This window comes from Miscanthus floridulus, chromosome 9 (assembly GCF_019320115.1).
Source record: "Miscanthus floridulus cultivar M001 chromosome 9, ASM1932011v1, whole genome shotgun sequence".
In the NCBI taxonomy this organism is placed as follows: Eukaryota; Viridiplantae; Streptophyta; class Magnoliopsida; order Poales; family Poaceae; genus Miscanthus; species Miscanthus floridulus.
Genome location: NC_089588.1, coordinates 37,070,070 through 37,142,158, shown reverse-complemented (window position 1 = coordinate 37,142,158; position 72,089 = coordinate 37,070,070). Strand labels below are relative to the sequence as shown.

The window sequence follows — 72,089 nt, the reverse complement described above, 5'->3', positions numbered from 1 at the left end:
CCTAAAACACGAGTATTTTTTTTTCACCCAGATTTTTAGCTTTGCCGAAAAGACAGTAGGTGTATGATGTTACCACCCAAATTTAACAAACTTATTACTCCATCCATTTTAAATTGTAAGTCATTTTAACTTTTCTAGATACATAACATTCGCTATGTACTTAGGTATATGTTATGTCTAGACACGTAATAAAATTTATGTATATAGAAAAGATTGAAAGACTTAATTTCAATTTAGAATTGATGGAGTAGTATTTAATATATATATATATATATATATATATATATATATATATATATATATATATATATATATATATATATATATATATATATATATATATATATATATATATATATATATATATATATATATAAGGATGCCAAGATCCACGTAGGTAGGGTCAAATATACTGTATCAAAAAAAGTTATAGGCATAGTTTTCTTAAAAAAAATCATTTCGAAGAAAAAACTGCAATTAAAATCTCAAATTTGCTTTATTCATAGAAGTTTTATAGAAAGTTTGTTTTCTCTTGAAAAAAATATGAAACCAATTTTAGATTTTTCCTAAAATTATTCTTTATGTTTGGTGTCTAGTTTGGAACTATTTGAACCATATATAATCTTCTTTTAGTGTTTATTTGCTAGTGCATGCTCCCATGTTATTTATGCAATGGTGTTAACGGTTGTGTCATATATCTATACAATAAATCCGAAAAAAATACAATCACATATCCTGAGTCTAGATTCAAACCCTAAATGAGCAGGTTCAACCATAAGGAACAAAACAATTTATATTTTTTGTTAATTTAGTTCCATATCATTCTCATGTGTCCATTTTTTTGCTAATAGATCAAACCTCACCAAAAAAAAATCATTTGCATGTTTGTAAAAAAGAAAATGAAAACATTATGTGTGATAAACGGTGTTTCTTTGTAACATTCGGGTATCTAGTTGGTGGGGCCTGTCGAAGTCAGCACCAATCAAGTAGCTAGATTCATTATACCACAGCCAATCTATAGTGACTCCAAATCGGTCGCTATAAACCTATAGCGACCGATGTAACGGTCGCGGTAAGTGACGTCACTATAAACCTATAGTGACCGACAGAATTTATACCAACCGATGATTGGACACTAATATTTATATCGACCAATGATATGTTACAAGTTTTAGTGATCAATGGTTTGAGGATATGAAACTTTTTAGCGACCAACAATCCATCGCTCTGAACTTATACAATTATATATAATAAATTCCGTATTAACCAGATTTTTCAAACCTAATGTGGAACCAAACAGTTGTGATACCCATAATCTAACTGAGACTAGAAAATAGTCAATAGGAAACCTCAAATGGAAATTAGAAAATATCATCTCCAAAGTTCAAAAATAGATTTCTGGAAACTAGTTGGGTACGTTCAATTTCAGAATTCGTATGATGAAGTCCAAGTCTTGCCTAACAGTCCTGTAGTAAGTTGCACTCTAAAGACTAACATGAAAATTTTCACTAAATGGTTCATTCCCAATATTATAGGCAACAGAAGTTTTTAGTTTCATTCCAAGAAGTCATCAACAGTTTGCATGCAAGCTTGAAAATGACAAAAATAGAACACTAACCAACTAAGCTTTACCCGTGGTTCGCAATGTCTGATACTTTGATCTGAAGCAAAAATGACTCAAAAATAACTTACTTTTTATCTATCAGTTTGGAACTTTGGTTCAAATGTGGAAACTGGGAAGGGCAACTTTCTATGCGCCCGATCTATTGGAAACAACTAAATATATATAGCGACCGATCTACAGTTGCTACAAGTAAAAATAGCGACAGATGATCTATTGAAAATTTATACCGACCGATTGTTGGTTGTTAATATTATGTTTTAGCGACCGTTGACCGACGCAGAAGATTGGTTGTGGTATAGTGATTGTTCATTACCATCACAAATAAACCATAAAATTCAATAGTCATATGCATCTTCTAGTATCAGTTGTCACATGTATCCATTCTAAATAGGGTCATGCATGAGGTGATTATAAGGCACTCTATTTTCGTCGAAGTCACTTGAACTCTCATGTACCTTGGATCGTCGCCGAAGACTTATTATAGCAGAAAATGAGGACATCTACTTGCAAATAAACAGCAAGGGAGACCATATAAGATTCAAATAATTCTAATCATCGTAGCACTAGATAGAGCATAATTTTTATGAAAAATGAAACTAGTTTCACATTCCGAGCAATACCTAATTTTTCCCCTAAAAATAATTTTCTATGAATTTTCTAATTGTAAACCAGATTTAAGATTTTAATTGCATACATTTTTCTAAAAAATGGATATTTTTTTTAAAAAATATTTGAATAATTTTTTTATAAAATATAGTGCAATTTAACTCCATCATGCCTTATGTGCCATAGTGTCAGCGCATCTGCCACTAGGGTTAGCTTGTGTTTGGTTTCGTGATAGACTAGAATAGGATGGTTTTGTCCTTTTTCTTTTGAGATGAGATGTTCTTTGTGTTTTGTTTAAGGATGGGATTATGGATTATGATATACGTGTATGCTTTGAGAAGATTACCTCCTCTCTTTTTTCACATTTTTCCATTACCTTTTTCATCTATATATATATATATATATATATATATATATATATATATAGGGAGAGGCTATTCAGTAGCCGGCTACAAAATAAGTTATTCTGTAGCCACTTCTATTTACTATAATTTTATATACTAATTTACTATAATGTCAATACATATTTACGATAGTTGAGTTACTATAACACATGGGGATATTTACCATAACGTTATATTAAACCACTTAGTAAGGAGTTACTATAATCTCGTAAATTAACATAGTAATTATCATAACTCAAAGTGGCTACAGAATAAGTTATTCTGTAGCCAGCTACAGGATAGTGGTTCTATATATATATATATATATATATATATATATATATATATATATATATATATATATATATATATATATATATATATATATATATATCCTTTCATTCAGGCAAAATTAGCCACGTTCTCCCGCCACGGCCCAGTTGAGCCTTCACGTTTTTCTCTCTCTCTCTCTCTCTGGTGATGCCGGTGCCGTGTGGGCCCTACGTCATGTTCTTCAGCCGCAGTTGGTCTGCGCGACTGCGCCTCCTCTTGCCGCGCTGGTCAATCGCAGTCGATCCCCAACGGTCGGCCTGCTCGTTGACGATAGCCATTTGTTGTCTGGACTTCTGGGCTGTGGCGGTCTGGCTGATGAGTCCGACCGCCCCACTTTGTATTTTTTGATCGCCTGTTTTCTTTTCCGATTTCATTGGCCCATGACAGTCCAGCTGCCAATCCTTTAACAACTGGCCCATCAACGAGTTGTTTCGGCCCAATTCAAGGGAGGGGATTAGGGTACATTGGGTGTACACACGCAGTTACACTTACCTTGTGAAAAAGCAGACCCTACGAGTGTCTTTGTCGTGGGTCGAGATAGCTTGAACGGCCGACTGCGTCTTGCCCTCAACATTCCACTTCATAATTTTGTAAAAAAAAATCCACTCCAAAACGTTCAGACCCTGGCTTCACTCGACTCATGCGACCACCACTCGCCGCTAAGCCCGTGCCGCCGTGGATTTCGGCGTGGTCCACTCCGAACTCTCCCCCGCAAGTCGCAGCCGTGGCGGAGGACGCCCCCAATGCCATTGTCGAGGGCAGCACGCCCACGACCCCCAAGGAATCCGTCGACGCCACCTCGGCGGGTGCCGCGAGCATTAGGGCCGCGAATGTGCTGCTCTCGTCGCTCAGCATCTGGCCGTCGTCGCGGCACATGCGCAACACCGTGGTGCGCCGACTTATGCAGTGGTGCCCAGCGTCCTCTCCCAGCGCTACGGCGCCGTCCCGAAGCCCGATGTCGAGCGCGCCGCCGTGGCCGTCGAGGCGGAGGCCTTCGCTGCCACCCCCAAGTTCGTCGTCACCGAGTCCTCGGCCTGCATCGAGGAGGGGGCTACGGTAGTTCCCCACCAGTTGTGTTGTGGTCGCCGGTGATGTCGTGTTTGAAGTGTTTTAGGTGTTTCATATGTACGTTTTCAAGTGTTTCATTTGGATGTTGCCTATGTTGCAATAGCTATATACGCATGTTGCAAGCGTATGTTTCAAATGTTTCAGGTGTTTTAGACGTACGTTTTCAAGTGTTTCATCTGGATGTTGCCTATGTTACAATAGCTATATACACATGTTGCAAGCGTATGTTTTAGGTGTTTCAGACGTATGTTGCAAATATTTTATATGGATGTTTTAAATATAGATCTTGGTGTTGCAATGTCTATACACGCATGTTTAAAGTATTTCATCTATTTCATACGTATGTTGCGATTCATTTGGATGTTTCAATTCAAAAGTAGATCTAGTGTTGCACATGTTGCTATGGCTATACACGCATGTTTCAAGTGTTTTATATGTTTCAGACATATGTTGCAAGTGTTTCATTTAGATGTTTCAAAAGTAGATCTCGAGGGAAGCACATGCTGCTGCTAGTGCGCCGCCGTGGGTCACCACGCGTGCCTGCTGGTGCTGTTGCTGCCTACATGCGGCCGCGTGAAACGGTGTAGGCTCGAGGTGGTCACCATGCATGTGTGGGCCCATGCAGCCTCCGGAGCAGGATGGCTGAGGGCGCGAGGGAGCTGGGTGTGTTAGGCGTGAGTACGGGAGCACCGTCCGACACGAGCGCCTTTGATCGGACGTTCGGGTGCTAGTAAGTCCGCTTTGATAAATTGAAGCAGTAGATTTTTTTTTTAGATTGATATAAATCACAATAAACATCTTAGATACGTATATATAATCGTCTATGTAAATTAATCGAGATTAACGTAGACGTTGAAGAGAGGTGAGCGTGATGCCCACCTGTGTTAACCTATTTTGCCCGCTACTAATGTTACAATGCTGGTGGAACAAGCTGCCTAGATTTTTTTTCATGAGTGCCCACCTAAATGAATAGGGAATCGGCACAACAGCAATCTCTCCCAAGTGACTAGGAGAAAACTGACTCGCCATAGAAACTCGTTCTCTCTTGATCAAGACTTTTGTGGCACCTACCACTTGAAGTTGTCGTTTGTCGTCCTCCTATAGGCTGGTGGTCAGTGCCTGTCAAAACAAGTACATCGCATATACGGAGTATTATCTTACATCTACTACTCCGTTCAAAAAAGAATAACCTTACATGTCTTTATATCAAATGTATAAAAAAAGATGTCATATTTAGCTACTAAATTATAGGGTTTAATTTGTCATCTAATATATTTTCACAGTAGTATATCATTTGGTGTTATAAATGTTGATACTTTTCTCTATAAATTTAATTAAATTATAACAGTTTTATTTCGAGTAGGACAGAGATAGTAAATATTACAGGTGCAATAATTGATATGTAATCAAGATAACGACATGGTGTTGTGAAAAAAGTGACAGTGATGTGTCGTGTCTTATCAGGAGTGGCGCAAGTTTCTCCATAAAAGTTGCAAATAATAGGGAATATACGCAAACATTGCAAGGGCGCGTTTAGTTGCACCAACTTTGGAGGTGCAAATTTTGCACAGTAAAAGATTTTCCACTGTAGCATTTTGTTTGTATTTGTGAATTATTGTCCAAACATTGACTAATTAGGCTCAAAAGATTCGTCTCGCAAAGTACAACCAAGCTGTGCAATTAGTTTTTGATTTCGTCTACATTTAGTACTCCATGTATGTACCGCAAGTTTGATGTGACGGGAAATCTTCTTTTTGTATAGTGTCAAAGTTGGGAGTTTAGGAGGAACTAAACGAGAGCCAAATTCACAATAGCATGATGTGAAGATCGCACCTAACATGTCTCGTCTAGTAAACACTGTTCCACGATCGCCGCCATCGAACCACCGGCGGCCGGCCGGACGAGTTGACAACGACGCAGGCAGCAGGGGCCACTATAGACACGTGGAATTGGAATGTTATGTAGGGGTGTTGCATGGGGTGTTCAAATACTAATAGAAAAATAAATTCAAAATCAGTAATCCGTGAGACGAATTTATTAACCCTAATCAATCCGTTATTAGCATATGTTTACTGTAGCACCACATTGTCAAATCATAGACTGATTAGACTTTAAAAATTCATCTCGCAAAACAGTCTCAAGCTGTGCATTTAGTTTCATAAATAGTCTATATTTAATACTCCATGCATGTATCCAAACATATGATAGAACAACGACTAAAGTTTAGCAGGTGGAACCAAACACCCTCTAGGACTAAGCAACACGCCAACATAGGCATATCGCTGGGCGTGTCGTCGGATCCACAAGGCACCTACATTGTGCTAAGGGCTTGTCCGATATACGCTATACCATGGCATATATGGTGTCCGAAACATCCGCATTCAGAGACTATTTGGATTCCTTTCTCTAAACTTTAGAGCACTTTTGCTCACTTTTGAACTCTAAAACTCTAATGTGAAGTGAGCTAAAGTTTAGAGCTAACTTTAGATCACTTATTTAAAGACTTTAACTCTAAACTTTAGAGATCTAAAGTTTAGAGGTGTGGGTCAAAACTGTACCTTAGTTATTTACATTAACTGTCCGTGTCTAAAAAGAAAAACAGTAGCCTCACAGACTACCTATAGAGGAAACCGTAATCTCATCTCACAAAAAGTCAGGACAATTACGGAAGAACGCGTTGACAGAGAAGATAGACTCACGTTACTCGCTCAAGAAACCACTTTGTACTTAGACTCTCTTTGGCAGGGCTCCTGCAGGGGCTTCAGTTTCAGCTCCTGCAGGAGCTATACTAAATGCCTGTTTTAGAAAGGGTTTTGCATGGGGAGCTGGTCAAGAACCAGAGTCATTTTTTACCTGCGCAGGAGAAATCTAAAAAACGAGTTTTGCGTGGCTCCTTACTGTGGGTTCACGTCGTCTAGTGCGAAGGAACCGTTTTGCCAAACTTTTTTTAGCACGGCTTCAGCTCCTCCAAAAAAGCTGCTCCTTCAAAGAAGCCAGAGCCAGAGCTATTTCCAGAAGCCAGAGCCCTGCTAAATAGACCCTTACTTGGACCATAACGTTACGAAAGAAAGGGGTTTGCGTTGAGTGGATGCGATACCTCATTCATTCATCAGTACAGTAATGTACTTACTTGGACCATATAACCTTTTGTTAGGACTAACGCTAATTGCTGCTCATATTTTGACTGCTCCAAAAAGCAGATGTGGTTAGAGATCCATTTTTTATACGTACTGGTCTCCTGGATCTAATAGGATGCAAAGAAGATCGTCCATGAACTTGCAAATATGTTTAGGGCCTATTTAGTAGACCTTCGGCTTCATCTAAAATAAGTTCAGTTGTGGCTTCACCTGTAAAGTAGATTTGTTTGAGGAACAAAAAATAGTTTTTTAGACCGTTTGAAAGACAAAATAGCTTCTTTGGTAATTCAAAAGAACGAAATATTCATACTACCCTTATTTTTTCTTTTTTCTTTCTTTTTTTCTTTTCTTTCCTTTCTACTTATCCATTCACTCACACATTCACAGACCAGGCTGCATCGCCCCTGAGTCCTCTTCTACCTCCATCCGTCCGTGCTCCTATCTCCCCCACGCCCCACTGCCCCTGTAGCCGTGCACCCTGCTAGGGTCGCTTGCGTGCCCCACATCGCCTCTGTGCCCACGTGCCCATCGCCTCCGCGGGCGCCCGCCTCCCCCGTGGTTCCCCGCCTCATTGGAGTTGCCTCGCTGGAGTTGCATGCGCACCATCGCCCTGCGGCCGTGCGCCCCCACCGCCTCTGCGCCAGCGCAGGGCGGCGGCTCCGCTGCGGCACCTACGCGTCTCCCCGTGACAGCGCGACGTCACCTTTCTTTGCACAGGTGGTAAAGAAAAACTTAGTAACATTTGTATCTCAAAATAAATATAATAAAAAATAAATTCAATGATTAATCTAATGATATTTATTACGCACCATAAATATTATTAATCTACTTTATACATTTGGTTAAAATTGAGTCTGTTGGCACCGAAGTGAGGGAACATACGCCCAGAATCTTAAAAAAATCGGACGTTTTGCTCTGCAATCACTATAGCAATGTGATCGGCCCAACAGGCCCATCTACGCTCTCTTCTCTATCTATCTACTCCATCTACACAGCGACAGCTGATAGAAATCCCCAACTCCTCGCTTTGCTCGTCGTGGCCCACCGCACCGTCCGCCCGCTCCAAGCCGCCTCACGACGGCACCCCCATCTCATGTCGAGTCGTGCCACGTCTGTTGCCGCGCCATGCTCCATCCCCAACCGCGCCCACTCCACCACGTCGCACTGTGCCCGATCCCTGCCTTGCGCGCCATGCCCCGTGCCTCGCCACGTCAAGGTGCTACCGACACCGCCGTTCCCTACCAAGAGGTCGTGGCCACTGTCGATGCCGGTGTCGCTGCGACGTTCGACCTCAGCTCGCGACACAAGATCTGGAGTGGCCAGACCCGGAGTGGGCTTCTTTGGCTGCACCTTGCGCTCCCTTCCTTGATGTTGCAAGCGCGTGTTGCAAGCATATGTTTTAAGTGTTTCAGATGTTTCATATACATGTTGCAAGTGTTTCATGTGGATGTTGCATATGTTGCAATGGCTATACACGTATGTTGCAAGTGTCTATTCCAAATGTTTCAGCTGTTTCAAACGGATGTTGCACGTGTGTTTATCTAGATGTTGCATATGTTTCACACTTATGTTGCAAGTGTCTCATCCAAATGTAGCATATGTTTTCACACATATATTGCATGTGTTTCATCTAGATGTTGCATATGTTCTGCAATGGCTACACACGTGTTTCCCTCGTATTTCAGATGTATTGCAAGTATTTCAACTGTTTTGGATATATGTTGCAAATATTTCCTCTAGATGTTACAAAGTAGATCTAGTGTTGTACATGTTACAGTGGACGCCATCTACAGTAGCCACCGGCCTACTACAACTACTGGGCCCGCCTGCATTCATGTGGGTATGGAGGGGGGGTACAAACAGCAAGCGTGGGAAACCATACATGCGCAGATTGAGATGGAAGCAGATGTGGGACATGGAGCGGGCACGGGACACCACATAAAGCATGCGTGCGGTGTGGGCGTCTACATGCGTCCCTCGGTCCGAACGTCTAGATGCTAGCCTTTCTAAAAGCTCTAGTCTAGTTTTGGTTAATTGATGAAACCCTAAGTGCTAACCTAGTTTATTAAAGTGATTATGAGATAGGTAGCACTACTCCAAGTGATGAAGAAATGGAGAAGATCATGACGATGATGATGGCATGATGATGATCAAATGCTTGAACTTAGAAAAGAAGAAAGAGAAAAACAAAAGGCTCAAGGCAAAGGTATAAATAGTAGGAGCCATTTTATTTCAGTGATCAAGACACTTAGCGAGTGTGATCACATTTAGGTTAGATAGCTATACTATTAAGAGGGGTGAAACTCGTATCGAAATGCGGTTATCAAAGTGCCACTAGATGCTCTAACTCATTGCATATGGATTTAGGATCTAGTGGAGTGCTAACACCCTTGAAAACAATTGTGAAAATATGCTAACACATGTGCACAAGGTGATACAATTGGTGGTTGGCACATTTGAGCAAGGGTAAGATACTTCACCAATGGAGTGTCTGCCCATAGAGTGCAGACAGTCCGACAGTGCCACCGGCACCCTAGACAGAAAAGTTGGAGGTCACTGTAAGTGACCGGACGCTGGCCTCGGTTGGACCAGCGCATCTGGTTAGTGGCAGCAGAGGGTGCGCATTTTGATCTTATGGACGGACGCTGGGTCACTTAGTGACCGGACGCTGGCTGGGTGCGTTCGGTCAGTGCTGACGTACGCTGATGTGAGACGCACAGAGGAGATGTTGTGTGACCGGACGCTGGGTGAGTCCGGTCGGGCATGACCGGACGCGTCTGGTCGTGAAATGTCACGTTTGGAACCTTACTGGAAACTGAAGGGACCGTGACGCCTAAGAGGGGGGGTGAATTAGGCAACTTAAAAAATCTAACTCTAAACTATGACCTCTTTTTCTAACCCTAGCAAAACCTATGCAATAGATAAACTATCTAGATGTGCAACTATGGTTTTGCTAGTGTGTTGCTATCTCTACCGCAAATGTATTAAAGTAATCAATGTAAATGCGGAAGCTAAAGAGCAAGGGCCCCGTTCGCTTGTCTTAAAATGGCTTGTTCGGCTTCTTTTTTCAGCCGGAACAGTGTTTTTCTCTCACAACAATTCAGCTGGAACAGTATTTTTCAGCCAGTTTCAGCCAAGTTTCAGACCAGCGAACGGGGCCAAGGTAGAGATATGCAAACTCCCATCGATGACTTCGGTATTTTTACCGAGGTATCGAGAAGCGCGCAAGCTTCCCCCTAGTCCTCGTTGAAGCCCCTCGCAAGGAATCCCTTGCAAGGGCCAAGCTCTCGGTCGGGTAACTCCGTGGATAGCCTCGGGCCTTCCCCACGCGCAAGTGGGTCTCCGATGTGCCTTTTGACAAGCCTTTCCCGGATGCTCCCTGCCTTCTTCACTATCAAGCTTCCGGCTGAAATGCTGCGGGCCTTGTTCCCTCCGGTACACGGTGGCGGCCATACCACAAATGCGGTTGATGTGATCTCGCAAGACTTCAAGCCCCTCCGATGTACAACAATGGTGCTCACAAGCACCGAGTGGTAAGAGGTATGCAAACCTCACTAAACACTAGGCCTAAACCTAGAGCAAGCGCATAAGCGGTGGTCTAATCAACCTAAGCACTTCGCAAAGCACCTACGCTAATCACCTGATGAAACACTAAGCACTATACAAGTGGAGATCACTAAAATGGTGTATCAACACCCTTGGTATGTTTCCTCAGCTCCACACTTCTCAAATGGCCGGTTGGGGGTTGTATTTATAAGCCCCACTGAGAAAGTAGCCGTTGGGGTCGAATTCCCGCAAAACTGCTACTGACCGGATGCTGAATCGTCCTGACCGGACGCATTCGGTCGTCCTGACCATTGAGCCAACAATATACTGATTAGACGCTGCCAGCGTTCGGTCACCTGCCACCGGACGTGTCCGGTCATAGTTTTACTGTTCTGGAATCTCTCTGTACTCGATTGGACGCTACTTCCCTATGTCTGGTCGGTTGCCGCCAGCGTCCGGTCTAGTGTCCGGTCGCCGGTCTACCGAGCCACTTGCCCAACGTCTGATCGTAGCGTCCAGTTGCTTGTCCAGTGTCCGGTCCTGCATCCGGTCACCACAGTGAGCTCATTTCTTTGCGATCTTGCATACGGCTTGGTTCCAATCTTCATGCTTGGACTTTGCTTGATCTCTTGGGTCTTCTCTTGTGCTCCTAAGATCTTGCTTGAGGTGTTGATCATCGGATCATCACGTCGCCTTCGTCCAAGTTATGTCTTGCACCCTATTGAACTACAAAACAAACACTTGCAAATTCATTAGTCTAATTTGGTTGTGTTGGTCATCAAACACCAAAATCCAAAATAAATGGGCCTAAGGTCTATTTTTCTTACAATCTCCCCCTTTTTGGTGATTGATGCCAACACGATCAAAGCAAGCAAATAATAAGAATTTGGAAGTTAAAAACTACCTACTTGCTAGGATGCAATGCAAAGGGCAAGGTTATATGATACTTAAAGATACCAATTAAAACTTTACTTAAAAGCTTGTCTTGCCCTTGCAAATGTCCCCATGTGATCTTTATGGATTAAAGCCTAGCTTTCTAAAAAAAATTCTCCCATTACTTAGACTAACCCATAATCCATTTTCCTCCCTTTCTCGGACCATTACTACTTGTAATTAAATGCTTATCTTTGGACCTTCAAATTCTCCCCTTTTGGCATCAAACACCGAAAAGGAAGACATTAGTAGCACAAGGGAGGGTCAAATTTTGTGATCCTTTGTATAGAGTGAAATGGATCACAAAATTTGACTCTCACATTATATAGACTAAGCTCCTCCTAAATATATGCATACATATGGTAGAAAGCAAAGCATATGTATAATTAGCAACTTATTGTACAAGAGAGTTTAATCTATATAATACATAGAGAAAGCATATAAATATGTGGTGAAATCAACATGATGGTGCTAATTGAAGAATGATGCTTAACTCCGGGGACTCCAATTTCCTTACAATGAGACTACTACACATGTGATAGGTTAAAAAAATTGATACCATTTAAAAAAGTGTTAGTCTCAAAGCATCCAACTTGTAGATTAAGCTCCCCCTAAATTTGTGCACACAAGTGTTGAATCTTGTAAAATTTGTGCATATTGATTTAAGTATCAAAATACCATTTGAAAGATGACTTCTCATAAATGTGAGAATCATTTTCAAAAATGATATTCGGGAGAGATTATCTACAATTTGGACTTTGGCACATATTAGATGAATAATTGTAAAACAAGCTATGTGCCGTGCTTCTAAATAATTTTAAACCATGTAGGTTTGCTCCAAGGGTTGATAATGAAACCGAGCAAGCCTACCATATGATATACCTATTGAATGCATGACAAAAGATTTAAGCATGTAAATGCAAACATAGGCATGAAAGATAACTAGATGCTTTAAGAGTATGTCAATTGAAAAACAATACCAATTGAAATGAATACTAATTGAAAGTAATGACATCTAGTTACCTAACATGGGAAGGGGAATTTAGGTCCATAGTATTCACTAACCCACTTGGCAATGATTTTGTCCATTATGATGCACCCCATGAAATGCACCCAAACTTTGCCAAGTCTCCAAATTCCCCGTAGTCCGATGGACTTCTCACTTTCCTTTCGGGATCCAAACCTTCTTGGTGCTCTTCATGTTTGAAATGATTTCCTTTGGCACCCAAAAGCATTTGACCCCATAGTTGGCTTGCTTGTTCACCTTGATGGCCGCCACCTTGTCATTTTTCTTCTTCTTCAAGAGATAAGGTGTGGAGGCCTTCTTGTCCACCTTGTTGGTGTAGGTGTTGGAGAGCTTGCTTGTTTGCTTTTTCTCCTTCTTCTTTGCTCCTCCCCCATTCTTCACCTTGCACTCATAGGACTTGTGACCTTCCTTGTGGCACACGTAACAAACCATGGTTTGTCCTTCATCAAGCTTCTTCACTCTATTAATGGTGTTATCTTGATGAAGTTGGGTTTGCTTTGCCTTACCTTTCACTTGAGTCAAGTCCTTGGTGAGGCGAGCTACTTCTTGCTTGAGTTGCTCATTCTCCTTTGCAACCTCTTGTGTGCATGTATCTATAACAACTTTCTCAACACAAACTTGCTTGCACAAAGGTAAGTCTAAACATAAATCATTGCAAGAAGTAGAGGCATCCTTTTTAGACATGTTAAAGATAGAACTTTTCTTTTTAGATGCCTTAGTGGGGGTTGTGCTAACGGCTTCAAGATTAGCAACTTTATTAGTTAGCTCACCACAATGTTTGCACATGGTTTCCATTTTAGCAAGCAAACTATTATATGCTTCTTGTGAGCTAACTAACTTTTCTTTTAATTTTTCATTTTTCTTTTCAAATTGCTCATCATTGATTGTGCATGCATTTGTTGTTGCACTAGCCTCAAGTATCTCAATTTTATTAGATAATTCAACATTGAGATTAGCAAAGTTCTCATATTGTTCAAGCAAGGTTTTGTATGCTTTTTGTGAACTATCTAGCTTTTCTTTTAAGCTTTTGAGCTTCTTTTGTTGACTAGTGCAAACTTTAGCAAATTTAAGATTTTCTTGCACAAGTTCATGATAAGAAGGCATATCATCATCACTATCACTCTCACTAGAGGAAGAGCTTTCGTTACCTCGTGCCATAAGGCACACACGAGAGGAGCTTAATGATGAGTGCTTACGGCCTTGCCTCTTGTGGTGGGGTTCTTCTTCACTTGAAGAATCATCCCATGATCTTATTGATGTGAGGGCTTGGTTCTTGCATGCCTTCTTCTTTGTCTTGGGTGTGGGCTTGTTTGGACAAACTTCCACAAAGTGCCCCAACTCACTGCATCCATAGCATTCTCTCTTTCTTTGCTCTTTTCTTTGATTTATGAAAATGAAATCTTGAATTTGGATGGGCACACCCTTGACATTGAGCCTTTGGATCATCTTCTCCACCTTGTTTATCACTTTGATTGATTCTTCATCAAGATCAAAGGTGGAGGAAGATTGATCATCACTTGAATCTTCATCATCATCATCATCGTCCTCATCTTCTTCTTCATCTTCACTTGAGGAACTTGAGATTGAGCTTGTTTCAACTTGCTTGCCCTTCATCTTCTTTTTTTGCTACAAGTGAGAGCTTTGCCTTTGCTTGATGAAGAAGCTTCTTCTTGACCCATCTTTCATGACATTTTAAATGCCACTAACTTGCCAATGACTATGCCCGAGGTCATATTGCTCAAGTCCTCCATGTTGTGAAGAATGGTGATGATGCTTGCATATTTCTTTTGTGGTAACACGGAGATGATCTTCCTCACGATGTTCGCATCATCTAGCTTTAATAATCCTATAGAATGGAGCTCATTGATAATTAGATTCAAACGAGAATACATATCATGAACAAGCTCATCATCATTCATAGTAAAGGAATCATAGTTTTGCTTTGCTAGACAATGTTTTTGCTCACGGATATTGCTAGTGCCGTCATGGAGCTCTTGGAGTTTTAATCAAATTTCATGTGCCGTATTTAAAGTGAATACTTGGTTAAAAACATCCATACTAAGTGATTCAAATAAGCAATTTTTAGCTCTAGCATTGAAGTGCATTTCTTTTTCATCACTCTTTGTGGGTTTTTCGAGATTCTTGATGGGTTTCATCCCGTCACGAGTGACTTTCTATACACCTAAATCAACTGCCTCAAGGTGGCAAGCCATTCTAGCGTTATAGCATGAGAAGTTAGTACCGTCAAAGTACGGAGGCCTAGCGGTATCCATCCCAACCACTCTAAATAGCATCGGCTCAACGGCGGTTAAGCCAAAAGTCCAAATTGAGCCAACCGGCTCTGATACCAATTGAAGGGACCGTGATGCCTAAGAGGGGGGGGGGTGAATTAGGCAACTTAAAAAATCTAACTCTAAACTATGGCCTCTTTTTCTAACCCTAGCAAAACCTATGCAATAGATAAACTATCTAGATGTACAACTATAGTTTTGCTAGTGTGTTGCTATCTCTACCGCAAACATATTAAAGTAATCAATATAAATGCGGAAGCTAAAGAGCAAGGTAGAGATATGCAAACTCCCATCGATGACTCCGGTATTTTTACTGAGGTATCAAGAAGCGCGCAAGCTTCCCCCTTGTCCTTGTTGGAGCCCCTCGCAAGGGCCAAGCTCCTAGTCGGGTAACTCCGTGGATAGCCTCGGGCCTTCCCCACACGCAAGTGGGTCTCTGATGTGCCTTCCAGCAAGCCTCTCCTAGATGCTTCCCGCCATCTTCACTATCAAGCTTCCGGCCAAAACACCGTGGGCCTTGTTCCCTCCGATACACGGTGGCGGCCACACCACAAACGCGGTTGGTGTGATCTCGCAAAACTTCAAGCACCTCTAATGTGCAACAATGGTGCTCGCAAGCACCGAGTGGTAAGAGGTATGCAAACCTCACTAAACACTAGGCCTAAACCTAGAGCAAGCGCATAAGCAGTGGTCCAATCAACCTAAGCACTTCGCAAAGCACCTACGCTAATCACCTGATGAAACACTAAGCACTATACAAGTGGAGATCACTAAAATGGTGTATCAACACCCTTGGTATGTTTTCTCAGCTCCACACTTCTCAAATGGCCGGTTGAGGGTTGTATTTATAAGCTCCACTGAGAAAGTAGCCATTAGGGTCGAATTCCCATGAAACTGCTACTGACCGGACGCTGAATTGTCCTGACCGGACGCATCCGGTCGTCCCGACTGTTGAGCCGGCAATATACTGATTAGACGCTGCCAGCGTTCGGTCACCTGCCACCGGACGTGTTCGGTCGTAGTTTCACTGTTTTGGAACTCCTCTATACTCAATCAAACGCTGCTTCCCTACGTCCGGTTGATTGCAGCCAGCGTCCGGTCCAGTGTCTGGGTCTTGCATATGGCTTGGTTCTAATCTTCATGCTTGGACTTTGCTTGATCTCTTGGGTCTTCTCTTGTGCTCCTAAGATCTTGCTTGAGGTATTGATCATCAAATCATCATGTCGCCTTTGTCCAAGTTACGTCTTGCACCCTATTGAACTACAAAACAAACACTTGCAAATTCATTAGTCCAATTTGGTTGTGTTGGTCATCAAACACCAAAATCCAAAGTAAATGGACCTAAGGTCCATTTTCCTTATAGAAACGACTGGACGCTGAGATCCAGCATCTGGTCACTTTCTAACTGACTCGTCCGAACATCACTTGACTATTGAAATCAGGTGATCGACATTTGAAGCCGATGACATGTGGTGCACATTGCACGACCGGACGCTGAGGACCAGCGTCCTATCAATCTAACTAGAGCATCCGGTCGGCCCGTGTTCAGTGTAGTGAGGAGCCCAACAACTCTATTTTGTGGGGGCTTCTATCTAAGCCCCATGGCTAGCTCAAGCTCACTCTCTTGCATATTTTCATTGACATAGCAACCTTGTGAGCTTAGCCAAAGCCCTCCCACTCATCTCCATCATTGATTCGTCATCTTTGTGAGATTGGAAGAGAATCCAAGTGCATTGCTTGAGTGATTGCATCTAGAGGCACTTGGTATTCATGTTGCGCTGTAGATTTCACTTGTTGCTCTTGGTGGTTGCCACCACCTAGATGGCTTGGTGCAGTGGTGGAGGATTGGCACGAGTTGGTGATTGTTCATGGCCATCTCTGGTGATTGTGAGGGGAGTTGTACCTTCCTCGGCGGACTGCCGAAAGGTAACTCTAGTAAATTGCTTGTGTCATTGAGTTACCTCACTTGTGGGCAGGTTCTTACGGTGTCCAATCATGTGGATGAGGTTTGTGCAACACCTCTTAGCCATCGAACCACCAAGTGTTGGTTGACACAACGGGGATGTAGCATGTTGGCAAGCATGTGAACCTCGGGAGAAAATCGGTTGTCTCTTGCCATTTGGTATTCTCCCGGTGATTGATTTAATATTCACCTTGTGATTGGTTCACTCCTCTACACGGCAGTATAATCGCCCTACTCACTCATTTATATTCTTGCAAACTAGTTGTGGCAAGCTCTTTAGTGTAATTAGAATTGAGAGCTTTCTTTGTTATTTTAAGTTCATCTAGTGGAGCTCTTTAGAGTAGCAAGATTGAGAGCTCTTAGTGAATAGTAACTTTGCAAGTTGTGTGTCTAAGAATTATTGCAATTAGAATTGTTGGATAGGTGGCTTGCAACCCTTGTAGAGCTAGAGCAAGTTTGCTTTTCGCTATTTGTCATACTAATCAAATTGCTCTAGTTGATTTGTAGATTTTTAAATAGGATATTCACCCTCCCTCTAGCCATATTAGGACCTTTCAAGTGGTAATAGAGCCATGGTCACCGTTTGATTGAAGGCTTAACAACCTCAGTGTCAAATTATGGCTCAAGTTGTGTTCAACTATGTGAGGGGCAAACCACCGTTCTTTGATGGCACATGCTATGATTATTGGAAGAGAAAGATGAGGATGTATCTTGGTTCAATTAATGATCCAAGTGCATTGCTTGAGTGATTGCATCTAAAGGCACTTTGGTATTCGTGTTGCACTGCGGATTTCACTTGTTACTCTTGGTGGTTGCCACCACCTAGACAGCTTGGTGCAGCGGTGGAAGATTGGCACGAGTTGGTGATTATTCGTGGCCATCTCCAGTGATTGTGAGGGGATTTGTACCTTCCTCGGCGGAGCACTGAAAGGTAACTCTAGTGGATTGCTCGTGTCATTGAGTTACCTCACTTGCGGGTAGGTTCTTGTGGTGTCCAATCATGTGGACGAGGTTCGTGCAACACCTCTTAGCCGTCGAACCACCAAGTGTTGGTCGACACAACGGGGACTAGCGTGTTGGCAAGCACGTGAACCTTGGGAGAAAAATCGGTTGTCTCTTGCCATTTGTTATTCTCTCAGTGATTGGTTTCATATTCATCTTGTGATTGGTTTATTCCTCTACATGGCGGTATAACCATCCTACTCACTCGTTTATATTCTTGCAAACTAGTTGTAGTAAGCTCTTTAGTGTAATTAGATTTGAGAGCTTGCTTTGCTATTTAAGTTTGATTAGTGGAGCTCTTTAGAGTAGAAAGATTGAGAGCTCTTAGTGAGTAGTATCATAGCAAGTTGTGTGTCTAGCTACCATTGCAACTAGAATTGTTGGATAGGTGGCTTGCAACCCTTGTAGAGCTAGAGCAAATTTGTATTTCGCTATTTGTCATACTAATCATATTGCTCTAGTTCATTTGTAGATTTTTAAATAGGCTATTCACCCCCCCTCTAGCCATATTTGGACCTTTCAAGTGGTATCGGAGCCGTGGTCACTGTTTGATTGAAGGCTTAACAACTTCGGTGTCAAATTATGGCTCAAGTCGTGTTCAACCATGTGGGGGGACAAACCACCATTTTTTATGGCACATGCTATGATTATTGGAAGAGAAAGATGAGGATGTATCTTGGTTCAATCAATGATCAAGTATGGGAAGTGACCGAGAATGATTATGCTATCATCAATCCCGATGATCCCACCAACCAAGATAAGATCAACAAGCAATGCAATACAATGGCTCTCAACACCATATACAATGCCATTGATTCCAAGGTGTTTGAGCAAATCAAGGATTGTGAAAGAGCAAATGAAGTGTGGAAAAGATTGGAAGAAACTTATGAGGGCACACCAGCGATGAAGAGTGCCAAGTTGTATATCCTCAAGGATAAATTAACAAGCTTCAAGATGAAGGAAGATGAGAGCATTCCAGAAATATTCCATCGATTGCAAGTGATTGTCAATGATTTGAAGGCATTGGGAGAGAATATCAAGGATGATGATGTCTCTCATCGGTTCTTGATGTGCCTACCTCCAAGATTTGAGATGTTGAGATTACTCATCATAAGAGGAGGATTGAAGGAGATTACCCCCAACCAAATACTAGGTGATGTCATGACCCAAGAGACATACCGTGTGGAAAGGGAGGGGGATGACAAGAAGGAAGAAGACAAGAAAAAGAAGAGTATAGCATTCAAGGCTAGCTCATCATCATCCAAGAACAAGGGCAAGTCCAAGAAAGAATCAAGCGATGGTGATGATCTTAGTGATATTGATGATGAAGCTATGGCCCTATTTGTCCGCAAGATGGGAAAATTCATGAAGAAGAAGGGCTATGGTGCAAGAAAGAGAAGAGATCACACCAAGAGCAAAGAGTATGTGAGAAGATGCTATAATTGCAAGAGCCCCGATCATGTTGTAGCAAATTGTCCCTACAATAGTGATAATGATGAAGATGAGAAGAAGAAGCACAAGAAAGATAAGAATGAAAAGAAGGAGAAGAGAATGACCTTCCAAAAGAAGAAGAAGGGTGGAGGCTATGTAGTCACTTGGGATAGTGATGGTTTCTTGGATGGTGATAGCTCTAGTGATGATGACAAGAAATCTATCAAGAGAGCACTAGCAAGCTTCGTCATCAACAAGAAGCTCTCCATCTTTGACACTCCATCGATTTGTCTCATGACAAAGCCTACCAAGGTAAAATATGATGAGAGTGATGATGATGAATGTGAAAGTGACTCTTGTAGGAATGATAATGATGATGATGAGGATGAGGAGTACACCAAGGAGGAGCTCTTGGACATATGTGAGCAAGTGCACGCTTGTAATGAGATGAAGAGAAAGGAGTGCAAAGAATTGTGCAAGAAAGTAAAATTTCTTGAGCAATCCTTTGATGAGCTCAATGCTACTCATGAGAGGCTAATGGAAGCCCATAAGAAGCTTGGCAAAGCTCACTCTAAGCTTGAAAAGGCTCACTCCTCTCTTATTGAGCAAGTCAAAGTGGAGGAAGCCAAGAAGGAGCAAGTGATCATATCATGTGATGTGGGACTAACATGTGATCTTATTGATGAATCTATTTTTGTTGCTCCCACTAACACTTCTTGTAGCACTACCACTTCCACTTCACCCTTGAGTGATGGTCTCACTTGTGAAAACTCACTAAAACTAGAAAATGAGACCCTCAAGAAGGAGGTGAATGAGCTCACTCGTGCCTTAGGCAATGCCTATGGTGGAGATGCCCGCTTGCTAAAGTGCTTGAGTAGCCAAAGGTTTTCTCTCAACAAAGAGGGATTAGGCTATACCCCCAAGAAAGGCAAGGTGGCCTTTGTCACTCCCAAAGCTAGCTTTGTGAAGGGTAATGGTCAGTTTTGCAATAGATGCAAGCAAATTGGGCATATAGAGCAATATTGCAAGATTAACAAGAACAAGCTACCTAATATATCCTCAATTAAATTTGATTCTTGTTATATGCTTTATAAGGGTGCCAATGGTGTGAAGGCTAAGTTCATTGGTACACCAATTGTGGGCCTAAGAAGAAGGCCATTTGGGTACCAAAGACCTTGGTAACTAACCTTCAAGGATCCAAGCAAGTTTGGGTACCTAAAAGAAATTGATCCTCTTTTGTAGGTCAATTATAAAGCCAAAGAAAGATATTGGGTGCTTGATAGTGGGTGCACACAACACATGACTGGTGATCTAAGAATGTTCAATTTAATCAATAAAAACAAGATCAATGGGATTGATAGTATCACATTTGGTGACAATGGCAAAGGCAAGGTCAAAGGACTTGGTAAGATTGCAATATCCAATGACTTGAGCATTTCCAATGTGCTACTAGTAGAGAGCTTGAACTTCAACCTATTATCGGTAGCTCAATTGTGTGATCTTGGTTTCAAGTGCATATTTGGTGTGGATGATGTAGAGATTATAAGTGTAGATGGCTCTAACTTGATATTCAAAGGATTTAGATATGAGAATCTATACTTGGTTGATTTCAATGCTAGAGAAGCTCAATTGTTAACATGTTTGATCACTAAGTCTAGCATGGGTTAGTTATGGCATAGAAGGCTTGGTCATGTTGGAATGAAACAATTGAATAAATTGATTAAGCATGACTTAGTTAGAGGCTTGAAAGATGTCACATTTGAGAAGGATAAGCTATGTAGTGCATGTCAAGCCAGAAAGCAAGTTGGTAACACACATCCTAAGAAGAGCATGATGAGCACATCTAAGGCTTTTGAGTTAATGCACATGGATTTATTTGGACCAACCACATACACTAGCATTGGAGAAAATAAATATGGATTTGTGATTGTGGATGATTTCACTAGATACACATGGGTATTCTTTCTTATTGACAAGAGTGATGTGTTTGTAATATTCAAATCATTTGTCAAGGGCATTCATAATGAATTTGAAACAACCATAAAGAAAGTGAGAAGTGACAATGGAAGTGAATTCAAGAACACTAGAATTGATGAGTTATGTGATGAATTTGGAATTAGACATCAATTCTCGGCCAAGTACACTCCTCAATCAAATGGCTTAGTTGAAAGGAAGAATAGAACTTTGATTGACATGTCAAGATCAATGTTGAGTGAGTACAATGTGAGTCATTCATTTTGGGTCAAAGCAATCAACATGGCTTGCTACTATAGCAACCAACTCTATTGTCACTCCATGATGGAGAAAACACCTTATGAGCTATTGAATGGAAGAAAGCCCAATATAGCATATTTTTGGGTTTTTGGTTGTAAATGCTACATATTGAAGAAATGCACTAGATTGAGCAAATTTGAAAAGAAATGTGATGAAGGTTTCTTACTTGGTTACTTCACTACTAGCAAGGCTTATAGAGTTTGGAATTTGGCTAGTGGTACTCTTGAGGAGGTTCATGATGTGGAATTTGATGAAACAAATGGTTCCCAAGAGGAAGATGAGAATCTAGATGATGTAAGAGGCACTCAATTGGTCAATGCAATGAAGAACATGGACATTGATAATATAAGGCCTAGAGAAGTGATTGATGTTGAAGATGACAAGAACCAAGTGCTCTCTAACTCAAATGTGCAAGCTAGTGGCTCTCATGATCATGTTCAAGCAAGTACTAGTGTTGAAAATGTGCAAGATCAACAAGAAGTTGTTAGTTCATTATCTCAACCAAATGATCAATCAAATGCTATCAATCAAGTGCAAGTGCTTCAACCAACCAATATTGCAAGTGATCATCTATTGGACACTATCATTGGTGATATTTCAAGAGGTGTGCAAACAAGATCAAGATTGGCTTCATTTTATAAGTATTTCTCATTTGTGTCATCCATTGAACCTAAGAAGATAGATGAAGCTTTGAGGGATATTGATTGGGTCAATGCTATGCATGAAGAGCTAAACAACTTCACAAGAAACCAAGTATGGAATTTAGTTGAGAGGCCTAAGGATCATAATGTGATTGGAACCAAGTGGATCTTTCAGAACAAGCAAGATCAAGATGGGATAGTAATAAGGAACAAAGCAAGATTAGTGGCTCAAGGTTACACTCAAGTCGAAGGTCTTGACTTTAGAGAAACATATGCCCCTGTTGCAAGATTGGAAGCAATTAGAATCTTGTTAGCCTATGCTTGTGCCCACAACATCAAGTTGTACCAAATGGATGTAAAAAGTGCATTTCTCAATGGGTACATCAATGAGCTTGTGTATGTTGAGCAACCTCCCGGTTTTGAAGATGAAAAGAAACCCAACCATGTTTATAAGTTGAGAAAGGCTTTGTATGGATTGAAACAAGCACCTAGAGCATGGTATGAGAGATTGAGGGATTTCCTACTCTCTAAGGGATTCAAGATGGGAAAGGTTGACACCACTCTCTTCACCAAGAAGCTTAGAAATGACTTGTTTGCAATGCAAATCTATGTTGATGATATTATCTTTGGATCAACAAATCAAGAATTTTGTGAGGAGTTTGGCAAGATGATGGCAAGTGAGTTTGAGATGTCCATGATTGGAGAGCTTGGCTACTTCCTTGGTCTTCAAATAAAGCAAATGAAGAATGACACATTTGTGAGTCAAGGCAAGTATATCAAGAACATGCTCAAGAAGTTTGGAATAGATGATAGTAAAGCTATTAGTACACCAATGGGGACAAGTGGAAGCTTAGATAGTGATGCTAGTGGCAACATGGTGGAACAAAAGATGTATCAGTCTATGATTGAAAGCCTACTCTATGTGACCGCATCAAGACCGGATGTGATGTTTAGTGTATGCATGTATGCTAGATTTTAAGCCTCACCAAGAGAAAATCACTTGAAAGCAACAAAAAGAATATTGAGGTACTTGAAGCATACACAAAATGTTGGATTGTGGTATCCCAAAGGAGCAAGATTTGAGTTGATTGGATATTCGGACTCCGATTATGTGGGATGCAAAGTTGAAAGAAAGAGCACATCAGGCACATGTCAACTATTGGGAAGATCACTTGCATCTTGGTCATCAAAGAAGCAAAATAGTGTAGCACTTTCAACCACCGAAGCGGAGTACATTTCGACCGGTAGTTGTTGTGCTCAATTACTTTAGATGAAGGCTACTTTGAGTGACTTTAGAATTAAATTCAAGCAAGTGCCATTGTTATGTGATAATGAAAGTGCCGTAAAGCTCACCAACAACCCAGTTCAACACTCAAGAACAAAGCATATAGATGTCTGTCATCACTTTATAAGAGATCACTAATAAAAAGGGGACATTTACATAGAGAGTGTGGGCACCAAAGATCAACTTGTCGATATATTCACCAAGTCACTTGACGAGAAGAGGTTTTGCAAGCTAAGGAATGAATTGAACATACTTGACTTCTCCAATATGTGTTGATGCACCCCCCAATTTTATATGACATGCCTCTCCTTCGAGCAATCCAAGGTAAAAATTGATTGGCATGGCATACATCCTTGCTAAAGACATGATTAGTGCATCTAGACATATTTCACATTTGAATAGGCTCATTCATGAAAATCAAATGAATTTGATGCTTGTATGGTACCACTATTGTTTGTATATTTGAAATGATCTAGTGGTAGCATATGACATGTTTGTAGGCTTGTAAACCTAGTGTTTGATCTATAAAATGAGCTATAAGTGTTTAACTCAACATGGTACAAGATAACCCTTATTTGGAGGTGTGAAGAAGCTTGTCCTTGGATCAAACCGAGTTAAATATCTTTTGCAAAGTAATCCAGATTAAACCAAATTAAGAAAATAATCCTCATTTCACATGGTTTCACCCCAACCTATCTATAATTTGAGCTCACCTTTTGTGCTAATTGTTGATAAAGGGGGAGAGAAATTCACAAAGATAATAAGATAGGAGGAGCAAACAAATGAAATGACATTATAAGGGGATCAATAAAAATACACACAAGTAGGGGGAGCAAGCTCATAAACTTGTATGTTGCATTTTGATGTGCATTTTATATATTTGCTTGCATAGCACAAGTTCTAAATTTCTATATCCATGCTTGTGTAGTGTATGCTAGTTATAGGCTTGAATGTTGAAATGAAAAACTAGCATGCATAGGCTAAAGAAACTAGATCCTTGTTTATAATATTGATCTCATGGGGTATTCTAGTTTTTGTGTATGTCTAGTTACTAATGGTGCTAAGGATGGTATATTGGTGCACTCCGATTGGTATCACGCTTCAAAGGTCCATCTCTTATACCTTAGCATCATTTGGTAGAAATTGACTCCTATATTTCCTATCTAAGCATATGTACAAGCTATAATCCAAACTCTTAGCACATATGTAGGGGAAGCAAATGCTATCATTTGGAGTTCATGAAACTTGTCCATATTCTTTTACACATGGTAAATATGCTTGGGCAAGCAACGTGGATTCAATTAAATCTCAATTCATATCTTTGTAAAAGGGTTGTCATTAATTACCAAAAATGGAGAGATTGAAAGCTCTAGTTTGGTTTTGGTTAATTGATGAAACCCTAAGTGCTAACCTAGTTTATTAAAGTGATTATGAGATAGGTAGCACTACTCCAAGTGACGAAGCAATGGAGAAGATCATGACGATGATGATGGCATGGTGATGATCAAATGCTTGAACTTGGAAAATAAGAAAGAGAAAAATAAAAGGCTCAAGGCAAAGGTATAAATAGTAGGAACCATTTTGTTTCGGTGATCAAGATACTTAGCGAGTGTGATCATATTTAGGTTAGATAGCCATACTATTAAGAGGGGTGAAACTCATATCGAAATGCGGTTATCAAAGTGCCACTAGATGCTCTAACTCATTGCATATGCATTTATGATATAGTGGAGTGCTAACACCCTTGAAAACAATTGTGAAAATATGCTAACACATGTGCACAAGGTGATACACTTGGTGGTTGGCACATTTGAGCAAGGATAAGATACTTCACCGGTGGAGTGTCCGCCCGTAGAGTGTGGACAGTCCGATGGTGCCACCGGCGCCCTAGATAGAAAAGTTGAAGGTCACTGTAAGTGACCGGACGCTGGCCTCGATTGGACCGATGCGTCTAGTTAGTGGCAGCAAAGGGTGCGTGTTTCGGTCTTATGACCGGACGTTGGGTCACTTAGTGATCGGACACTGGCTGGGTGCATCCAGTCAGTGCTGACGTATGCTGACGTGAGACGCACAGAGGAGATGTTGTGTGACCAGACGCTGGGTGAGTCCGGTCGAGTATCACCGGACGTGTCCGGTCGTGAAATGTCGCATTTGGAACCTTACTGGAAACGACCGGACACTGAGATCCAGCGTCTGATCACTTTCTAACTAACGCGTCCGGTCATCACTTGACCGTTGAAATCGGGTGATCGGCATTTGAAGCCGATGACACGTGGCGCACATCGCACGACTGGACGCTGAGGTCCAGCATTCGGTCAATCTGACCGGAGCGTCCGGTCGGCCCGTGTTCAGTGTAGTGAGGAGCCCAACGGCTCTATTTCGTGGGGGCTTCTATTTAAGCCCCATGGTCGGCTCAAGCCCACTCTCTTGCACATTTTCATTGACATAGCAACCTTATGAGCTTAGCCAAAGCCCTCCCACTCATCTTTATCATTGATTCATCATTTTTGTGAGATTGGGAGAGAATCTAAGTGCATTGCTTGAGTGATTGTATCTAGAGACACTTGGTATTCGTGTTGCGCTACGGATTTCGCTTGTTACTCTTAGTGGTTGCCACCACCTAGACGGCTTGGTGCAGTGGTGGAGGATTGGCACGAGTTGGTGATTGTTCGTGGCCATCTCCGATGATTGTGAGGGGATTTGTACCTTCCCCAGTGGAGCGCCGAAAGGTAACTCTAGTGGATTGCTCATGTCATTGAGTTACCTCACTTGCGGGTAGGTTCTTGCGGTGTCCAATCGTGTGGACGAGGTTCGTGCAACACCTCTTAGCCGTCGAACTACCAAGTGTTGGTCGACACAATGGTGACTAGCGTGTTGGCAAGCATGTGAACCTTGGGAGAAAAATCGGTTGTCTCTTGCCATTTGTTATTCTCTCGGTGATTGGTTTCATATTCATCTTGTGATTGGTTCATTCCTCTACACGGCGGTATAACAATCCTACTCACTCGTTTATATTCTTGCAAACTAGTTGTAGTAAGCTCTTTAGTGTAATTAGATTTGAGAGCTTGCTTTGCTATTTAAGTTTGATTAGTGGAGCTCTTTAGAGTAGAAAGATTAAGAGCTCTTAGTGAGTAGTATCATAGCAAGTTGTGTGTCTAGCTACCATTGTAACTAGAATTGTTGGATAGATGACTTGCAACCCTTGTAGAGCTAGAGCAAGTTTGTATTTCGCTATTTGTCATATTAATCAAATTGCTCTAGTTCATTTGTAGATTTTTAAATAGGCTATTCACCCCCCTCTAGCCATATTAGGACCGTTCACTTTCCCTATATCTATGTATGTGTAAATCAAACATGAGACATAATTATCCCATGCCTCAAAAGTCAAAACTACTTAGTACTCCCTCTGTCCCTAAATATCTATCATTTTTGTTTTGCGAGAAACAACTTTGACTAAATATACAACAACAACAAAGCCTTTAAGTCTCAAACAAGTTGCGGTAGGTTAGAGTTGAAACCCAGCAGAAGCAATCAAGGTTCAGGCACATGAATAGTATTTTTCCAAGCAGTCCAATCTAAGGCTAAGTCTTTGGATATATTCCATCCTTTCAAGTCTCCTTTTATTGTCTCTATCCAAGTCAACTTCGGTCTTCCTCCGTCTCTCTTCACGTTACTATCTTGGCTTAGGATTCCACTACACACTGGTGTCTCTGGAGGTCTTCGTTGGACATGTCCAAACCATCTCAACCGATGTTGGACAAACTTTTTTTTAATTGGTGCTACCCCTAATCTATCACGTATATCATCATTCTGAACTCAATCCCTTCTTGTATGACCGCAAATTTAATGCAACATACGTATTTCCGCGACACTTATCTGTTAAACTTGTCGTCTTTTTGTAGGCCAACATTTTACACCATACAACATAGCAGGTTTAATCATCGTCCTATAAAACTTGCCTTTTAGCTTTTATAGTATCCTTTTGTCACATAGGACACCATAAGCTTGGCGCCACTTCATCCACCCTGCTTTGATTCTATGGCAAATATCTTTATCAATATCCTCGTCTCTCTGTACCATTGATCCTAAATATCAAAAGGTATCCTTCCTAGGTACTATTTGACTTTCTAAACTAATATCTTCCTCCTTTCAAGTAGTAGTGCCGAAGTCACATCTCATATACTCAGTTTTAGTTCTACTGAGTCTAAAACCTTTTGACTCTAAAGTCTTCCGTCATAACTCTAGTTTCTGATTCACTCATGTCTGGCTTTCATCAACTAGCACTACATCGTCCGCGAAAAGCATACACCATGGGATGTACCCTTTATGCCCCTTGTGACCTCATCCATCACTAAGGCAAACAGATAAGGGCTCAAAGCTGATCCTTGATATAGTCATATCTTAATCGGAAAGTTATCCGTGTCTCCATCACTTGTTCGAACACTAGTCACAACATTATTGTACATGTCTTTAATGAGCCCGACGTACTTCGTTGGGACTTTATGTTTATCAACTTTGACTAAATATACATTAAAAAAACTAAATTTAAAGATCTTTCTAATGATACTAATTATATACCATAAATATTAATATTAATATTTATGGTATATAATTAGTATCATTAGAAAGATCTTTAAATTTAGTTTTTAATAAATTTATTTAGAGATATAAATATTACACGTATTTTCTATAAATTAAATCAAACTTGCGGCACTTACTCAACGAGGAAGAGAGTAGATCGTATCACTGTCCCACACCCACCAAACACATGGTTAAAAAAATATCCGGAGTGCCGACGTACGCAGTGGTGCGTTACCGAGCCTGTTCGCTGGTTGGTTTCTAAATTGATAAGCCCGGCTGGTGCTGATTTATTGAGAGAAAAACACCGTTGGCTGGCTGATAAGCCCTGACTGAAACCAACTAGCGAACAGGCTGACTGCGTCCATTGCCCGAATTTTTTTACTTTTTAGCCCTTTTTTCAAAAGTTTATCACAAATAGACCCCTAGAGGAAAGATTTCAGAATCTGCACCCTTAGCTTGGCGCCATCGATGCTGGCGCCGAGCTAACACATCTCAGCGCCAACGTCCCTGGCGCCGAGCTCTTGAATTCGAAGCAGACATGGCGGTGACATGGTAGGTAACTCGGCGTCAGTACCTATGGCGTCGAGCTCGACGCCACTGCTCCTGGCGTCAACCTGACCGGATTGCTGTAGCATCCGGGGCAGGGGGCACGAGGGGGAGGGTGGCTTGCTCCCGCGCAGCGCGCGATGGAGCTCACCAATACCACCTGCCTCGAGAGGCTGTCCCTCCTCCCGGCTTTTTTCCAAGCGCCCCCGCTGGATTTGGCCCTGGGCGGCTGGGGTGTGGGGTCTAACGCTATCCGCACCGCAGACTTGCAAGCGCACCTGCAGCACGCGCGCGCGCCTGTAAAGCCCGCAGCGCGCGCCTGTAAAGCGCCCGGAAGCGTAGCGGCCGCAAAGCGCTGCGCCAATTCCAGCGTACTGGCCGCACACACGGTAAATACTATAGCAAGAGAGAGTAGGTGAGAGAGAAAGGGGAGGGAGAGAAATAAAATATGGAATAATAGGTATAGAGTATGAGATAGAGATAACATGGGTGTGGGAGAAATAGATATAGAGTAGAAAATTTCGATGACTAGGATAAAATATTTTTTTTTAAAAATGAAAATAGAGATCGACAAGTGCGAATAGCCTAAGGAACCTTTTGGAAAGCTGCACGACGGCAAGGTGTGTTTCTACTTTCTACAGCGGAGTGCAGTGGGATGGGATGGGACTCGCTGCACGTCGGTCGGAGTCGGACGCATGCAGACTCGTAGTTACTGTTTACCCATGGTGACCGAGACGACTGCTGTACTGCTATATGGGCCGGCCACGGCCAGGCCATGCAGTCCCCTCGTGACGAATTATTGGACTATTATTATTACTACCACTGTGCAACGCCAGCGATCGTAGCTAGCACAGTTTGCTTGATCCACTCAGAATATAGTGAGCTGATTTATTATGAGAGAAAAATACTATTCGTTGTTTAAAAAAATAAAGTTAGGCGATACGCATTTGCATTGTGTATGTATGTAGACTGCTGCGGGGCCCAGGGCCCAGGGGTAGGGTAGCATTAGCATCCCTCCGCCGACTGATGGATGGATACGTACTGATGTGTGGCTGCACGCGTATAAGTGAGTGGTCACGTACGTACTCCTCGCGTCTCGTCTACGTGGTCCTCTCGATCGTCTGTGGTGGAAGGCGTGTAGCCCGGAATCAAGGATCTCCGGTGCTGTACCTGTAAACTACTGGAGTTCCGATCCTGCAGACAGAACAGAGGTACTCCGTACTTGGTAGCAGTAGTTAGCTAGCTAGTGTCCCACAAATACGGCCGGTAGTGTACTGTCTTGAACAGACAGTGTCCGAGCATGGCGCACGTCAAGCCGTAGCCATCGATAGATCTCCAATCATTTAATTTCGTACTCGTATGTAGCAGGCAGGGTGCAGCAAGCGTATGCTGCGTGGAGCTCTCATTGGCTGGACCGGTCAGGTTGGCGCCACGAGCAGTGGCGTCGAGCTCACCATCAGAGGCACTAGCATCGATTTGTCTGTGGATGTTAGCTCGATGTCAACATCAATAGCGTCGAACTAAGAGTTCAGATTCTGAAATCTTTCGTCCAGAAATCTATCTGTGATAAACTTTTGAAAAAAAAACTAAAAAGTAAAAAATTCGGCGTCCATTGCCGTGGGCCCAAGAAGACGTGCCGACGTGCGCAGTGCGTCCATTGCCGTGGGCCCAAAAGACCAGGCGCGGGCTTCCCATCTCTTTCGTCTCAGCTGCCAGCTGCCCACAAGCCAAAGCCACGCCCACGTCCTCCGCGCCGCAGTGTCCGATCGATCGATTCCTTCTCGGGGGATTCAGGAGAGGAGGAGGCCAGGTTCCCGCCCCGCATTCGCACGCCGATCGATTCCGGATCTTAGCTGGAGAGCCTGGTGTCCCCTTTCTCGGTGCTCGTCGCGGGATTTTCGGTGAGAGTACTGTTCTCGCGGCGGCGCCCCACGGGATCGCGCCTGCCTTCCTCTATTTTGTTTTGTGGCCGGTTCTTGGAATTTGGTTGGAGAATCTGGGTTTTGCCCCCACCGAAATTGTCACATTAGAGTGCCTGTGATGTTTGGGCTTTCGATTGGTTCCGTCTTAAGGATGATGAAGCAGTACAGTGCTGGGATGGATTGTTTATTTTATTTTCTTCTGCTATATCTTCCGTTGCTCACGCCAATCCAACCCCAGTTATTCGTGCGTGAACTTGGTATTTTAACAGTAATACATGATTTGTTCATCTGTTAACAGTCAACACTGAAGGTTCACTTGGGCAAGCAATATAATTTTCCTTCTCTTCTAGTCCGATGCACCTCTAGAGAATTCTGACCTTTGTGCCATATTTATTTACCTAACATTCCTGGTTGATTCCATGTGTTGAATTTGTTTCAATCAACACTGCCTATCATCTTTATACAACATTGCGTTATACACCTTATGATCTGTCTGAAATTTGGGTTATGTGTTTTTGTAACGTGAAACTGACACAAACTTGGATTCTGTATGCTTCAACCAAATGATTTGTTTGCCTACCTTTACTCATCTTCAGTTACAGGCTTACAGCACCTAAGTGATATTTCTCTGATTTAAAGCAAACTAGACTTAGTGGATCCTTTGAGATATCAGATATCAATTTGACAGATTGATTCTTAGACCTTGATTAAAGTTTGAACAATTATTTATTTGAATTTGGTATACCTTGCTGACATTATATTTCCTGGATATATCAGCTGTATTATGGCATCATTTTTTTTGTTTCCATTTTTGACACATTTCTGAATTCTGATGTATTTACAGATCAGATATCCTTTGTTTGCCTTTCTGTGTGATTTGAAATGTCTGTGAATGTTCACACTCTTCGTCACTTCTAATATCCTGTAGTTTGTAAAATTCTTTTGTTGATTCACATGAATTTAATATATAATTGCTTCAGTGAATGTTAACCTGTTTGCAGGGTTAGTCCAAAGAAATAAGAAACATGGTACAGACTCATGTTGATGAGCAACCAAAGGGTGTGTCTCGGAATCGTCCACCTGCACATATGAATGGCGATGAAGTGAGATACTCCTTCCTTTATTCATATAAAAGCTACTGCCACACCATATTATGTTGACTTTATGAAAACTCAATAATTTAATCAGTCACAATTGTGTTTGCCATTAACAATCCAATTTTTATTTACATAAGTATAAAATGCTTAATTTTATGGGTTAATGTATGATCAATCTGGGCATATAATTATGAATGATAATTTTACCCATATCTTTGTTTTCATGATTCCAGTTAGGATTAACTCATAATTTGAATGGTTCTATCAACCACCTGTAAAAAGAATATGACTATATGAGTACTATTCATCCCTATTCCTGACTTATTAAGATCTCCCATTGTATTTTGGGTTCAAATGGGCTATTCTTTGATGTCAGGAAAAGGTTTGTCCTGGCCAACTCCCAGTGTTGACCTGGGAACATAAGCTAACTCATGTTAGACATGATTTGCCGCCATTCAGACTTACATGGAGAGAGACAGTGCAGCTGGTACTTCTTCTACGTTGCATAGCCTAGCCTTTTCTTCCACTGCCCGCCCCCCCTCCCCCCCCCCCCCCCCCCACCCCACCCCAACACACACAACACATAATCTTCATTTTACCGTTGCAGGCTGGTATTGGTTTACGTCTCAGTCGACATATCGTTGAGGAAACTTCAAAAGGGCGAGTATGTTTCATTATTTTCACATGTTCATGGATAATAACAAATTATCATGTGGAAAACTGATATGTTCCACATGCTTCAGTTTTCACTTGGATACCATGTAAGTTCTAGCTTCGTTAGTTTTCTACAGATTGCTGTTATTGATCCTATGAAAAAGGGGGCTGCAAGATCTGGTCAGGGTGTCCCACTTGGTGGTATAGGGTATATCTTCTTGTCTTTGCGTAATATGTGTTTACTGGAAATATCGAGTGTATATTCATCATACTTTATATTATATAAGATCTTCCAGGAAACTTATGTTCACCAGATTTAGGGTGTTCTTACTGCTTGATACTGTAAAGAGCTTGCGAGATTCCCTATGCATCACTTTGTTGCTAAACATGTTTGTATAGCATTTCGTAGTTCAAGTGCCATGAAGAAAGAATAAGCATATTGTATTTACTTTATTGTTTCACTTGAAATGACATGAAGCTACCTACATTAATTCTCACTTGCCATCTTAAACACTACGCTGGTAAATCAAAGGTCGCTCTCAGCAACTCAGCCATCCGTTTTATTATTTCCCTGTTAGGTAGTGGGGTCAGGGGTGTCACCACACTGAAATATGCAGGAGTGTGTGCCCTACTGGGCGAAAGGGAGATATAAAAAACAGTTTCAAGTAGTGCGTGCCCTAAAAATGTTTTCCTCTTGTTTGATGAAGCTTGTTGCCATATTTATGTATTTTCCTGATTGTTGGAAGTGTAGTGCAGGAAGTATTGGAAGAAGCTACAAAGGTGATTTCCAACGCTGGCAATTGTTTCCAGGAACTTGTGAAGATAAACCTGTATTGGCAAATCAATTTTCTGTAAGTCTTTAGTTTTCTCCACTTTCTTTCTGGCTGATAAATGTGTTCTTTTGTGTCTGATGATTCTTGGAATTTTAGATACTCTTTTCTAATGCAATCTCACTTTGTACTGGCTTAATGCCCTGTGGTGCTGATGCACCTTGTCAGACTTTTCGTGCTTTAATTAATGAACTATGGTGTGTTTTGATGCTTCTCAAGCTCATATCTGCTGGATTAACCCATGCATTAGCTGACGAGAACTGCGATAAGAATTTTAAATACAATGTTTGCTGTTTGTTTGATATTTAAGTGTTGTCCATTTAGGCCTTCATTTCCCGCCAAGATGGTAGAAAATATTCCACAGTGTTACATCCTGGGAAACCAGATTTGCCGAAGTAAGCACACTTGATGTTTTACTCCATGAGTTTCCTTTATAACAGGGAATAGTTTTGATTTTTTTGAGTACTTGAAAAATTCCTTAGAGCTTTTTAAATGCAGAGGAAGTGACATTTCAGGAATTGGATCCTGGGACTGGAATATGAGTGGACAACAATCTACTTACCATGCCCTTTACCCTAGGGCCTGGACAATATATGATGGTATTACAATAACTACAGAATTCTCTTTTGTTTAACATACTTCTATCTTTGTCTCATTTTGGATTGTGCTTGTTAGGAGAACCTGATCCTGAGCTCAATATAGTGTGCCGTCAGATTTCTCCAATTATTCCACACAATTATCAGCAGAGCAGCTATCCAGTTGCAGTATTCACTTTTACAGTAATACTACATACATTAAATTCCTTCAATCTACTATTTCACCTGTTCTTAACTTTATGATATAGCTCCACACCTTTGGCAATCACGTAAAAAAATTTCAGGTAACAAACTCAGGACATACAGCTGCTGATGTGACTTTGCTTTTTACATGGGCTGTAAGTTTCAGTAATGTTTTTTTTTTTTTTTGTGAACAGATATATCATAACTTTTATCATTATTGAATACTTACATTTTGTATCCCTTTTTCTCTGAACCTTCTTGCCTTATGTTTGTACATGCAGAACTCTGTTGGTGGAAAATCTGAACTCACTGGATATCATTCCAACTCCAGTATGATGTAAGAAAACAATAAGTACAAATTTTTAGCTGGTTTTCGAGCTTTTCTTGAATAAATAAGTTGTCGGGTTATATTTTTAATATGTCCTAATGGATGACAGAGAAAAGGATGGCGTTCATGGCATACTATTACATCACAGGTAACTAAAAAAATTATTTTTTCTTAGAAAACATGTTGTCTCCTAGGAGTTAGATATATGGTTAAACTGAACTCAGCCAAGGGCAATTTTCTAATTCTAAATATCTTAAATGTCATGTATCTGAGAGCAGAACAGCAGATGGTCAACCACCTGTAACTTTTGTGATAGCAGCACAGGAGAAAGAAGATATCCTTATCTCTGAATGTCCTTACTTTGTGATATCTAGGAGCTCTGCATCTGATGAATTCACAGCTAAAGATATGTGGAATTCTGTGAAAGAGGTTGGTTGAAGCTGGAAGCACTCTGAAATAACAAGGCATTTCCTATTATAAGATAAGATAATAGATAATGAAAAGACTAGTTGCATTTGTATGCTGAGTTTACATTCCTGCCTCATAGGTGAAACTATCACCTTTATGCAGTTGCACATGTAGCTGATCATCAGTTTATTTTATAACAAGAACCACAGTTCTCATTTAGGCAGCATTTCATTGTTGTTCTATGTTGCTTCTTATCACTGCATGTCAGATAGTGGATGGTACCAGACAGTGCATTCCTGTGTCAATCTTTTGAAAGTTGTTTATGTTTGAATTCTGAGTTTGTCACTTATTTTGTAGAATATGTAATGGATCAGACAGCTCAAAAATATTCCAAACTGCTAAAAAGTGGAAACATTGGTAGTTGGCTCAATTTTTTAATGTTTAATTGTGTACCGGCCATATAAATATAATCTTGGAATATGCCTGTTGTGGGTTAGTGAAAGTTGTTTCTGAGATAGTAGACAGGTTGAATGAGCCTTTTCCTAATGTCATGCACAAGTGTAAAGATTGAATGAAATCTTTACTTATGAATTGTAGTTGGGGTTTGTAAAAGTCAACAGGCTAGCTAAAATTGGGACGGACTCTCTGGTGCAAAGATATTTCATTTTCTGACTCAGAAAATTTCATCTTAGGTTTACGTTCATGATTACCTACATTCTGATTAAAGTGATGCCAAATACTCTGCTTTAGCTTTAGCTTCAGGGCTTGTATACATTGCTTTGGTTCAATGTGTCAAATATTCTACCACCGTATCCAGTTTAATTTCTGGTAAAATATGTTAGTAGTATGTATGAGAGGCTAAAATAACTTCCTTCCCATCGTGGCAGCATGGATCTTTTGATCATCTTGATCCCATCAAGACATCGATGTGCTCCAGACCAGGATCATCAATAGGGGCAGCTATTGCTGCTTCAGTTAAGCTGGCTCCCAAGGCAACCCAGGATATTTCATTTTCACTTGCATGGGCTTGTCCTGAAGTGAAGTTCTCTAGTGGGAAAACCTATCATAGGTTAGAACAGCACAATTTTCAGTAATTAACAAAACAGTAGTGCAACTGAAACTAACCTCGTTCCATGATTTTCAGGCGTTACACCAAATTTTATGGCACAGATGGTGATGCAGCAGCAGCCCTTGCTCATGATGCCATTCTTGGTATAATCCACTTCCTCACTATAATTCTATTTAATGCAGTCCTTTCTTACTTCAGTGTGCGCCATACACCCATACTACAATACTCCACTTTACATGAACTCAGCATATTTCTGAAATATTCTAACAACTGGACAGTATGGGTCTTAATGATAAATTATTTTCACTAACTATTTTTAAATTTGCAACATTAATACTAATAATTTTACATAAGTATTTGAAACGAATTAAATTAATATTTCCATGAGCAAGCTTTGTTATCAATTAGGAAAACTGAGTGGTTCCCTGTCAAATTGCTAACTGTGGAGATTCCTTGTGATTCCTCCCCTGATTACTGCCACACTGGTATCATCCAATTAATTTTACCGTGTATCATCCAATTAATTTTACGGTGTATCATCCAATCAATTTTACGGTGTATCATCCAATTAATTTTACCGTGTCCAAACTTATTTCATGAAAGACTAGTTCATTTCTCTTTTTCTGTTATACACCCATTGACACAGTATAGACTAATTTTTTGCTGACAATGTCATCACCAACGAGGTCCTTGTATCTGAAAGGGGAACATCCTGGATTGGACTCTTCTCTTTTGTAGTCATATTTCTTCCTATTAATATTTGTTGCTGACTTCCTTTGTATGCTTAATAAATTATAGAGCATGTTTCCTGGGAGAGGCAAATCGAGGAGTGGCAGAATCCTATTTTGCAAGATGAGAGGTTTCCGGCTTGGTTTGTTCCACCCTTAATAATTCATTTACTTGGTACACAAGATCTGAGGCTACTGAATGTCGATTTATAGCATGAACTTTCTTCGACAGGTATCCAGTTACACTTTTCAATGAACTCTACTATCTTAATGCCGGAGGAACTATATGGACAGGTATGCATCCATAATTTCTTTTTTTTTCCTCTAAATGAAGCAAATTACTTTTCCTGAGAATTAACTCAGAGACATTATCAGACGGATTGCCACCAATTCAAAGCTTGACAGCAATTGGCTGGAAAAAGTTTTCTCTTGACATGTTAAATGGTGAATCTGATGATTTCAATGAGACGGTTCGACAGAATAATACTGCTTCTGATATTCTTCATCGAATGGCATCAGTATTTGAGAGGATGCATGCGTCTATTGCATCAAATTCTGCTATAGGAACAACTTTGCTTCAGGGTGAAGAGAACATTGGCCAGTTTCTATACCTCGAGGGCATCGAGTATTATATGTGGAACACGTATGATGTTCATTTTTATGCATCATTTTCACTGATCATGTTGTTTCCAAAACTCCAACTTAGCGTCCAGAGAGACTTTGCTGCTGCTGTTATGATGCATGATCCTGAAAAGCTCAGGATCTTGCATGATGGAAAATGGGCTGCAAGAAAAGTGCTCGGCGCTGTTCCTCATGATCTTGGGTTATATGACCCATGGTTCAAAGTGAATGCGTACACGCTCTATAATACAGATCGATGGAAAGATTTGAATCCAAAGTTTGTGCTGCAAGTTTATAGAGATGTTGTGGCCACAGGCGACAAATCCTTTGCCCGAGCTGTTTGGCCATCAGTTTATATAGCAATGGCATATATGGAGCAATTTGACAAGGATAAAGATGGGATGATAGAAAATGAGGATTTCCCAGATCAAACATATGACGTGTGGTCGATGGCTGGTATAAGTGCATACTGTGGTGGTCTTTGGGTGGCTGCTCTTCAGGCAGCATCGGCCTTGGCACGTGAGGTTGGTGACAAAGCTTCTGAAAAGCTTTTTTGGGACAAATATGAGAAGGCCAAGTCTATCTATAGCAAGCTGTGGAATGGTTCTTACTTCAGTTATGATGATGGCGACAACAAAGTTAGCACATCTATCCAAGCAGATCAATTGGCTGGACAATGGTATATATCACTAATATATGTTAATTCTTTCTTGAATTTTAAATGTTGTCTAATATGATAAATAGATACAACTTTACCCCTTAACACATTACATGAATCGCTAACAGTTTTCAGTTTCGATCATCGATTGACATATGTAATAAATATTCGTGAAATTCTTGGATGAAGTCGAGTTGGAACATGGACAGTTGCTGCCAATTTTCTAGGAAATACATTTCTTTCTCCATTCAGTATTTTTATTATGTGTTTGTGTAAATATTTGTGGAAGCTAATATGTAAAATCAACTCCTTTTTGTCATTGCTATTAGTAACTTCTAAAATGCCTATACTATAAATGCTCGTTCGTGCAATCAACTTATGGCTTAGCAAACAAAAGCGTTTAAGTAGAATAAAGCATACAATATCAGAGTACTTGTGAAGGACCAGTCTTGTATCTGAATGACAGTGAGCTCCAGTTCCAGTAGTAGATAACTTTATATGAAGTCAAGATTGTGCACAACATTATGTTTCCATGATTAGTTTTTCCATCACAAAATTGTGAATGTTATCTTTGAATCAAATAGCATAATGAAAGTTCTGCTAAACTTACCTTGTTTACTAATAAATTTGATGCTGGGCTGTTACTTGTTCCAGGTATGCCAAAGCCTGTGGTCTCTTCCCAATTGTTGACAAAGATAAAGCACAAAGTGCACTAGAGAAGATATATTCTTTCAATGTGATGAAGTTCAAGGGTGGTACAAGGGGAGCTATGAATGGGATGTGGCCAGATGGCACTGTGGACATGTCTGCAATGCAGTCTAGGGAGATATGGCCCGGGGTGACATATGCACTAGCTGCAAGCATGATTCAAGAAGGCATGGTTGAGCAGGGATTTAAAACAGCTGAAGGGATCTATCATGCTGCCTGGTCTCCAGAAGGACTTGGGTGAGTATATGTGCATATAAATTGAGGTTTGATGTTTTTGCTGTCAACAGGTGTGTATGTGTTTGGACATGGTATAACATCTGAGATATAGAACTTTACCTGAGCCTAGTTATTTTTTAATATAGTGCCATGGACTTTGTTATAAGAATGCATTAACTTTGGGGATAGAAAGTTTGTTCCTAAATCTCTATGTTCTGAACTTTTTATAATGTAAAACCAGCAAGACATGTAGTGAATAAAGGTTAGGGATCTCCCTCTACCTGCCTGGTTTTTTTTTTCTCCTGAACTTTAATTTTGTACACTAAATGAGTTGCCTCTTTTTTCTCTGAATATGGTGGGCCTGGTGCAAGCGGTAGAGTCTTACCGCCTGTGACCGGAAGGTCCCGGGTTCGAGTCGCGGTCTCCTCGCATTGCACAAGCGAGGGTAAGGCTTGCCACTAACACCCTTCCCCAGACTCCGCACAGAGCGGGAGCTCTCTGCACTGGGTACACCCTTTTATAATCCACAGAAACATATAGTGAGACGCTAACATATACCGCTAATTCCACTCAATTTAGATTTATATTTTGTATAATGGACAGTGCATAGTGTGGCCTTTCTTATGCTATTAAGGAAACCTGACAATTTGATTTCCTCAGGTACTCATTCCAAACTCCTGAAGCCTGGAACAACGACGACGAGTACAGGTCCTTATGCTACATGCGCCCGCTTGCCATATGGGCAATGCAATGGGCACTCTCAAACCCGAAGCTCCACAACACTCCTCAGGCAGATATACCCCAGGATTCATTCCCCAAGAACCAGTTTGCCTACGCGCGGATCACAAAGCTCCTGCAGCTGCCTGAAGACGAATCATCCAAGAGCTTCCTCCGAGTGGTGTACGAGATCATCCGGAACAGGTTTAGGTCCTGATTGCCTCCGCGCACCTGTGCGCTGAGTGTCCAGATTGTTGAAACATTCACTGGTCATTGTCGGTTGTAAACATTGTTGCTGCTGGATACCGCAGATTCGTATAGAATCGGTCGTAATAAATATGTGAAGTGTGCCAGTTCGTACATAAATAAACATATATGAGGTGTTATGAGCTTTGATGGGGACATCTTCCTAGTAATCTCCGCGCAAATGTCTGCCTCAACCGTGCTGACCTTTCTCGGCGCTGTCTTGTTTATTTATTTCTTTGGAGTATGAAAGTTTCGCTTTTTTTTTGAGAATGAAAGTTTCGCTTTTCAAAATTTTATATTTATAGACATATACAGAACACAGTTGCTCCAGGCACGCAGGCGCACAACATTCAACATTGCAATATGCAAACAATCCGAAAATGGATCGGCTGGTTGCAACTTCGCCAGGTGCTGCGAAACCATCAGAAAATGGGTACGAAATTGCAACGAGCATGGGCCTTTTCCTACTAGTTGGGCCATGGTGGTAACTGCGATATGATGGGCCAACGTGGATGGAAGGATCCCCACATCTTTCCATTTTAGGTTTTGTTGTTAATACTCCTTGGCCCAATTATTGTACAATATACAGCTGCTTCTTCTAGAAATGGTTGTTTCAACATTTATTGTGATTTAACTGTTTCTAGAAATACTGACCCAACATTTTATGATGATTCATCTGCACGCTGAATCAACATTTTTTTTTAACGGAAATGCTTACTAGAGAGCGCGCACGCTCATTACGTTCTGCCCACTCACCCCGTCATCACGCACCGACGCGGTCTTTCCTCTTCCCGGCCTCTCTCTCTCTCTCAGCTCCTCCGTCCTCCCCACCGCACACACACACACACACACACACACACACACACACACACTCTCTCTCTCTCTCTCTCTCTCTCTCTCTCTCCCTCTCTCTCCGACAACATCCTCACCGGCGTCCGGCGAGCACCTCCAACGACGCCCTCCTCGTGCTCGCATCCATCACTTCCCCGTGCCCGCGCCCAAGCCCCACCACCTCCCACACGCGCGCCCATGGTAGATGCGGTGGCGGCGGGTAGGCCTCTCCTCCTCCTCCTCCTCCTTCTCCTCCTCCTCTTTCTCTCCTCTCTCCTCCTCGATCTGCTTTCTAGGGTTCCGGCAAGCCCTCCCCTATCTTCCTCAACCCCGATGGACTATAGAATGGCCGGCAGGGGGAGGTAGGTAGGCCAGGCGGTAGGGATGGTTGGCAGGCGGTTTAGGGGAGCTGGCGGCAGGGCCCGGTCGGGGCGGGGGAGGCTCGCCGGAGCTGGAGAAGATGGTGGCGGTGGGGGGAGGGGAAGAGGGCGGCCGCCACGGGCGCTAGGGCGTCGGAGTTAGGGAAGTGAGCTGCTGTGTTTTTTTGCGACTAAAAGCTATTGTACGAGGTGTGCGTGCTGAAAGTCGAAATCCTGCGCATGCACGCCGTAGTAAAGTCCTTTTTTTAAAAAAAAAAGTTGACACGATTGCTGGATATGTAACTGTTTCTAGATTGTTAACTCAACTTTTTAATAGAAACTGACATATCTAATTGTTTCTACAAATGACTAGACTTTTTTATGATTATTCAATTGCTTCTAGAAATGTTGAGACAATACATTTTAGTGATTATAAAATGTTGCATAAATGTTGACTCAACATTTGTTGATTTTTTTTTAGGAATACTAACATTTATTGATGGCATGGGCGAATCTAGGACCTGGTCTGGCTGGGCTGTAGGCCAGCAGTCTGAGTCCGGGCCATGTGGTGCAGTCTGAGTACAGGCCATGTGTGATGATCGGTTAGCTAAAGAAAAGAGGCCCACGGGGCAGAATAAGCTTAGTTTGAGTGGCAATTCAAAGTCTACTTTACCTCCCTTAACTATCGCAAAAGTCAGTTTTTTCTCTGCACTAGAAAACTGGACATTACTCCTCCCATATCTTTTCAAACTGGACATATGACCTCCTGGCTGTTTCTCTAGGTGTTTTTTCTTTTTTCTTTTATATTTATTTTGGCTGAATCTTTGAAAAATCATAGTAAATTACAGAAAAATCATAAAATAAAAAATATAATTTTGTTAGACTTCACATGAGTACATATACATAGTAAACATATGATATGGTATGATTTAGTACAAAATTTTTGGTCTAGCTTTAGATCTATGCTTTTCTATGATTAATTCATAGTTGTAGTTTCTTTGGTCCTATAGCGGTGAAATTTTTATGGTGGACTAATCATTGTATGCTTGAGATGTAGTAAAAATTTCATGCTCATTGGATCATGTATGGCTGAGCTATAGATTTATTTATATTTATGCTTATTAAATAGTTTTTAAATAGTTAAAAGTGTGTAAAAATAGGAAATATGTGTTCTTTATGTTTCATTACTATTGTTATGTCTTATGAACATTTAACATAATCATGTTGTCACAGAGAAAATTACACATAGAACATAATCATGCTAGCTGTATGAATCTTTGTGGCCTATCCATATAGTAGTCAGCTCTTCACAAACTTGCTCATGCTACGGTAGTTTACAGCCATCTTATATACAACTGCATCTGGGAAGTCTATTATAAGTTGCAACTTCTATCTTGTTTACCCTTTTTGAATAGACAAATCTACCAAACCACGGCCAACGACTTCGATGGAGACCAGAGCCAAACAGCCTGTTCGTTTGTTGATTTCAGTCAGGGGCTTATCAGCCAACCAACAATATTTTTCTCTTACAATAAATCAACACTAACCAAATTTATTAGCACAGAAACCAACCAACCAACAGGCTGATAGAACGAAGAAACGGACCAGCATACATGTCCTGTCTTCACGCACGCACGTGACGTAATTCGATCCGCAGCGACAGTCGACAGGTGGCCGAGGGAATGTGCGTGCTCTTCTCGAACTCCATTAAAAAAAAACAAAGAATGAAACCTTTGAAATGGCTGTCACATCACACGCGGACGGCGTCGTACGAACCAGGCAAATTAAACCAGAGGATCGGACTGCGTCAGCCTGGCGAGCCGGCCAGCTTCCGGTTCCGGCCGGCCGGATCAAAATACAGGAGCTGCTGCTGCTACTACTCCGTTCTCCCTCGCCGGCCTGGTAGCTTAGGACAAGTCTTGCGTTGTTTCAGTCGTCGATCGGCGCCTGCATGCAGATGCAGATCAGCAGATGAAATGCGTACGCAGACAGGCACAGGACTTGACGAATTCACAAGACATGCATCAAGACGTACGTACATGCTAAATTTTTCAGCTGGTTTTGATTCTTCAGTATAGCTATACTTGCTCCTGCAGCATGCTGCTGGCTGCTGCCATGTGAACGAAGCATTTTTTGTGCGTTTCTCTAGAAGGAAAATTTCACCCTTGGGCACTCAGTTGGAGTAGTTCTATGAAACGGTGTGGCGCACAGTGCCAGATTCTTAGTTTTGTATTATTTTGGACAATATTAGCAAGCTATTTTCCTAGTTTGACAAGTTCCGGCTCAAAACTCCTTCGGATGTTCCTTTTTGCAATTTCCAAATAACTCCATGGATGGTACTCTAAATTGTAAGTCGTTCTGATTTTTCTAAATATATAGGTGTGCTTAATAAAAACTATGTATCTATAAAATCCAAAACAACCTACAATTAATATGGAGAGAGTAATTAACAATTACAAATTGCCCATGATAGCATAACAACTACTTCGATCGGTTCTTTTATCCAATAATGTCTTTGTCAGAAATAAATCCTGGTAGCCACTGCGTTTGAGTTGGTATGGCTTTACACAGTCTCCTGCAGGTCCAACCAAAGCCAACAAGACTTTTCCTAACCCAAAATGAACCATTCTTCCCTGACCACTTTTGGCCACTTTTATGTTTTATTTTTCTAGCAGCTGCCGTTTTGTCAACTCCTATCTATTTCCAGTCTCCAACTAATTAATTAGAGGATCATGCAATGCCATTGTACTTTTAATATACGTATGACTTGTGGATGAGCAACTGGTTGAGTAAGAGTAGTAGATGGATCCTTGTCTGCTAAAGAGAGCAGTTTTCTTATTCCTAAGTTTCATATTTAAAAGAAATATAGAGGTGCTGCATTTTTTTTATCGGTATATTGTCAATGTCCAATCTATATATATCTTATAAAAGCAAATTAAACCCACTAGAATGTCTATCTCTCTATATAGGCTATCCACATCAGTAGTCCACTAGGACATTCAACATCTATTAATGAAAGATATCCACGCCAGCAAGCCACGTACATCATCCACTAACGTGCATTTATTTGTCAATTTTAGCATACCACACCATTTATTAATCTTTGTTTATAATAGTTTATCCCTTCATCAGGCAACTAAATATAAGTCATCTAATTTCATTTCAAATCATTCGTGATCCTGTAGCAATGCACAGGATATTCTTTTAGTTTCCATATAAATAATGTACACGTGAAAACGAGAGGACCGTCAAGGCACCTCCAATAAGATAGAGTCATCTACTTCCTCTGTCCTCTAATATAGTGCACTCTAGAAATTTTAAGACAAATTAAGAGAGAACATAAAAGACGCATGCACCCTCATTTTATTTACTAATCAAACGCTATCATGAACGTGATTAATGATGATTGGTTGATAAATGGAAAGTATTTAATGCAAAAATGGGTTTTGTCCTCTAGAATGCCTTATATTTGAGGACAAATGTTGAATGCTAGAATACACTATATTATAGGACAGAAGGAGTAGGTACATAGCTAGAGAGATCCATGCTATTCTTTGCCCTACATGTGGAGAGTTAAAGAAGAAAGAAAAGATTGCCAACTACTAGCTAACTAATAGTTTATTATAGAATCTAAGATGCAAGTGGAATTTAATGTAGAAGTTAGTTGAGCATGCTATAATACACTACAATTAATACATTGAAGGGGTTTGTAACATTCCAAATATTATTAGAGAAAATTACTTGCTTGGCCTACAAAAGTTCCACTTTCTTTCTTGGCCATTTTAGTTTTAAAGATACTTATTTAGCTTGAAATACAAACTTTGGTTCCTTATTTGGCCCTTCCATTAGATTTGGCCAGTAACAGTGTTAAGGGTGGCGTTAATTGACACTTCAACCCATGGGCTAGAGAGTGCAGAGTTCAGTTTTGATATATTCATTTTGAGAATTATTTAGACTATTTTCACATGGTTTTAGGTCATCATAATTGCACAAAACAAGGTGCACTTAAACATGGAAGTATATTTTGTCTATATTTGCACAAGCCAATCAATTAAACAATAAGATGCACAGATACACCACAATTACCTTCACAAATGCACACAAAATTCAAGCAGATGGTTAAAAGCGTCAATTCACGCCCCCCTTAACACCGTTAGTGGCCAAATAAGGAGCCAAAGTTGTATTTTGAGCCAAATAGGTAACTTGAAAACTAAAAGGGCCAAGGAAGGAAGCGGAACTTTTTTTGGGACCCAGAAAATTATTCTCTCATATTAATAAACATGTCATGGAGCATAACATGTGCATCATCTCTAGCATCCATGTAAATTTTGAGGATGGTTTGAATACTTTTGAAGTTAATCTTAAAAACCATGTTTTTGGTATGTGCTTATGATGGGAGTTTGGATTTCATCATAGCATATATGCTATTGAATCATATGACAAAAATACTAATATATCAATAATGATTTTATATACAAGGGGGACTTTCAGCATTTGCTTTAATAATGAGACCCTGGCAAGAATCTAGTAGCCATTATGTTTGAGTTGGTATGGCTTCTGAACAGATAAGTCCTCCTTTTTTTTTGAAACTAAGATAAGTCCTCCCTAGACTCAACCAACTAGACTTTTCGGAACTAAATTGAATTATTCTTTCCTTATTACCACTTCCATCGATTAAATAGATCATAATAAATGCAAACGTTGTGTACAGTACGAACATGACTTTCTTATATACTAGAAGAATACCCTGCGCATTGCTGCAGGACTTTCTTAAAAATGAATGGTTACTTGCATGAGTTAAATCATCTACATGTTCTAACATCCATTTTTATTAAAGTTGGATTTATTAAGAAGTTATAAGCTAGTGGGATGACATGCCTATTAGTGGGAGATGATGTGGATAATTAGTGGGAGATGATGTTGATTTATCAAGAAAAAGATTTGATATTTGTATTTCTGAAGATAAAACATATAAGCTATCCCATATAACAATCATTACCTGTTTTTATAGAAACACCATAGTATTTTTTTAACAAACGAAAAAGTAATATTTCCATTCCTAAGTTTCAGTTTTTCACGTACCATTATTCTAGTATTTCTAAAATACATACCATTCCAAAATAGGAATAAGCCTGCTAGTGCAATTTTGAAAATTGACAGAGACAAAAGACATTCAGTATGCACCGTTTGGATTAGGTAAATGACAATGACCCCATTTAACCATATATATGAATTCCAATTACCAAATCATTTAGTTTTCAGGTATTAGAAAGTTTCAATCCACCTTTTTTTTTGCAATTTCGATCTTAATAATGTATATATACTACCAAAAAATATACAGTCTATACCATGTTTGAGTTAGTGGGAATTAAATATTACGTTCTTCTAGAAGACAATGAACGTGACAGGTCAAGTAATGTTTTACCAATAGCCCAACATGTACTCCTAGTAGAGAAATAAACCATAATTAATAGTCTCTGACCCCCTAGTGTTCGACTTGGTATATGGCTTTACACAGTGCCATGCGCGCAGAGCCGCAGGCATGGCCAACAAAGAAGACTTTTTCCTAACCCAAATAGAACCATTCTTTACTTACCACTTTTGGCCACTGTGTTTATTTTTCTATAACACCTGCCAATTTGTCACACCCTATCTACTTTCTGTCCTCAGCTATACTTGATTAAAGGGTCAGCATTTAGAAGCTAGTATTAAGAGCATCTCCAAGAGTTTTCAAAACCCACTCCCAATCTTGACTTATTGGCAAGATTGAAAAAACCCCTCTCTCACCAACAACTCTTTTATGTCAACTCTTAATCTTTCCCCACTTAGGAAGATCGTTCGAATCATGCAGAAAGATATTCGCACCTATCCAATTAGGCAATCTAGAGGTGGGAAGGACATGAGGGAAGAATAAGAAAAAAGTACATACACTACCGGAAACGTTAAATTTGCCGAGTGTTTTTATGTTTGCCGACTGTATTCTATCGGGCACTCGGCAAACAAGTTCTTTGCCGAGTGCTGCGCTAAAAACACTCGGCAAAAAAAAACACTCGGTAGATAGGAGGTTTGCCGAGTGTAAAAAAAACACTCGGCAAACTCCCTGTTTGCCGAGTGTTTTTTTTTTGACACTCGGCAAAGAAATAAATCTTTTTTCTGGGAAAGAAGGAGAAGAAAAAAATAATAAAAAAAACTTTGCTGAGTGGCCAGATCTAGGACACTCGGCAAAGGAAAAATAATCTTTTTTCTGAGAAAGAAAGAGAAGAAAAAAAATGAAAAAAAACTTTGCCGAGTGTCTAGATCTAGGACACTCGACAAAGGAAAAAAAAATTTTCTGGGAAAGAAAAAGAAGTAAAAAATGAAAAAAAAACTTTGCCGAGTGCCCAGATCTAGGACACTCGGCAAAGGAAAAAATCGTTTTTCTGTGAAAGGAAAAAAAAGAAAAAAAACTTTGCTGAGTTCCCAGATCCAAGACACTCGGCAAAGTAAAAACTGCTTAATTACCGCTGTCGCCCCTCCCCTCCCTCCCCTCAGTTCCCCTCCCTCCTCCCAGAACCGCCCGCCCGCGCCGCTCCCCTCCCTCTCCCAGATCCGCCCGCCTGCGGCGCTCTCCCAGAACCGCCCGCCCACGCCGCTCCCCTCCCTCCTCCCTAATTCGCCCGCCCATGGCGCTCTCCCAGAACCGCCCGCCCGCGCCACTCCCCTCCCTCTCGCGCTGCTCCCCTCCCTCTCCCAGATCCGCCCGCCCGCGCCGCTCCTCTCCCTCCTCTTAGATCCGCCCGCCCGCGGCGCTCCCCTCCCTCCCCTCCTCCGACGCGCCCCTCACCTCCCTCTCCGGCGTGAGGTCCTCTCCGGTGGCTTCCTCCGACGGCGCTTCGTCCCCTGCTCCATGGCCGGTCGCCGGCGCGAGCTCCCCTCTAGTGAGCACGCAAGCCATCGTCGCTGGCGCGAGCTCCTTCCCCGACGGGCGCGTAGGCCATCCTCGGCGGCGCGCAGAGCCTTTGCCCTATCCCCGATAGCCGGTGATTCAAGAGGAAGAAGAAGAGCTGTGTGGTGTGGGATCCGGTGGCGTCCCCGACGCGGCCCCTTCACACGGAGGCGAGCGGCGCCCTGCCCTGGCACGGGCGCTTCCCCTGCGGCAGCGAGCTCCGGCCGTCCTGGCCTGTTGCATGCTTTGGAGCCGCTCGACGCAACGACGGCCGGTCGGCGACGATGGGGTTGCGGCAGCCGGCATGGGTCCAAGGCGTGGATCCAGCAACGCTGCGGGCGTGGTGGTGGTGGTGGCAGTGGCGGCGGCGGGACTTGCTTTTTTTTATTTTTTCCTGAAAAATGTTTGCGGAGTGTTTTTGCCGAGTGCCTGATGTTTGACACTCGACAAACAACTCTTTGCTGATAAAAAATTGCCGAGTGTTGTTTGCTGAGTGTAACACTCAACAAACACTTTGCCGAGTGTTTTTTAGGCTTTGCCGAGTGCCTCGTGTATCCCGTAGTGATACTTCCTAATGCAAATGTATAAAAGGGAAGGAAAATGGCTGGGGTGACTTTAATATAGTCTAGAATTACTGATGCAAAATAGCTTTCTAGCTTTTAGGAGCAAGATATTGGAAATGATTGAAAAAGGGCCAACCAATATGTTCCTAATTTTTTTAGGACTTCTCAAACTCGATTTATTATTTTTTTAACTATTAGAGATTCTGTAACAAGGTTGCTGTGATCGGAGGCTACATTAACTAGTAGTGACGGCATGAGCAAAAAGGCAAATTTGTTATTGGTCAGATCAGATGGTAAAGGACCCGGCACGATACTGGCCGGGTGCACGGCCGTCCGGATTAAGTAAACGAAAATCCCCGGTGACAGTATTAAAAACACATATGTACAGCCCAGCCCAGAACCCAGATGATCTGGTCACTGCATTTTGACCGGTCAGCATCAGTGACCCAGCCAGCCCTTGTCCTCTCATCGTCTCGCCCACTTCTCCTGCTCCATTTCCTGATTCCTTCGTATAAAAACACACCTCCTACCCGTGGCCTCCCATCGATCGTCTTCGTCTCCCTCCCTCGCTTGCTGAGGAAGCAGCAAACCAGTTTATTTGACCATCCAGCAGCCGAGCATTTATCGTCCATCTCCCCGTCCGGCGACCCGCGACATGCTGCTGCACCTGCAAACCGTCCGGTTCCTCTGCTCCGTCGTCGCCGCCTTCGCGCGCCTCGTCCGCGAGCTCCGCAAGGCGGCCGTCATGGCAACCGCCGCATGCTCTCCGTCTCCTGTCGCTGTACTCACTGCACCCGCCGTGTCGCCCATCGGCCTGATAGCATCCACGCCGCTCCCGAAGCGAAGGAAAACGCTTGCGCAGGCTGCCGTCCCGGAGAACCTGCTCGTTGCGCCGCCGCCACCGGTGGTGGTTCTTCCTCTTCCTGCAGTGGTGTCGGACGACGTCAGTGGGGTCGGGATGGTAGAGCAACAACAAGCTGCTCAGAGCATGACGAAGACGAAGGCCGCGTGGGCGGCCAGGAGGAGGCCGTCGAGGCTCGTCATACCGGTGGCGGACGACGCTGGCGAGGTCGCCGCCGGCTGGGGCGTGGCTGCCGTGCCGGCGAAGGAGGCCGACGTGGAGGTGGAGGGGGACGGGTTTTGGCTGGCCAGCAGAGCAGGACCGAGGCATGCGATGGAGGATGCGTATGTGGTCACTGACAAAAATGATGCAGATTCTCAGCTGGTAATTACTAAATCTTTGCCATCACGTGAAAAATATTAATTTGATTCATTATCTTCAGGAAAAGTTTCACCACTTAGGCACTTGCACTGATTTTTCCTCATAATATATGGCACCTCAATTTGCGAGCATTTATTGGTTTAGATAAGAATAGTTTAGGGTTCCATTTACAAGTTTTTACAAGATACAATAATATCTATATATACTACTAGAACAAAAAAGTGTTCAGTATACATAAACATGGGAAATTAAAAACAAACTTGTTTTCCACTCTATGCCCATTTAGTACTCTGTTTTTGTGAGGGATTCTCTTTTGTGTCATTTTTTGCGAAATATATGCACAATTAATTAATCATTTAGGTAATTGATTGGAAATATACATGTACACTCCTATATATGTGGTACTGTTGTAGGTACATATATAGATTTTTTGGTCAAAAAATAAATTTATGTTTAGTTAAATTATTGTTGTGAGTGTGAGGTAAATCATTGAGGTGTATCCCAAATCATTGAGTGTTGAGATACTCCGCCGGCCTTTCTTTGTTGTGAGTATTAGGAAGTCAGACAGCAGACAATTAACACGTATTATAACACAATAAAGAAAGGCTAGATATCTCACTCTCTGATTGAAGCATAGCTCCACTAGAAGAACATATATCAAATCCGATCTGTTTTGACCCAGTAAAAGACTGGCGTTACAGTTACACTCAACACTGAAGAAATAATAATATTACAAAACTTTATTGTTAAATCTTTCTCAACATCATTTCTCGCAGGCATTCTACGGTGTCTTCGACGGCCACGGCGGCCGCGCGGCCGTGGACTTCGTCTCCGAACGTCTAAGCAAGAACGTCGTGTCCGCGGTCCTCGCCGCCGCGGGGACGACGGAGACGCGCCGCGAAGCATTGTCGGAGGACGCCGTCTCGGCGGCCATCAAAGAGGCCTACCTGGCCACCGACAGCGAGCTCCTCACGAAGCATCAGGTGTGTACCGCGCGACAGTGACGCCTACGCACGTTAGGTTCCTTCGTTTGTTTACCGCATCTACGCAGTTTCCGACGTTGAACGCGTCAAAAGCTTCTTTTGTTGTTGCGATAGATACATATTTTTTTTTGGATGCTCATGTGATTGCGACTGGGTTTTGAGGGCGTACCTACACTGCTTGCCAACTTGCCGTGTCCCTAGCGTCCCGTAAAAAACAAAAAAAAAGCTTTAGAATTTCAATGTGAAAAAACAAAAGTAATGACCTCTGATCTGTTTGATCTTTGAACTAACGCAGGATGCAAGCGGCGGTGCGTGCGCCGCGACGGCGGTGGTGAAGGGCGGCGACCTCTACGTGGCGCACCTGGGCGACTGCCGCGCCGTGCTGAGCCGCGACGGCTCCGCGGCCGCGCTGACGGCGGACCACACCTGCGCGGCGGAGGACGAGAGGGCGCGCATCGAGCGGGAGGGCGGCTACGTGAGCCGTAGCGGCAGCGGAGTGTGGCGGGTGCAGGGCAGCCTCGCCGTGTCGCGCGCGTTCGGCGACGGCGCGCTGAAGCAGTGGGTCGTCGCGGAGCCGGCGGTCACCAGGGTGCCCCTCGCCGCCGGCTGCGAGTTCTTGGTCATTGCGTCCGACGGGCTCTGGGACAAGATCAGCAACCAGGAGGCCGTCGATGTCGTCTCTAGGAGCCGGGCGACGGCGTGCAGGGAGCTCGTGGACATGGCACGGCGCAGGGGGAGCCGGGACGACGTCACCGTCATGGTAGTCGACCTCCAGAGGTTTGTAAGATAGGATTGACGGATCACAGCTGTTGGATGGGAGACACTAACTGATGAGCAACACGTTTCACCTGGGTTTTGATCGAGGGAGAGGTGGTGAAAGCGAACCGGAAGATGATAAACTGACTGACCACACTACAACACAGCTTGTTCATTGATTGTAGATATTCAGCATTAATTTTTTTTATTTACATCCCTGCTGCTGGCCGGGGAGCAAAAATTAGTTGCTGTAAACTGTTAGAAGGAAAGCGTCGATGGATGAAAGTGACTGTCTGTATTGATTGATGAACACTGTACAGATATTTATACAAGCCCAATGAACAGTTGCTTGTTGGCCAAAAAGTGTCTCTACAGTGAACCATCATTAGCAGTTGCTAATGACAAGATTAACTAATTGATCACAATTTATTTAATCTTAACACTCTCCCTCGATCAATTGGTTCCCGTAGACGTCTTTGTCTGTTCATCAGTCATCATCTTGAAGCTTTGGAAAACTCTGTGGGAAAAAACCAAAGTATACCGATATACCAGGCAAAACTCCTTGAAATCCAGTGGGAAAAAATAAGGAGAAACACCATGATATATATAACTCCAATGTTAATAGACCCTTTAGGTGTCCCAAAGACATAGTTTAAAAATAATTTGATCAAAGATCAATATGTCATAAATATTATCTTCGGAAAACCTCCATGAGGAAACATAGATAATATAACATTTACTATGTGTTAACATCACCTCATTAAAAACTTTACATGAGAAAACTCTAGAAGAGTAAAACTCATATAAAGAAAAAGAGTATAATGTGATGTTGAAACAGGTTATATTTTAGAGAGGTTCTCCCCGTGATTCTTGCAAATCTCTAAGTCTTCTCATACCATTGCCCTCAACACATTTACGAAATGCAGAGTATGGTAGAGATTTTATGAATAAATCTACTAGATTATCACATGACTTAGTTTGCAAGATTTCAATTTCTCCATTCTTTTGGAGTTCATGGGGGTAGAACTACTTGGGAATAATATGCTTAGTCATATTACTCTTAATATAGCCCGATTCCATTTGTGTGACACATGCTGAATTATCCTCAAAGATAATTGTCGGTGTCTCAAGTGCACCAATACCACATGATTATATTATGTGGTTTATCATTCTACGAAGCCATACATATTCGCGTGATGCTTCATATAAATCAATTATTTCAGAATGATTGGTGGAAGTGGACACCAAAGTCTGCTTTGAAGACTTCCAAGATATTGCTGTTCCACCTTACAAGAATACAAAGCCTGTTTGTGATCTACCATTGTGGGGATCTGATAAATAACCAGCATCTGTATATCCTAATAAAATTGGATATTGATTTTTACTATAGAATAATCCAAGATCTCTAGTGCCATTGAGATATCTTAAAACGGTTTTAACTCCTACCCAATGACATTTGGTAGGTTCAACACTATTCTTGCCAACAAGTTTACTGCAAATGCAATATTCGGCCGAGTGCTATTAGCAAGATATATTAGTGCACCAACGACAATAAGATATGAGACATGTGGTCCCAATATCTCTTCTTCTTCTCGTGGTCTAAAAGGACCCTTTTCAACATCTAAGGATCTCACTGCTATCACGGTTTTTGTTGGATATGACTTGTCTATATTAAATTTCTCCAATACTTTCCGGACACATGCAGCTTGGTATACAAATATACCAGAACGTAAATGCTCAAGTTGTAAACCTAAGCAGAATTTGGTTTGACCCAAATCTTTCATTTCAAACTCTGTCTTTAAATGGTGACGTGCTTCATTAATATCGGGTTCGTTGCCAATGATATTTAGATCATCAACGTACACCGATATGATACAAAATCCTATTGATGATTTTTTTAATGAAGACACATGGGCAGTCATCATTATTTGTGTATCCCTTCAACTTAAGGAATTCACTTAACCGATTGTACCACATTCGGTCCAACTGCTTTAAGCCATATAATGACTTCTACAACTTGACGCAATACATGTTGCGATTTGCCTTGGGATTTGGTATATTGATTCCATCAGGAACTTTCATGTATATCTCAGAATCCAATGACCTATACAAGTATGCGGTCACTATGTCCATCAACTACATAGATAGACGATTTTGTACTACTAGCGATATTAAATATCGGAATGTTATTCCACTCATTACCAGAGAGTAAGTTTCATTGAAATCAACGCCAGGTCTTTGCGTAAAATCATGTGCCACAAGCCTTGCTTTATATCTCACCACTTTGTTGTTTTCATTCCTTTTACGGACGAAAACCCATTTGTATCCCACAAGGAAGATACTAGGGGGTGTTGGCATGACAGCCGAAAACACTTCCCTTTTATAAAGCGAGGCAATCTCTGTTTCAATTGCTACCTTCCACTTATCCCAGTCTAAGCGCTTCTTGCACTCCGTCGACTTAGGATCTGAATCAGTTTGAAGGATATTTGCAATTCGTTCAGAGAAATAAATGTCGACTATTATGGACTTACGATTATAAGACTCTTCAGTTTCTAGGAAAATTATAGCGATTTTGTCTACCCTTAAAGATTCATCATGACTTCCCAAAACGATGGATCTAGGGTCTTTTGATGTTCCAGCCTTAAGTGTTTATGCGCATAACTGAGCTAGATTATGGATCACTTCTATCCACAAGACATTGTATGTCCTTTAGGTGTCTTTCAACCAAAGGTTGAGTTGCATTTTCAGTCTTCTTTTGCTTGCCAGCAATCACATCTTGCCTCTTAGAAGTGCTTCTCCCCCTCTTTTTGCCAATGTGGGGGTGAGTGGTTTTATTAGGTACATCCACTCTTTCAGGCACATTCCTTGTAGGATGGAGAGACTTTGTAACACCTTTATAACCAGAGAAAGCGTCTGGCAGATTATTTGCAATATTTTGTAAATCAATAATTCTTTGAACTTGTAGTTCAGTTTCGGTAGTACGTGGATCAAAAAATGGAATGCCTTCTACATTCCAATCAATTTCTTGGCATTCCTTTTGGTACAATTCTCCCCCTAATACCGGAAAATGATCCTCATTAAAAATACAATCAGCGAATCAGGCTGTAAATAGATCCCCTGTTAGAGGTTCTAAGTACTTAATGATCGACGGAGATGAATATCCCATATAAATCCCCATTTTCCTATGAGGACCCATCGGTGTCCACTGATGTGGTGAGATAGGTACGTATACTGCGCACCCAAACTTACGCAAATGGGAAATACTCGGAGGATTCCCACATACTAACTACAAAGAGGATGTTTCGTGATATGTAGTTGGTCGTAGTTGGACCAGGTCGGCAGCTTGCAGAACTGCATGACCCCAACACGGCGTAGGCAATTTGCAATTCATCAACAAAGGTCTTGCAATGAGCTTGATTCTTTTAATCAATGATTCAGCCAAACCATTTTGAGTATGTACATATGTAATAGAATGCTGAACCTGAATTCCCAATGCCATGCAATAATCATTAAAAGCACGGGACGAGAATTTAATAGCATTGTCCATTTGGATAGATTGATTCTGATGTTTAGGATAATGTGCCTTCAACTTAATAAGTTGGGCCATTATTTTGGCAAAAGCATGGTTGCGTATTGATAAAAGAGACACGTGAGACCATCTAGTAGATGTGTCTATCAATACCATGAAGTACCTGAACGGCCCCGACAATGGTTGGATTGGACCACAAATATCTTCTTGAATTCTTTCAAGAAATTTGAGTGGTTCAGCTCAAATTCTAAGATATGATGGTCTTAAAATTAATTTCCCAGTTGCACAAGCAGTACAACAAAAATCTTTATTTTGGAAAATTTTTGCATTTTCCATATCATGACCAATAGAATTGCCGATAATTTTCTTCATCATCCCTATTCCAGGGTGCCCAAGTCGATCATGCTAGTTTTGGAATGTATCGACATCTTGAAAAATTATCTTATAAGCAACATGTTCTATGGGCTTTATGTATGTAAAGTACAATCTAGTTTGGAGTGAAGAAATCTTTTCACAGATTTGTTTGCCATATCTAGTAAGTTTGGTAAAGAGAAGGAATTTCTCTTTATTATCCATATGTGTTTCCACATGGAAACCATTCTTATGGACGTCTCTAAAACTTAGAAGGGTACGAGTCGAGTCAGGATACAACAATGCATCCTCCATCGTAATTTGTGTACCCATAGGGAGAGTAATAGTGGCTCTTCCTAAACCAACTATTAACGCATCGCGACCAGCAATGGTCATAATATTTCCTTCTCTTTTCTTAAGAGTCTAGAAATATTTCATCTCTCTAAGTATAGAGTTTGTGGTATATGAGTCCACAAGGCATAATTCTTTCTCCTTTGGATTGAGATCAACAGACATCTATATATAAAATAAATGTAATTAAAATACTCAAATGTAACATATAGAATTATACATATAATATATATTGAATATCAAGTACAATAGTATGATATTACAATATCTATGAGTTGGTATAACTTAACAACAATATAAAGAAGTTTGTACAACTCTCAAGCACACTAAATAATACAACCCAAAATAACTATATGTTTGTATGACTTAAACTATTACAACATATGTATCTAATGAGATATCAGTGCTGGACCGAGATTACTCCAAATCTCTAAACATGTCTCCAAAACCAAAGTCTAGAAGCATGATGTCCGTCGATGGAAGGTTCTCTTCAATGTTAAGAGAAATATTAAGAGAGTCCACTTCCCCATTCTTCCATTTAATTTTAGCATTGATAGCATGTGCTTGATCACATCAGCCTTGGAAACAACTGTACACTCAACCGATAACAAGTAATGTCGCAACTTAGTGCAAGAGAAATATAAGCACAAGCATAACTTTTCAATGGGAGAATATCTTGTTTCTGAATCCAAAAGCCTTCTATTTAGATAGAAAACAACTCGTTCTTTCCCTTCAAACTCTTGCATCAAGGTCGATCCAATTGTTTGGTCATCGGCCGATACATACAACTTAAAAGGCTTACCTTGCTGGGAAGGGACCAGCACAGGTGGACATTTCATATATTCTTTTATCTCCTCAAATGCCTTTTGTTGCACGTCAACCCACTTAAATTCTTGACCATTTTTTAACTTCAACAAGGGAGAAAACGACAGAACTCTTTTCAACAAATTTGAAATAAACCTCCTGATAAAATTAATGTTACTAAGCAAAGATTGTAACTCTATTTTAGTAGTCGGGGGCACTACCTCATCAATTGCTTTTATACTTTTTTGACCAATTTTGATTCCTCTCTCGTAGATCATGAAACCCAAAAATTGTCCAGCTGATACTCTAAGGCACACTTATTGGGATTCATCTTTAGACCATGTTTTCTCATGCACTCCAGAGTCTCTCGCAAATCAGCTTGATGTTCCTTGTATCCCTTAGATTTCACCATCACATCGTCAATGTAGATTTCAACAATCCCGTCGATCAACTTATGAAAAATATAATTCATTGCCCTCTGATAAGTTGCACTAGCATTCTTCAAACCAAAGGTCATCACAACCCATTCAAATAAACCAATTGCTCCAGGGCATCTAAAAGTTGTTTTTGCTATGTCTTTCTCGGTCATAAAAATTTGATTATATCCTGCATTGCCGTCCATAAAACTAATAACCTTATGCCCGACCACTGCATCTACCAACATATCGGCTATCGGCATCGGATAACCATCCATGGATGTAGCCTTGTTCAGATCTCTGAAATCGATGCAAACTCTAAACTTCCCATTCTTCTTATACATAGGAACAACATTCAATATCCATTCTGCATATCGGCACAGTCGGATAAATTTTACTTCTAGTAATCTTTCAGTCTCCTTTTTGATATCATCAAGAATATTTGGGTTGAATCTCCTCGGAGCTTGTATAAACGGCCGATATCCAGGTTTGATTGACAACCGATGTTCAATAATCGATCAGTCTAGACCAGGCATCTCATAGTATTCCCAAGCAAAACAATATTTAAACTCCTTTAATAAATCAACTAACTCTTGCTTATACTTAGGATCCAACTTGGCACTTATATACGTCGGCCTAGGCCTATCTCCAGAACCAATATTTATCTCTTCTAATTAATCGTCCGACGTAAAGCTATGTCCTAGTTTACCATCTGTACCATCTATTGGATTATCCATTAAAACAAATTCTTAAAGCCGACTGCTTGGATCGGCTGTTGGCTTTCATTATTAACTTTAATGAAGCCTCCTTCCCATAGCTTGCTAGAAAAACACTCGAAGTCTTCTAGCTCCCAATATACTGAATCGACTGTTGCGATACTCACAGATTCATCAGCGCGAACCAGCTCAACATCATCTTCATGCCACTAAATCACACATTGATGCATGGTTGATGGTACACAACAATTTGCATGAATCCAGTCACGACCAAGGAGTAAACTGTATGACCCTTTTCCATCAATGACACATAATGTGGTGAGCAAAGTTTTGCTTCTGATTGTCAATTCGACGTTCATTACCCCTAGTCCTAGATGCATCACCCCAAAATCCTTAAGCATCATGTTGGTCTCAATCAAATCTCCTAGTCCCTTGCCAAGCTTATGAAAAGTGGTGTAAGACATAAGATTGATAGAAGCACCTCCATCCACCAACATCTTGCTCATCGGCTTCCCTTCAACAAAACCTTTTACATATAAAACCTTTAAGTGCCAATGCTTGACTGGCTTATCGAATATAGCCTGTTGTATCACTATCAACTTGGCAATTATCTCCTCATACTCCAATTCATCAAAATCTAAATAGACTTCTTGATCCGCTGGAGCTCTAAATTCTGACGGCAATAAAAAAGCCATTTGAATATTAGCCGATGGTTGACCCCTATCGGCTGTTTGTTTAGCACGCCACACTTGAGGTCTACCAGATACCTGAGCTTGTTCTAACTCTCTATTCCTTAGACGTTGCACCCTTCTTTTCTAGCTTCTTGTCAAACCTCCTGAACACCATTGGCCTTCCTACCAAACATACTCTTCCTCATTACTTTCTTCTTCATAATCAGCCGAGTTTTGATCAACAACTCGCTTCCCAAGCCAATAATGAACACTTCTATTTTTAAGCGCCGATCCATATTATTATAATGATACTCATCTTAAGCATGGATAGACCGGCGGTTGGCTTGAGATTGCGTAAACTCCCAATATTGCTCACTGCACTCTGGACAATTGTTTATAGTAGGCAATTTCAAACCTTTATTCCAACAATGTCTGATGTCTGAAGAAAGGACAATTCCAATGTGATTCAACTTGCTTTCTTTCATACCTCTCTTTCTCTTGTTGACGCTGGTATTCTTGCTCTTCTAACCAACGCTGATAATCTTTTTCCTTCTATCACTGCTATCTATTCAACAAAATTCGAGATGTAAAATGCAGCCTTGCCGCCCTATCCCTTGACATTTCTCCCTGCTCATATCAGCTCTTTTGTTGGTCATGACGCCTTCTAATCTCTCTATATTCATCAGCCGATATTTGCATCCCAGGATCGACTATTCCAGTTTCTTTTGCTCTGGTTGATGTCAGGACCTTAGTCTTTCCTTTGAGCAGCCTAGCATCGACCATGTTCTGATCTCTTGGGAAAGGATTATCATCAACTTTCATCTTTCGAGGTGTATCAAATTTGAGCCTTCCTTGATGAATAGCCCTCTGTATATGTTGCCGAAAAACTCTGCACCCATTAGTAGAATGAGAAGTAGCATTGTGAAATTTATAGAACTTCTTATTCTTCAACTGATTAGGAGGCAACATAACATGATTGTCGGGCAACTTGATCTGTCCCTTCTCAAGTAAGAAATCAAAGAGCATGTCCGATTTTGTGACATCGAAATCATAGCTCTCTTCAACTCCCTTTCCCCAGGGATTTGGTACCATTACTGTCTTCTTAGCCCCATTCCATTTAGCCATGACAACCTCTTCTTCTTCATCGTCTTCATAGCCGTCATCGACTGAATATAGATTATATGTTTCGGCAATTGCGGCACTCTTCTGGAATCGAGTATCTCTGCGTATATTCTAAAATTGACTATTGAGTGCTGCCACTCATTAAGCCACCTGACCTAAATTGTCAAACTCTTACCCTAGCTGCTTCTCTCTCCATGTTGGTAACATTCCTTGAACGGCCAAAATGGCTAGCTGATCATCAGTCAAGTTTAATGAGAAGCATAAATTTCTGGTCTCTCAGAACTTCTAAAGAAATTTAGTGTCTAATTCATTAGTTCTCTGCCTTATAGTCATCAAATCAGTAATTTAGTGTAAAAATATGTATAAAACTTCTTCTCTAGGTCAGCCCAATTGGCAATGGAGTTAACTGGCAGCGATGAAAACCAAGTGAAAGCTGGCCCTAATAGGGACAAGGAGAAGAAACAAACTCGACGGGCCTCTTCAATGGATGCTTCACCTAGCTATGTAAGATATCGACTGACATGTTCTATTATGCTTGTGCTATCTTGGCCAGTCAACTTAGCAAACTCCGGGAGCCTGAAATTTATAGGAAGAGCGACCAAATCATACCACTCTAGATACGGGCGTTTGTAAGAGAAGGTCTGCCCTTTTGGCTTCAAACCGAACTGATTCTTCATCATCTCGGTCACTCTAAGCAGCAAATCATCAGCACTTGAATATGGATTTCTCTGCAATTGCTGACCCATCTGTGGATTAAAATTTTGGGTACCTTGATACCACATATTTGGAATCATGTGAAGGGTATTGTAATATATGCCATGATGATATTCTTATGGAATCTCTATCTGCTGGGTCCTTTGCTGAAGTCTCTGATTGTAGATGCTAGGACCTGTATCTCTACGAATCCTTTAGACTGATGGTGCTATTTTTTGAGCCTACGATGGTATTTGGCCTGATGTGCCAAAATTGACCACTTGATTCTAAATTTGCCCCATCAGCTATTGCACATGCTGCACTGATGATCTAGGATTATACTGCATCTGATTAGTAGTAGCACCCTGAACTTGCTCAGACGAGCTCCGAACTGCCTGAACATCATCATTACTAGCTGGTGCTACCTATTGATGGCTAGTACCATCTTGATTAGTCCCTTGAGTCGACGAATGTGAAATATTGTAGTAAACCGGTCCAACCTGATCAATTGGATATCCATGAAACACCTCTTTCATAGTGTTGTGGAATGTGTTCAAGAAAACTATATTGTGGTTCAATATGGCATCATGAATAGATTTGTTTATAGCCTCCATGAAGAAATGCCTATCTTTAGCTTCGTCTGTTTCTGACTGCCCATGCAACAAAACTCTTGGTAGTGGATATTTCTGAATAACTTTATTGTCACGTGTCTTGGTGTAGGACAACAAACACTTGTTCTGAAATTCTTCTATAGCTTTGCTAATGATATCTTTATCCTCATCAGGTAGGTCTTCATAAGGCACCATAAGAATGTCACTGTTGTTGTAAGTTGTCATGACGATTCTGGTGTCCCACCGGGCGTGCTAGAACATGCGTCGGTGCAAAAATATGTCGATGCGCCTAGCACACAACAAGCCAGAAGGATCTACTTGATGGAGCAAGGCTAGAGATCCGCTTGGCTTCAACGCAGGCTAGCCAATCCTGCAAATTCCTCTTGAGGCATGCCAGTCAATTTGACATGTAATTGATAAGGAGAGAAAGTTTATCAGTAATTTAAGGTAGGACATGCTAGTCTTTGCCTAGGTAGTTCCAAGTGTACCGCTTCGGGAGCAGCGAGACGACAAAAATCGACTAAACGACCAATATGCGAAGAAATCTGTTGTTTATGGACTGTAATGCTCATGGATCGTGATTGATTTTACGCTGACAAGTACAATACATGCAGATTTAAGTAAAATCATTAGCTAGGTGGGTATTACTAGTGTAACGTGTTGAGCCGATGAATCTAACGAGAAATGATATACCATGCGAACAAATCAACTGTTTAGTACAAATAGATCTACAAACGCTCTGAATCTAATCTGTGACCATCAACAGTGAGGTTTGACCGGATCGATGGCAGCTATGATGATAATAACAAACCAAAACCGAAGAATTTGTAAAACCATCTATACATTGATAGACTTTCCAAAAGACATGCCATATGTGTGAAAGCTCAAGCGAATCGGCTGAAATAGCCGATTCAGGTGGAAAACGGACTACAATATGTGAACAATCGACTATTTAACATGAATAAATCTATGAACTCATCAGACTTGACTTGCTATCTCTAATAGTGGGGTTCGACCGGATCGATGGCAGCCGTGATAAAGACAACAAATCAAACCTTTAAAGTAAATAGATCTATTCACATTTAACAGAATCATGGAGACACACTGTAGGTGTTAAAGCATAGGTGATCGGCTATTTAGCCGATGCAGGCATAGCAAACAGTCAAGGTTACGCTTGAACTAAAATAGATCTACTAACTATCCTCCGATCTAAAGTGCCATCAGTGGGGATCGACCGGATCGTTACAACCATAATAGCGAACTATAGACCAGATTTAACTAGACAACAAACCTCCTCAAGATTAGACATGCCTTAACCACATACTATGCATGATCAAGATCGAAGTAGAACAGCTGATGAAACATAACTCGTCGCTCAAAATAAGAAACATCGTGTTGTAATAAAGCAAACGACGGACTAAAAGGATGTGAGGCCGATCTAGATCAATCTCGACCAGGCAAGTTGATGTTGCTGAAAACTAATGACAATAAGAAAATCAGCAAGATCGGTAACTTAATGAATCTACTCAAAGGATGCCACTCGTTGAGATCTACACTACTCCTACTTGTTGAAGAACTCATTGAGATCTACACTACTCCTACTCCTAAGGGTTAGCGTAAAGCCAAAAAAGTAATTTGTATTGATTGATTGGATTGATGTCGTTTTACAATAGCCGGGGTCCGATATTTATACCCGAAGCCTAAGCATAAATCCTACTCAAGTATGACTCATTACATTATTTGGTATAAAAGAAAACATTCCTAACTTAAGATAACTTGGACCCTAATCTTCCCTTTTTGTAGAGTCTGATATGTATTTCCTGACGCCAACCGTAGCTCACTTTCGTTATCTGCTGATGTCATTCGAAGAGAGCCAATTCTAGTGCCGCATCTGAATCAGCTGATATTGATCCTTATGCAATCGATTCCTTGATTGACATGATCTTGGAAGCTTCGAGTTCCCATGTTCTTCTTCCTAAATTTTGGTGTAAACACATGCCCCCTAATTAAGGGATAAAAGTAATTTTATTCCAAAATTACCACGTCTGTACCCCCGATAGGTCCATAGTCACAAGTAGAGAATCTTTATTTGGGGCCTACTATCTGTCACCGTCCTTGCCTGCTTATGAGCCCATGCTTCAAAGCTTCACAAGAGCACCTTTGTTTCACGGGCGCTTGGATCCATCTTTCTAGATCGACTATAAATGTTTATCTGACTCTGGCAAGAGCAACTCAACAACTCAGTTATGTTTCTCTTTTGCTTGCTTCCTCGAGTGCCTTTGGCTTTGCCAGACCCTCCAAGGTCTAATTCCTTGCTATGAGGGTCTTGAGTGGTTAGAATAATTCTTGTGCATAGGGTGATTGTGTCGCTCATTTCAGCGCCTTGTCGAGCAAGAGGATCTGCCGCTGCGGGCTAAAATGTTCTAGTGTTTGTACGGGCTAAAATGTGTGGACACCTTTCCCTTGTTCACCTTATCAAATGCTCATCGAGGAAACCATAGACTTTGTTCCCACGATTTCCTAGCCACCGAGAAATTTTTAGCAGGCGGCTTTCTTTCCCATTTTTCCCAGCCACTGAGGAATCAGTTGGATATATGGGCATCTTTAAAGGAGGCGGCCTTTTCTCTCCCCTGGTGCACTTCTATCAGCAGGCCGATATGGCTCGGTCCATGATGACCTTCGGCCTTGTGGGGATCTAGACTCCCTTCAATCCAAAGAAGTCTTAGTGGGTTGATCATCAGTTAATGTAAACCTTTGGTATCTTGTAATTATTGGCAGCAATAAGTCCGAATCTATTGTTTCTTCATGATCCGTCCCCTGAATTTCTAGAGTGTCAATCCAATTCCATAACTAACTTTAATTCCATAATCCCGACGAAGCCTATCTTCTCACCTCACGGGCTATATATACGGGCCATGGCTGTGGATCGAAAAACAACATGCTTCATCCTAAACCTTCTATGTATTTGGTGCAATTTTGCTTTCCCATAGGCTCGAAGGCATGGAGAACGGCAAGAGGTCTGCTGAAGAGGCCTTTGATGGGTCTATGTCAACATGCTAGCGTCTTCATCATTAGGAGGATGCAACCTGTGATCTTGGGTGGATGGACCTTCATTCGAACATGCTACAGGATGCTCTCATCGTCTTGAAGCATAGGGCTAACTCCACTCATCCTCTAAGGTCATCTTCATCAACAATTTGCCACCCGCTGGCCTACTACCCAAGGAAGCAGATCAACAATTATGATCTGATCGCATCCATCGATCAGGTTGGCCAGAAGCTTATCGACTATCTTTCCATCATAGAATCGACTCTGAAATTAATAAAGAAATTCTAATTTCAAGACACAAAATAGAGCAAATTAAGCCCAGGCAAGCAACAATAGGCCCAGCAGCTCGGCCAGGGGGACGCGTGGCCTAGCAACTAGCCAAGGCAGGAGGGGGGGCAGATGCGTAGGTGGGCCAGCCCAACAGCCAGGGGGCGGTACCAGGCCGCAACCTAGGCCTAGGCCACCATTTCGACCAAGCTGGCCAGCCCCTGCTGTGGGCTATACAAAGGCCGGCTGTAAGGGTTTCACAAACCCTAACCGCCCAGGCCAAACTACGGCCGCCGCAGCGCCTCCTGCCGCCGGTGCTCGCCTACCACAACCACCGCTCGCAGCTGCTTCCACTGTTATTGCTCATGTCACCTAGATATGCATAGTTGCCATCGTGTGCCTCCTCTTCCTCCTCACACGGCGGGCTCAGACCGAAGCCCTAACTCCAACCATGGAGGCTGGCCGATAGGACAGACCCCGCTCATCCTTGGCGAGCTCCAGACACAAGGGTCATCGCTTCGAGCCAGGAATGGCGGATCCACCCCCACCGGCCCTTCCAAGGCTGCTCAAAGGCGGGGAACCACCCCCTCCTCGTTCGAGGAGGAGACGAAACTGGCTTTGAGGGCATTTTTGAGCGGGAGGGCGTTCTGACGTAGGCCATGGTGGCGGTTGGCCGCCACATCGGAGTAGGAGCGTGGTCCAGTTGGTGGAGGTGGCGGTGGGAGCGCGACGTCGAGGTCGTAGGCGAAGCCGGTTGGCCACATCTCCGCGTCGGTGTTGTGTTTGGGGAGCGGAGGAGCGCCACGGTGCGCGGCCATGGAACCACCACCTCCATTCCATGGTAGCGTGAACGGGACAGCGGCGTCGGTGGTGGTGTTGGCAGCAGCGTCACCAGCGGCTTCGGCAGCATGACGGCATCGGCGACGTCCTCGGCGGCGCCTCCACGTGCCTGACGAACATGCTGGGCCATGCATTGGGTAGACGCCGGAGGCGAACTGCAGCGAGGAAGACACGCACGGCGATGAACGGCAGCCACTGCTCCCTCCAGACTCCGTTGGAGCGGCGAGGAGGGATGTGGTGGTTGGAGATGTCCCAGAGGGCACGGCGGACAGCGCCCTCGAGCATGAAGTGGTGAAGGCCTCCGGCATGGTTGCCGCGGGCGATGGCGGTCTCCACGGCGTCGGTGATCGAATCCACCATCGCATTCATGGAAGGTATGGGGTTTGCCATCTTATACCTTGGGTTGAGATGCAGCGACGCCGGCAAAGTCCCGGCGATCTCCCTCTCCTTCCCTCTCCTATTTGTGTCAGCTGTGTGGAGGGTGCGTGCTGATAACGTGTTAGAAGGAAAGTGTCGATGGATGAAAATGACTATCTGTATTGATTGATGAACAATGTACATATATTTATACAATGCCAATGGGCAGTTGCCGGTTGGCGAAAATGTGTCTCTACAGTGAACCATCATTAGCAGTTGCTAATGATGAGATTAACTAATTGATCATAATTTATTTAATCTTAACATAAACATCATTTTTCTGACCCTCGCTGTAAAGTACGTGGTTTAAAGCTTTTCTTTGGCAGGTAATTTTAACTATGGTGTATATTGAATTCTTTTCCTTTTATAGGCTTTTATATAACGTACTGTCTAGGGGTGAAAATGGATGTCGAAATCCGCATCCACTAAAATGTGTACTATAGATACTCCCATATATGTACTCGTTTCTAATTAAAATGGATACTAATAGATATATCCGAATCTATTTTCTATTATTTTTCTCTATGTGATACTATTAAAAAAATATCCGATAACATCCATATCCCTTAAAGAATATACTACTATCAGGTGAAACTATCTAGAAATGGAGAGAATTTTACTGTGCTATATCTATTCTTAGAGACAGCTAGAATTCCCTCCATTTCTAGAGGCAAGTGGAAAGCCTAACCGCATAAAAAATGGCATTTTAGAGGCGGTTTGTCTTGCCAATTGTATCCAAAAATTTGCGGGCATTTCAAGAGGCCACGGGAAAGCCCAACTGCCTCTAAAAATCATTTTCTAGAGGAAGGCCACTTAGAAACTAGTTCTAGGGCTAGTTAGGTAAGGCTCTGGCTCATCGTAAAATGGATCCAACTTCATCTTCTCATTTGTTGCTCAAGACATTTTTGAAAACATTTGGCACAATATAGCTCCAAAATTGTGTAATAATCTGTGTCAATTTTGTGAGTAGAAACCAAAAGAAACCACATTTTCAGAGGTACGTAGTTTTATTTTCAGAGTTGGGCAAGCCATCCGTCTCTAACCAAAACTCACTTTTAATCGCTATTTACAGAGGTGGTTGGCATGTCCGCCTCAAGACTCGAACACTCGGCCTATTGCTCAACAACAACACCTCATTACCACTACACCACACACTCACTTGTAAGTTATATAGGATTTTATTTTTTACAAATATTTCTTAATTTTGTATTGGACATTTTGGCTGCTAAATGAACTCAAATAAAAAAGTTTCAACTACAAAGTTTTAAATCTTGTTAAGAACTACGAGTTTCGTATAGGGTATGTCTCCTTCCATTTTAAAAAAAATTCAAAAATTTAATATCAAAATATGTGAATTTAAAATAAATATTTGAATACTAACAAACATCAAAGATAAAAAAACTTGTCAACATCAAACTTATATATCAGGTGGGCCACTACACCTTTGTGTTAACTATGTGAACATTCAAAGTCGTTTAGAAATTCTAAATTTTGAATTTTAAAATCTAGAAAATTAAAACACATATTTGGGACTCTATATGACTTTAAGTCAAAAACATTTTGACTACAAGTTGTAGGTATTGAGAACTACAACTTTAGTATAGACCATGTCAACTTTTGATGTCGTTTCAAAATTTTAAAATTTGAAGTTCAAAATCTATGAAGTCAAAACAATATTTTGGGACTCCAATCAGTTTCAAATCAATAATTTCCCAACTACAAAGTTGTAGACCACGTTGAGAGCTACAATTTTTGTAATGACCTGAGTTACGATACACCCTAGGCTCTCATTTTGGTCACCCGAGTTCCTGTCAGACAGAATTCCCTAACAATCTCAAGCAACCCGAACCGAAGGAAAGCATCGACATCACCGCAAACTAATCAACAATGTCTCAAGTCAACTATTGGTCAACTAGAGTCAACTGATCGGCCACCGTAGAAGGATATCACTCCAAGGAATCAGCTCGTGATGTTTTATCTATTAAGAAAGACAAGTAGGTCACTGCAAGATCCAAGGTGGACCCAAGAGACACGAGATCAGGTTTCCAAGCTTAGTTAAGCAAATTTAAAAAACTACCAGACGATCTGTTACGTATATCAGACCATCCGATAAACATGCAGAGACATCAAATAGAATGGGAAGCGAGTTGTCATCCACTATATGACATGGCCCACATGTCAGAGTGGGAGATATTCCCCAACACCAGACCATCAACTCCACTCACCCTCTCCTCATTTTACTCACACACTCTCTCCCTCTAGAAGGAAGAACAAGGGAAGGAAAGGACAAACTAGAGTGAGAAAGAGAAGAAGAAGGAGATGGATAAGTGCATATTTGGGTGGATCTAGATGGAAGACATGTTTTTGCGCCTACCCTCCAATGTAGGAGTAGTGCATATTTGGGTAGTGTGTACATGATCTTGATTTTAAGAGCATGACAAATCTCTCATAAGGGTCAACAAAGCTTGACAAAACTCAATGCAAAAGCAAGCAACATATATGTGGAAGTTTTCCTAGCCTAAATAACATGTATGGCTCTTGGTGGGAATTCAAGCTTTGTCATACAGGAACTCATCATGTGGCATTTTTTTTGTTTTTTAAAAAGTAAATATCCAGAACTTTAGTGTCACATGGAACAAGATAAACAGTAGCTTAGACCTTCTCATATCATATCCGTCAATTACCTAGACTTAGATCAATCATATGGTACCCATGAGTTGTATGTTCAGAGTAAATTCTTATATCAAAACAGTCGTATCCAAAACTCGAGAGAATTCAAGGCTGAAAACTAGGTACTTGAAAGGAATTGCAACAAAGCAACTATTCATCATTTCCATATAAGAGATTATTCCGAGTCCTCTTTATTTGCTAACAATTCTTAAAAACAAACTAAATCAAACTAGACACACCTTTTTATTTTGTTTTCAATTTTAGAAGATCACACTTTATTACTATAAATGCAAAGATAAATTTTTATTTTGTTTTTCATTCATCATTTTTTACTAATTAAAAGAAACTAAAACTAAAACAAAGGGGGAAGAATACTTACCTAGATATACGGGAGTGCTTCTCCCCCAAGCTAGCTCTTTTGGTGAGGGTTCAGTGTTGTAAGTCCTTCAAATCTAGACTTCTCTTTGTGAAGTTCAATGATTAAGTACCTCGGTTCGCTCTAAAGACGAGGATTTTTGTGATGACGCCACTAATGATAATGTCACCTTCTTCCGCCAAACCCGTCTTGATTTGAAGTTTTGATTTTGGTTTGATAGGCTCAGAACTTTCACTTGTAGAAATTGGGGAATTAACTAACTGCCCCACACTTTGCTTGAAGTGTGTCCTGCTCATAAAGACAAGGTAGAGATCAAGCGCATGGTCTCTGTTGGTGGGAAAACACCAACAGAACTAAAATTTTATTCATTCTTCCCTAACCTTAGGCACATGGGGCAATATAAAGTTGATGTTATGTGCTTTATTCAACTGTAACATGGGTGATCAAATGAGAAGATTGAGCATGAATGTAGCATTTAAGTACATTTGGCCAAAAGGGTTCAAGAAAGTGGTGATAGGAACAAGCTCAAAGAACTACGCAGGTTGAGTTAATCAGGTTGGATAAAGTAAGTTATAACTTGAACATGTTTGTTTCTTATTTATGTGCATACCAGAGTCAAGGAAAAACTTTAAATAATGATCATTTATCTTAGGATGTTACCTTTGTCATTGGAGTGTGATGACACCATATGACAAAGGGTAGATGTTTCGTGATGGTCCTTCCCTTTTGCTTGAAGTTTTTTCTTGTTCTTCTAGATTGCACCCTTTCTTTCTCATCCTTTTATCATACCATCTTTTTTCTCTTCGATCTTGCCATTTTGTTAGACCTTCTATCTCACCCTTTATTTTATGCCTCAATGATTTGTTTTCACAAATGATCCCATGTCGGTGAGGGCTTATTAGGTCCGTTGATCAAGACCTCTCCTTGTATTTAGCTTTTCTTTACATCATTAGATCCAGGAGATGAGGACATGAAAAGTTGCATGTTATTAGAGATGTAGACTTGAGTTTCTCCATCCATGATGAATGAGCTATGTCTTCTTCTCATAAAGTTATTGGAGTTCATCATGTGCCTTGCTTCATCTCTGATTTGAATTCATCTCGTGACTTACCCAAATTGAATTGAGAGTTTCCTATAGGGGTTAGTCCAACAAAATATCCAATATCTACTATAGCATCCTATCGGCTCAAAAATCAACCTAGACACCATGTCTAATTTGATTTAGGAAGGTATTAAAACCTTTGGAAGTAACATCAGCACTCCTAAACTAAGCACCATGCTTAATTTAAAAGATGTATGAATCATACTCCAAACCTTAAGCATACTATAGTAAACAAAGGTAGCATGAAAGCATTATAGATATTTATTCAAATAGAGATGAAAGAGCATGATTGTTTATTTAGCAAATTGAGTATGGCTTAAAGGTAGAGACAACCAAGATGAATTAGCAATATGGCATAAGATTTTTTAGAGAAGTTCATCCCCCACACTTGAATTTTTGCAAGGCAAAATCAAGTTTAGATGGATGTGATTCAATGTTACATGATGATTGGTTGGACTTACCTGGTGTTGCCATCCTTCATTCTTTTTGCTTCAAACCTGGAATGGTCAGTGACAAAAATACCCGAAGGAATATTTTCATAATTATATTTCTATGCTCATTTCACAAGGGCATTATAGCGAAAGGTGAAGGCTGATGTTATCTCCCGATAGTGCTTCTTTAGGATAGAAGCTTGTCCTTGAGAAAACTTTGAATTGCTTTTCTAATTGGTGAAGTGGTTTCCCCTCCAACACCAATCTTTAGGTGCTTATCTCAAGGTTTATGCCAACAAGATTTGCAATATTTATGACAAACATATGCATCTACAACCAACCTTTCAAAATCTTTTTAATAGGGAGTATGAGGGGATTGAAGATCTTGTGTGTGACAATGTTAGAGAGACCAAATGATTCAGTAGATTTCTCATGTGAGCATGGATTTGATGAGGTGTTCATGAAATAACTTGCATGCTCATTTATGTCATCTTCCTTTTCAAGCTCTAAGGGTGTTTCTTCATGAATGTCCATAGGCGAAAACAATGTCTCCATCATACCATGCCTATGACATTCATTGGATGTTTTATTGACCAAGATTTTCCATGGATTGGTGACTCTCGGGTTGATCTTGTCTAAGGTCTCCTCCAAACTTAGATGAGTCATGTTTATTAAGGAGATTGACTTAAGCTCACCATTTGGATCTAAATCAAGTTTGGATTCTACCCATAAGGTTTCATCCTTGTTCATCCATTCTTTAGCAACGACATATGAGTTCTTAATACATTCCAACCATTGTCATTGCTCTTCTTGGTCATCCTTGTGGCCTTCATGACTCCTATACTTTGGTTGACTCAGTGGATTTCTAAGATCATCATGAGTCTCAGGAAAAAGAGCATAACAGGAGTCATCGGGGCAAGGATGGGTTTGAATGATACATCTAATGTGGGCATAGAAGGGGAGAGGATAGGAGTGATTTCTAAATGGCTTGACCCTCCTTCTACGGGTTCACTAGACATGCCATCCTTAAATTCTTCCCAATGTCCTAATTGGGAATGAGGACGCTTTCTAAGAGATCCCTTCTTGAGAGGATTTGAATTATATTCGCTCGAAGGTCTCTTATGAAACTAGAAGTTTAAGCTTTTCCCACAATAAACACCAAAAAGATTATCCTTAATCTCAAAAGGGACTTCCAAAGGTTGAATTTTATCTTCCCTTGGAGGATTTTGGGGTATTGATGGTTTAGGATTGATAGCTAAATCTTGGGACTAGGGTGGTTGTAATTTGGCTATCAACACTTTCTTTTCTTGTTCAGGAGATGATTCCTTCTCCTCCTGGGGGGTTCATTATGAATGCTAGTGCAGGGAGTCTTTCCACTAATTCTATCAAGCATAGATCTTGCTTCACTAGCCGATAAATGAAGGAAAGCTCCTCCAGAGGCTTTATCAAGGGTTTGCGTAGAATCCTTGCTAAGATCCATATAAAAATGTTGAAGGAGCATTGGGTCTAAAATAGCAAGGTCTAGGCCAGTGGTAATATGGTCATTAATACGATCCCATGATGTGCCAAGAGATTCATCTCAGTGTTATCGGCTGTGCTGATTCCCTGCATCACGACGCTAGTGTCGAAGCCATCTATCCAGCTCCAATAATAGTCAAGGATATACTCCACATTGTCTATGTGATTCTTGTTTGGGTAGGCTGGCAGTTCTTTCAAGACATCAGCGAGTTGGTGAAAAATGAAGACGTAACTGCTCACCTTTTCATCCCGAGGCGGGTTGAGGGTGCCCACCCCGATGTTCTATAGCACATGCTTGATCTTTAAGAAAGCCTTACTCATGATGCTAATGGCCCAATTATCTCTATCTCCAAAGGGATCCATAGGAGCTTCATCTTGATTCACCATGGGCACGGCATCACCCTCCTTCACCATAGGCACGGCATCATCCCCGTCCCATGCACGCTTTGCAGAAGGCTCGCCCTTCACCATGGCGGTGGCTAAGAGTGAAGTAGGTTTGTAGAAGGCAATTGCATGTTCCTGATGATTTTAGATCTGTAGTGGGAATGGGAGGGCTCGAGGAAGGAAGGAAAACAAGCGGAGTTGCGGAAGAGACCACGTCGGTTAATATATCACTACTACAATGGAGTCATTGGTGTTTTTTATTTTTTGGGAACAAAGAGGAGCCATTGGTGTTGAAATGTTACTGCACACGCAAGAAAGTTCGACCTCTGTAGGTTTGAATGTGTCTGACACACTACACAGACCTTAGCTTACATTACAAACAAGTTAAAGTTGCTACAAAATAATGACAACATCCATCCAAGAGGAAATTAACATGTCCATATAGACAATCAAACAACATTGATCCATTTAAACATGTCAT

General features: G+C 41.4%; 2 protein-coding genes across 9 annotated transcripts; both read left to right on the top strand.

Annotated features, from left to right (window-relative positions):
* The first annotated feature begins 30,383 nt into the window (after positions 1 to 30,383).
* LOC136483649 (uncharacterized) lies at positions 30,384 to 39,810 on the top strand. 8 transcript variants are annotated; one of them, XM_066480769.1, is made up of 20 exons: positions 30,384 to 30,572; positions 31,595 to 31,696; positions 32,067 to 32,177; positions 32,298 to 32,354; positions 32,482 to 32,552; positions 33,096 to 33,195; positions 33,499 to 33,569; positions 33,673 to 33,773; positions 33,850 to 33,953; positions 34,055 to 34,108; positions 34,235 to 34,290; positions 34,391 to 34,429; positions 34,656 to 34,710; positions 35,577 to 35,758; positions 35,834 to 35,901; positions 36,557 to 36,629; positions 36,719 to 36,780; positions 36,862 to 37,786; positions 38,420 to 38,710; positions 39,350 to 39,810. In XM_066480769.1, the coding sequence occupies exons 2-20, from the start codon at positions 31,619 to 31,621 to the stop codon at positions 39,621 to 39,623; spliced, it is 2,772 nt and encodes a 923-aa protein (XP_066336866.1). In that variant the 5' UTR covers positions 30,384 to 30,572; positions 31,595 to 31,618; the 3' UTR covers positions 39,624 to 39,810. The 8 variants fall into 8 exon arrangements, with proteins under 8 accessions (XP_066336866.1, XP_066336867.1, XP_066336864.1 ...); XM_066480770.1 differs by having other exon boundaries at positions 34,560 to 34,710; positions 37,006 to 37,786; XM_066480767.1 differs by having other exon boundaries at positions 34,560 to 34,710.
* Positions 39,811 to 48,890: 9,080 nt separating this feature from the next.
* Positions 48,891 to 51,612, top strand: LOC136481748 (probable protein phosphatase 2C 74). Its single transcript, XM_066479055.1, has 3 exons — positions 48,891 to 49,555; positions 50,329 to 50,535; positions 50,831 to 51,612. Exons 1-3 carry the CDS (start codon positions 48,986 to 48,988, stop codon positions 51,323 to 51,325), a joined length of 1,272 nt encoding a protein of 423 aa, XP_066335152.1. The 5' UTR covers positions 48,891 to 48,985; the 3' UTR covers positions 51,326 to 51,612.
* The last annotated feature ends 20,477 nt before the right edge of the window (positions 51,613 to 72,089 follow it).

Excerpts from the sequence above, each read along its gene's own strand:
- LOC136481748 (XM_066479055.1), top strand. The coding sequence starts at position 48,986 with ATGCTGCTGCACCTGCAAACCGTCCGGTTCCTCTGCTCCGTCGTCGCC. Across the intron at positions 49,556-50,328 it reads ATGATGCAGATTCTCAGCTG|GCATTCTACGGTGTCTTCGA; the intron begins GTAATTACTAAA and ends CATTTCTCGCAG. Across the intron at positions 50,536-50,830 it reads AGCTCCTCACGAAGCATCAG|GATGCAAGCGGCGGTGCGTG; the intron begins GTGTGTACCGCG and ends GAACTAACGCAG.
- LOC136483649 (XM_066480767.1), top strand. The coding sequence starts at position 31,619 with ATGGTACAGACTCATGTTGATGAGCAACCAAAGGGTGTGTCTCGGAAT. Across the intron at positions 34,430-34,559 it reads GGCATACTATTACATCACAG|AACAGCAGATGGTCAACCAC; the intron begins GTAACTAAAAAA and ends ATCTGAGAGCAG. Across the intron at positions 34,711-35,576 it reads TGTGGAATTCTGTGAAAGAG|CATGGATCTTTTGATCATCT; the intron begins GTTGGTTGAAGC and ends CCATCGTGGCAG.